The sequence below is a fragment of the Triturus cristatus genome, chromosome 3_2, assembly GCF_964204655.1.
Source record: "Triturus cristatus chromosome 3_2, aTriCri1.1, whole genome shotgun sequence".
NCBI classification, from domain to species: domain Eukaryota; kingdom Metazoa; phylum Chordata; class Amphibia; order Caudata; family Salamandridae; genus Triturus; species Triturus cristatus.
The window spans coordinates 570,321,212-570,393,300 of record NC_140584.1 but is presented as its reverse complement, the minus strand read 5'-3'; positions in this window follow the sequence as shown (position 1 = coordinate 570,393,300).

Here is a 72,089-nt window from a genome sequence, read left to right as displayed (position 1 = left end):
AGTACTAGTGGAGAAGTGGCGGGCGCAAAACAGAAGACGTATACGTGGTGAACAACCGGCTAGTACAAGGAGGAAGGATAATTAGCATTCAAGGTGAATGGCTGACTAATGAAGAGTTGGAGCGGAAATGACCGCGTGATGAGGAGACATGCGTTGCAAGTGAAGGTGGCGCTCACCTTGGGAAGGTGGTCGAGAAGGAATCGTGTCCACGAAGGGAGCGAGGTCCCGGGGGTTGACGGGAACTAGCAGGAAGGAAGACATAGGGATAAGTGATTAATGGGACTGAGTGGACAAAAGAATTGCGTGGCGAGGAGCCGCAATGGGAGGCAGGGGGACTAGGTGGGCAGGCGGCATCGACCGGTAGTGGAGGAAGACCGCGTAAACCATCCAAGTTGCTGAGAGAAGCGATCCCGCTAGAAAAACGCCTGGCAAGGAGTGGGAGAAGGAAGGCATATACCAAGCGGAGTGCGTGGGGGTCAAGGGGAGGGTGGTTTGAAGAGCGCGTGACTGCAATGAGAGGGGAGTGGAAGAGCGTTCTCACCTGGAGTCGTGAGAATGCACGGTCCGGCCGGTGCCAAGGGCAACAACGGTAGCCAGGTTAGGTGAAGGTTCACTAGAATTGAGAAAGTTCCGCGTTAAGTGAGTGGACGGTGAGTATGGTGATGACAACTGGCTGAAGGGGAACCAAATTACCTAGATTAAGCTGAAGAAGAATCCAACAGTTGACGGTCCAACAATCCTAGCAAGGGTTCGTATAGTTGAGGCGGCCTGACAATGCACTAAGGCAGGAAGGGCACGGCATGAGCACGGTGGCGGCGCGTGAACGTGGAACAGGGAAAAGAGAACGGTAGTGAAATGCGCTTACCGGGATCCAGCCAGGTCCTCAGGTGTGGTGAACCGAGTGACGGAGTGAAGACGCATTGGGCGTGTATACATACTGAGGACGTGTGTTGGGGACTAGAGCGTGTGAGAGCGGCGCCATCTTGGGAGAAGAAAGCGGAAAGGGAAGATAGACTTAAAAGTATATAGAAAGGGTTACAATGAACATATAAAGGAACTGACCAAGCAAGTCTAGGGGGACAATTTGAAAGTGTGGATGACAGAGAAAGGAATGATATTTGCACGTCCTTCTAGTACTGCTAATGGGCAATATGTGCAGTAAGAGGAACCCAATTTTTTCGATTTATAATGCATAATTACGTGAATTAACCAAGCCAGTATAGGGGTACAATTTGGTAGTCTAGATGAGAAAAACAATGGGGAAAAAAATGTCTTTTACATGGCAGACTTAGACTGGTTGATTGAGAAAAATGAGCAACAAGAATAGAAATAACACGTGACAGCAACATGTACCGGATAATTCCGTTAATGTAAACAGACTTAGACTGGTTGATTGAGAAAAATGAGCAACAAGAATAGAAATAACACGTGACAGCAACATGTACCGGATAATTCCGTTAATGTAAACGTGCACAAACTTGATCAGTGAAGGAATAATACACGTTGCGTAGTAAAAATAAAGATACTGATACAATGGGAAGTAACCAAGATAGCATGAAAATACAAAGCGATGTAAGGATGAAAAAGCGAATAATAAAAAGTAAAGCGAGATGGAAATGGAAAAGTTAAGTATTTTGGCATTTACATGAGAGTTTTTTGAATGAGAGTGTTACAGTATTGTCAAATAAGGTTAGTCCAATCCTCGCTGCGATTCAGGCCTTGCCTGATGCTGTTAGTGCGGATGATCATTCTGAGTTCTTCTTTGTTCAGGATTTTAGCAATGTCCCCACCTCTCGGTGGCTGTTTGATGCATTTGATCACTGTCCATTTAATGTCATCTTCTTTGTGCCCCATTTCAATGAAATGTTCGACAAGGGGGGCATTGGGGGTTTTACATCGCACTCTGCTTCTGTGTTGGCCGATGCGCAATTTGACTTTCTGTGTTGTCTGGCCGATGTAGATCTTGTTGCATGGGCAAGAGATTAAATAAATAACATTACTTGTATTGCAGTTGGAAAAGGAATTTAGGGTGATAGAAACATTGTTGAATACAAAGGGCCCAATTCACAGAACTAATTTAAGACAAAATCCTAAACTTACTACGATTTTCGTATTCACAGAAGGCACTTACTTATTTTGGTATTCACAGAAGACACTTACTCACTTCGGTATTCACAGAAGTTAGGAGTCCTAACTTTAGGACTCCTAAATGCCTTCTGTGAATACCGAAAGTCTTAAAATTAGGATTTTTCTCAGTTTAGAAGTCCTAAAGTTAGGAGTCCTAACTATACTACTCCTAAACTGAGAAAAATCCTAATTTTAAGGCTTTCGGTATTCACAGAAGGCATTTAGGAGTCCTAAAGTTAGGAGTCCTAACTTTACTACTACTGAATTGAGAAAAATCCTAATTTTAAGACTTTCGGTATTCACAGAAGGCATTTAGGAGCATTTAGGAGTCCTAAAATTAGGAGTCCTAACTTTACTACTACTAAATTGAAAAAAATCCTAATTTTAAGACTTTCGGTATTCACAGAAGGCATTTAGGAGTCTTAAAGTTAGGAGTCTTAATTATACTACTACTAAACTGAGAAAAATCCTAATTTTAAGACTTTCGATATTCACAGAAGGCATTTAGGAGTCCTAAAGTTAGGACTCCTAATTTCTGTGAATACCAAAATGAGTTAGTGCCTTCTGTGAATACCAAAATGAGTAAGTGCCTTCTGTGAATACCAAAATGATAGTGGGGCCGATTCACAGAACTAACTTAAGACAAAATCCTAAACTTACTACTTTTGGTATTCACAGAAGTTAGGATTTTGTCTTAAGTTTGTCTTAAGACAAACTTAAGACAGACTTAAGACAGTCTTAAGACAGACTTAAGACAGTCTTAAGACAGACTTAAGACACACTTAAGACAGACTTAAGACAGACTTAAGACAGACTTAAGACAAACTTAAGACAAAATCCTAACTTAAGTCTGTCTTAAGTCTGTCTTAAGTCTATCTTAAGTCTGTCTTAAGTTTGTCTTAAGTCTGTCTTAAGACTGTCTTAAGACTGTCTTAAGTCTGTCTTAAGTCTGTCTTAAGACTGTCTTAAGTCTGTCTTAAGTTTGTCTTAAGTCTGTCTTAAGTTTGTCTTAAGACAAACTTAAGACAAAATCCTAACTTCTGTGAATACCAAAAGTAGTAAGTTTAGGATTTTGTCTTAAGTTAGTTCTGTGAATCGGGCCCAGTAAGTTTAGGATTTTGTCTTAAGTCAGTTCTGTGAATCTGGCCCAATGTCTTTGCCTTCCATGGTAGTGCTACAAACATTGCAGTTACCGCATTTGGCATGTCCGGTGAGAGGATCTAGTCCCCATTGCGCATCAAGAGTAACCATTGGACGGGGGGGAGGTAAGGCAGCTCTTACTAAATGGTCCTTTAGGTTCCGGTTCTTCCGGAAGGCAAACATGGGCCGCTCTATTGAGAGATTGCCCGCATTCACCACCGGCCAATGTTGCAAAATGGATTTACGGATTTGAATTGAAGCAGGAGAGAAGGTGGTGACACAAACTAAACGATTGGAGTTGGTTTTAACTTTGGGTGACAGAAGGACTTCCCAAGGGCAATACCAAGCTCGTTTTTGTGCATTTCGTACCAATCTTTTTGGGTAACCATGGGCTCTGAGTTTGTTGGTGAGAGTGAGGGCCTCAGAGAAATAATCATCCTTGGAAAAACAATTGCGTCTAATACAGAGAAATTGGGAGTACGGTAAAGAGTCTCTGAGCGCTCGAGGGTGGTGACTTTCATACCTGAGTAATGTATTTCTCTCTGTACTTTTTCTGTATAGTTTAGTGAGTAGTTCACCGTTGGAATGGTATATGGTTAAGTCAAGGAATGGGATATGTGATCTGTCATGTGTACTGGTGAAGTTGAGACCAGAACAATTATTATTGAGCCAGTGTTGGAATTGGGAAAGTGTAACCTCATTTTGATGCCATATCAGGAAAATATCATCTACGTAGCTCCGCCACATAGTGATACCTGAAAAGAATGGGTTGGTGTTATCAAGGATAGTAGTCATTTCTAGATGATCCATGTAGAGGATGGCTAGATTGGGCGCGAAAACTGCGCCCATCGAAGTTCCTTTAACTTGCTGGTAATATTCATTCTCGAAACTGAAGAAGTTCCGGGTCAGACAGAGTTCAAGCAACTGAATAATGAAAAGTGTAGGAACAGAGTGGGGGCGGGGTCTTGAGTCCAAGATCCCTTGGATCACGAGAAGTGCTGGGATTTGTGGAATATTAGTGTAGAGTGATTCTACATCCATGGTGCAAAGTATATCATGGGCGGGATCAAAGGGGTGATGCTCAATGAGGTTGATCATAGCCATGCTATCTCTGATATAGCAATGAGTCAGTGGTACGAAGTCCTTAATAAAGTGGTCAATATATTGACCCAAAGGCTCTAAAATGCAACCACACCCAGAAACTATGGGTCGTCCTGGGGGGTTGGTCTGATTTTTGTGGACCTTTGGCAAGGTGTAAATAACTGGCGTGCGGGGTGATTTTACGTTGAGGAATAGGAATTCTTTCTGACTGAGAAAGCCCTCCAATTTAGCTTCAGTAGTGATTTGTAAGATAAGTGTCTGTAACTCTTTTGTGGGATTCGTGGGTAGTCTACAGTAATGGTCTGTATTGGATAATTGGCGCTGAATTTCTGCTTTGTATGCAACTTTTTCTTGAAGCACAATGCCTCCACCCTTGTCGGCTGATTTGATGACTAACGAATCATTCATTTTAAGGGAAGTGATGGCTTTCTTTTCTGGAAGGGTAATGTTGAAGGGAATGAATCGTTTTTTGGATTCCAAAACGGATAAATCATTCAAAACCAGTTTCTCAAAAGTGGTTATTTCACCAGGAATCATGTTAGTAGAGGGGGAAAAAATGGACAGAGGTCTGAAACGAGTGTTGGAGATGGAGGGGGGGGGGGTGGATTCAAAAGAAAAAATTTATGTAGACGTAGTCGTCTGAAAAATCTGAGCAGTTCCGTGTGAAGTTCCAAAAAATTGGGATGGGTAGTGGGGACAAAGGATAATCCTTTACTAAGTAGAGATAACTCAGGGTCTGAGAGTTTGTGTTGTGAGAGATTAAATATGGGTATGCGTTGCAAATTGTCATCAGTTACCATTGGTAAACTTTTTGACGAGTTTGACGCACCCCCGGTGGGTTGTACCATCTTTGGGCCTGTTTTACACGGCCTCGCCTGGGTGGATCGTTCTGGCCTCGTCCTAAAAAATTACTGTTTGGGACTGGAAAGTTGGGGCCAGGGGTGCGGTTGGATGTGCTAGTACCTTCACCTGCGTCGGAGTTATCTGAGGACTGAGCTGATGTGTCTGAAAAACCAACTAGATTGTTGCGTCTGTTGAAGCGGCCCCAGGGTCTGCTGTTTTGTGGGTTGGAGTATGTCCTGTTGGTGTAAAAGTCTTTTTGCAAATACGGGTAAGTACGTTCAATATTGTATGTTCTGATGTCTTTTCTGACTTTAACTGATATTTTATTTTGCTCTATTCTGTAGAAATCGTCAACTGTCTTTTGTATTTGTTCTAATAATTTCTTACTGTCAGGGATTGGGCACGTTTCCCTAATTTGTTTTTCAATCTCTTCGATTTCTTCTGCTAATTTTTTAAGGGCTTCTGTGGCGGTGTCGATGCCAAGCACCAACCAGTGTCTGGAGCAGGTGGTGCCTATGTAGCTAAAGCTGTTAATATACTTAGGATTATCAGTAAAAATTCCAGGAATATTGCGTACTTGTAACCCAGTAGGAATGGTTTCTGCTTTAAGATATTCGGTGAGCATACGGGTCATAAATTGGAGGCGTACATGTTTCTTTTTGCACTTTTCCAATTGGTCAGCTGATGATATGTTGGTGGAAGAAGGGGCATCTGCAGAGTCTGAGAATAGGGAAGGACCCTCACATATTTTTTTGATGTAATCGTCGGAATATAGAGGTGCATGGTCAGACATAACAAGGGGGAATCGGAGGACAGAGTGGAAAAGAGGAAACAGGGAGAGAACCCACTTATTAGTAAGGGGATAGGTATCCTACCCTTGCAATCCAGCGATTGCGCTTAGCATATATATGTGGGACAAGGGAACCCAAAAGGTAATTGAGGACCTTGGGTAATAGTTCAGTACAAACAACAGTGATCCTCAAATGGTTAGGATAAGGATTAGATAAATATAGTTCAGAATCAATACTATATTCTGGAAGTCCAGCCGGACAACCGATTTAATTTTGCAATAAAACAATGCACACATATAGGAACAAAATACTTGTGGGACACAGTCCTGTATCCAATTAGAACAGTAACATTACAAAACAAACAAAGGCATTTCAGGCAAGACAATAGGAGCTTTTTACATTATCCAATGTTTTAAGCTTTTTCAAAACAGCGAATGCACTTTTTTACACAATGGATTAATGTGCATGCTGTTTTAGTAGGGGTCGACGACGTTTCGATCCTGTTACGAGGGTACTAGGATCATCATCAGGACATTAATGTGTACATGCCTGATTGTAACCGAAATTGCCTGTGGGAAAACAAACAGGGGTGATGTAGAGAAGGGGAAGGATAAGCGGTGATCGGAGGAGAAAATAGAAAGAGAAGATTAGGACGATCCGCTCATGGCATGTTGAACAGGGTTTATGCGCAAAAAGTGCAGATGTGGTAACATGGAAGCATGCTGGTGTGTGGGCATGCGTCGGGTTCATGGGCCAAGTACTAGTGGAGAAGTGGCGGGCGCAAAACAGAAGACGTATACGTGGTGAACAACCGGCTAGTACAAGGAGGAAGGATAATTAGCATTCAAGGTGAATGGCTGACTAATGAAGAGTTGGAGCGGAAATGACCGCGTGATGAGGAGACATGCGTTGCAAGTGAAGGTGGCGCTCACCTTGGGAAGGTGGTCGAGAAGGAATCGTGTCCACGAAGGGAGCGAGGTCCCGGGGGTTGACGGGAACTAGCAGGAAGGAAGACATAGGGATAAGTGATTAATGGGACTGAGTGGACAAAAGAATTGCGTGGCGAGGAGCCGCAATGGGAGGCAGGGGGACTAGGTGGGCAGGCGGCATCGACCGGTAGTGGAGGAAGACCGCGTAAACCATCCAAGTTGCTGAGAGAAGCGATCCCGCTAGAAAAACGCCTGGCAAGGAGTGGGAGAAGGAAGGCATATACCAAGCGGAGTGCGTGGGGGTCAAGGGGAGGATGGTTTGAAGAGCGCGTGACTGCAATGAGAGGGGAGTGGAAGAGCATTCTCACCTGGAGTCGTGAGAATGCACGGTCCGGCCGGTGCCAAGGGCAACAACGGTAGCCAGGTTAGGTGAAGGTTCACTAGAATTGAGAAAGTTCCGCGTTAAGTGAGTGGACGGTGAGTATGGTGATGACAACTGGCTGAAGGGGAACCAAATTACCTAGATTAAGCTGAAGAAGAATCCAACAGTTGACGGTCCAACAATCCTAGCAAGGGTTCGTATAGTTGAGGCGGCGTGACAATGCACTAAGGAAGGAAGGGCACGGCATGAGCACGGTGGCGGCGCGTGAACGAGGAACAGGGAAAAGAGAATGGTAGTGAAATGCGCTTACCGGGATCCAGCCAGGTCCTCGGGTGCGGTGAACCGAGTGACGGAGTGAAGACGCATTGGGCGTTTATACATACTGAGGACGTGTGTTGGGGACTAGAGCGTGTGAGAGCGGCGCCATCTTGGGAGAAGAAAGCGGAATGGGAAGATAGACTTAAAAGTATATAGAAAGCGTTACAATGAACATATAAAGGAACTGACCAAGCAAGTCTAGGGGGACAATTTGAAAGTGTGGATGACAGAGAAAGGAATGATATTTGCACGTCCTTCTAGTACTGCTAATAGGCAATATGTGCAGTAAGAGGAACCTAATTTTTTCGATTTATAATGCATAATTACGTGAATTAACCAAGCCAGTATAGGGGTACAATTTGGCAGTCTAGATGAGAAAAACAATGGGGAAAAAAATGTCTTTTACATGGCAGACTTAGACTGGTTGATTGAGAAAAATGAGCAACAAGAATAGAAATAACACGTGACAGCAACATGTACCGGATAATTCCGTTAATGTAAACGTGCACAAACATGATCAGTGAAGGAATAATACACGTTGCGTAGTAAAAATAAAAGTGCATTCGCTGTTTTGAAAAAGCCAAAATACTTAACTTTTCCATTTCCAGCTCGCTTTACTTTTTATTATTTGCTTTTTCATTCTTACATCGCTTTGTATTTTCATGCTATCTTGGTTACTTCCCATTGTATCAGTATCTTTATTTTTATTACGCAACGTGTATTATTCCTTCACTGATCAAGTTTGTGCACGTTTACATTAACGGAATTATCCGGTACATGTTGCTGTCACGTGTTATTTCTATTCTTGTTGCTCATTTTTCTCAATCAACCAGTCTAAGTCTGTTTAAATTAACGGAATTATCCGGTACATGTTGCTGTCACGTGTTATTTCTATTCTTGTTGCTCATTTTTCTCAATCAACCAGTCTAAGTCTGCCATGTAAAAGACATTTTTTTCCCCATTGTTTTTCTCATCTAGACTACCAAATTGTACCCCTATACTGGCTTGGTTAATTCACGTAATTATGCATTATAAATCGAAAAAATTAGGTTCCTCTTACTGCACATATTGCCTATTAGCAGTACTAGAAGGACGTGCAAATATCATTCCTTTCTCTGTCATCCACACTTTCAAATTGTCCCCCTAGACTTGCTTGGTCAGTTCCTTTATATGTTCATTGTAACGCTTTCTATATACTTTTAAGTCTATCTTCCCATTCCGCTTTCTTCTCCCAAGATGGCGCCGCTCTCACACGCTCTAGTCCCCAACACACGTCCTCAGTATGTATAAACGCCCAATGCGTCTTCACTCCGTCACTCGGTTCACCGCACCCGAGGACCTGGCTGGATCCCGGTAAGCGCATTTCACTACCATTCTCTTTTCCCTGTTCCTCGTTCACGCGCCGCCACCGTGCTCATGCCGTGCCCTTCCTTCCTTAGTGCATTGTCACGCCGCCTCAACTATACGAACCCTTGCTAGGATTGTTGGACCGTCAACTGTTGGATTCTTCTTCAGCTTAATCTAGGTAATTTGGTTCCCCTTCAGCCAGTTGTCATCACCATACTCACCGTCCACTCACTTAACGCGGAACTTTCTCAATTCTAGTGAACCTTCACCTAACCTGGCTACCGTTGTTGCCCTTGGCACCGGCCGGACCGTGCATTCTCACGACTCCAGGTGAGAACGCTCTTCCACTCCCCTCTCATTGCAGTCACGCGCTCTTCAAACCATCCTCCCCTTGACCCCCACGCACTCTGCTTGGTATATGCCTTCCTTCTCCCACTCCTTGCCAGGCGTGTTTCTAGCGGGATCGCTTCTCTCAGCAACTTGGATGGTTTACGCGGTCTTCCTCCACTACCGGTCGATGCCGCCTGCCCACCTAGTCCCCCTGCCTCCCATTGCTGCTCCTCGCCACGCAATTCTTTTGTCCACTCAGTCCCATTAATCACTTATCCCTATGTCTTCCTTCCTGCTAGTTCCCGTCAACCCCCGGGACCTCGCTCCCTTCGTGGACACGATTCCTTCTCGACCACCTTCCCAAGGTGAGCGCCACCTTCACTTGCAACGCATGTCTCCTCATCACGCGGTCATTTCCGCTCCAACTCTTCATTAGTCAGCCATTCACCTTGAATGCTAATTATCCTTCCTCCTTGTACTAGCCGGTTGTTCACCACGTATACGTCTTCTGTTTTGCGCCCGCCACTTCTCCACTAGTACTTGGCCCATGAACCCGACGCATGCCCACACACCAGCATGCTTCCATGTTACCACATCTGCACTTTTTGCGCATTAAACCCTGTTCAACATGCCATGAGCGGATCGTCCTAATCTTCTCTTTCTATTTTCTCCTCCGATCACCGCTTATCCTTCCCCTTCTCTATATCACCCCTGTTTGTTTTCTCACAGGCAATTTCGGTTACAATCAGGCATGTACACATTAATGTCCTGATGATGATCCTAGATACCCTCGTAACAGGATCGAAACGTCGTCGACCCCTACTAAAACAGCATGCACATTAATCCATTGTGTAAAAAAGTGCATTCGCTGTTTTGAAAAAGCTTAAAACATTGGATAATGTAAAAAGCTCCTATTGTCTTGCCTGAAATGCCTTTGTTTGTTTTGTAATGTTACTGTTCTAATTGGATACAGGACTGTGCCCCACAAGTATTTTGTTCCTATATGTGTGCATTGTTTTATTGCAAAATTAAATCGGTTGTCTGGCTGGACTTCCAGAATATAGTATTGATTCTGAACTATATTTATCTAATCCTCATCCTAACCATTTGAGGATCACTGTTGTGTGTACTAACTATTACCCAAGGTCCTCAATTACCTTTTGGGTTCCCTAGTCCCTCATAAATATGCTAACATGCGCTAATGCATGTTAGCGATGCCTTGATAATATTGAGATTTAAAAATCACCGCTTTTCGGCGCTATGTGCAGAAAAAGCGGCGATATATCTCTTGATAATATTCCCCTTTGCATCCTAATTTATGTTCTATTGCTTCTATTCTTCCCTCTCATGTATTATATTTGTTTTTCTCTTCTGTTAACGGGGGAGGGTGTGTGGCATGCTGCAACATGCTTCTCTGCTTATGTCATAGTTTGCTGTCACTAGTTCTGTGATGACTCTTGGTCTCCCAGGTGATAGAATGTATGGTTTGAAATGTTGAAGGCTGTTACCTGTATTGGATGTGGAGCTGTGGATGGGTTTCTTCTTCTTCCTACCAATAAACCTGGATTTCTTTTATACAACCTGCCATTTGAGTGATCCTTCCATCCTCCTCAGGATCTTACATAATTGTTTCCAGTTCCAGCACTGGTGTGTGCCATCTGGACAGGACAAGTTGCACCTTTCGGATTGTGTCAAGGGAGCTAAACTAAGCAGGGAACGCCAGCCCCCGTGGTCACAGCACTCCAGCAAGAGGATGGAATCGCAAGCAAGGGGCTGCACATGGATGGCGCTGCTGTCGGGCACAGGGCCACGTGCCCAGTGGGCAGATATGGAACACATTGCAGCAGCATTCCTCTGCACGCTGGCATGCTCTTACTCCAGGCACGCGGCGCTCGCTGCCAAGTCATGGCACAGGCATCAGCGCGCGCTGCCATCCCGCGCAGTATCCTGGGAATAGGCGGAAGCGCTGATGTCAGGTTGCGCCAGGGGCACTTTCGCAAAGTTTGCCTGCTGCATGCAGTTCGTCGGGCTTCTCAGCTCCGCCGAAAGCGCGATAATTTATTTTACTTTGATCGTTCGCTAGAAATAATGGTCTCGTTATTAAACAGCTGGCTTCTTCCTAGCAGGCGCGGCCTCCAATGAGGAGAGTCTGTTTATAATTCTAATTTGAAGCGTAGCGCATTAATATGCGAATTCCTGTACTGTTTGCCTTAACCTGTTCAGAGAAATTATGACTACAAATATCCTGTACACAACATGGTCTAAACTCCCAGCTTGTACAAACAACATAAAAGGCGGCACAGCCTCATACAGATGATTAGGCCCTCTTCAGAGGCAATCAAGACGAGCACACTGGCTCGCGGCCATATGGCGCGCATAAACAAAGCTTCTCTTTCGGCGCTCCCGCGATGTCCCGGGCTAATACAGCAACCTCCAGCGTCACTAACAAGCTTGGGTAGCGTTGCCAGATGGTCTCATAGACGGAGCGCTCTGTTACACGTCACCTCCCTCACTGAATGCCACTCAGGCTAGGACTATAGATAGGCAGCGACGCCATTTTCTGGTTTCATTAGTCTGTCTCAAAGGAGCAACGAAGACATGTTCTGTTACCAGAGGAATCTGGCTCTCGGAGAAAGAAGCATTGACGCCATGTTCTGCTGCCAGAGGGAGCCTGTCCTACAGAGAAGCAGTGACGCCATGTTCTGCTGTCACTAGAGTAGGCAACATTCATTTCTCACTTCGCAGGGTGCCTTGCACACATGTAGACACTTTACATGTCTGGAGACACTTTGCATAGGCGAGCATATCAGAAGACTTATGTGGGAGACGGAGCTGTGGAACCCCTTTATATAAGTCAGACCATTTCAAAATCTATCACCAGGGTCGGACTGGGACAAAAAATAGGCCTGGGCACCAAAATAAAAGTGGCCCCATTAGTGAATCAGATAGCTAAAAAGTGGCCTACATTTGCAAAAGAGGCCAGTTTTGAACTTGTCAAGACGAGATGCATTGGAATTTGCAAAGTATGTGAGACTGCATGTATTTGTGTTTGCTGCAGGCAATATTTGGTGTAATATCAGGGAAATTTACAGTAAATCTGGCCTGTCAGGCCATAAAACAGGCCCAAAAACTGCTAAAAAAAACGAGCAAAGCACTCATCCGTCAGACCAGCCCATTGGGCATTGCCTGATTGCCCTACAAGCGAGTCCGACCCTGTTTATCACTATGCTCAACACTGAGCTTCTGGAGTCCGGTTTCTGTGCCATAATGTTTTTGAAAATCAATCAATTCACCACTTCTGGGCATGAGCTTTGACTGTTTGCTTTTCTAATCGTTGGCGAGACAAGTGTGCAAAGTTATTAACTCCATCTTTCAAAAGAATGAAATGGTCTTGAGACCTGAAATGCACATGCTTAACAATAGTATCCACCTAGGATGTTGCCCCGTAATCACCTACTGCCTCAGGACCTAAAGAAAAGGTCTCACAGTTTACTTCTGCCTTTTTCCAACTGTATGAAAATACTGGGAAGGGAAGGGACTTAGAACTAAGCACAATAGTGAGTTCTATGAAAAGACACCTTGGCAGGACACCTCAGAAGGTGGGCAATTAACTGATGTGAGTAGACGCCACCATTAGACTTAATATCTAATCCATGTTTTATCTATCTATGCTGGAAATAAAAAGAAAAATAATCATAAATCTGTGCAGTGCCCACAATACTGTGACATTTTCCTGGAAAGCTTATTCCTTGACCTTTCCATGAGAATCGCTGCCACCCTTGTTGTGGTCTTTTGGGCTACAGTGGAACCAGGCGACATGATGTTTAATTCCAACCTCCCCATTTAGATAAACTGGGTGCTCACCTTTTGGATTTATTTCTCTGTCCCCATTGTTGTGCTAGATTGGGAGCATTTAGAATCAATCTGAAAGCTGTAAGTAAGTTTGGGGTTATGAAAAAACCCTGTACAGGATATTACCTCATGACAGGGTGGAAACCCAGTGCCCAATCTCATGGTCTATTCACCAAAATGTAATATGATGGTAAAGTAATAGCCTTTGAAACAAAGAGTGGTGTATGACAATCTTAGGTCTCCAACTACCATATTGTTTAATCTTGGGCATGTCATACTCTCCTAGTGTCTCTGTTCCCTGATCTGACAATATGTGTGCACCTAAAAGAAGGCGTAATGGAAGAATTAAACACCAAGGGCATAGTCCTAGCATATATCTCCAGTATAAATTTCATTCACTCATTCAGGGCTGTTTAGCTGCAGATTTCGAATTCCCTATCAGAACCTTTAAAGGCAACCATGTCCCTGAAACTGCATTGTGCAGAACCCCTCTTGTGCTGTAGTTTCTCCCTTACAGACACAGAGAGGCATTTCTTTCACAGCTCATAGATGGCTGAAATAGTGAAATGTGGACATCCTACCAGTCAGCTTGAGGTATCCCATCAGGTAACTAGCTGTGAGCAGTAAAAGTGGGACATTCGGTGTCTTGACCCACTGAGTAGGCAATGGGACAGACCACCCTAACGCAGCACAAACCTGCAAAACACGGGACAGTTAGCCACCCTGACTGCCACAAAAAAATCTTTAGAGGGCTGAACTGGGTATTATGCTACTCTGGCACTACTCAAGCAGGCTTCAGTCTAGGGGGCTGCTATCAGAGCAGAATGACCTGCCAATGAACCAATAATGTCTCAATAGCCCCATTCCAGTTGTGCACCCCTTGTGTGTGGGATGGTTTGGACATTTTTGTCACGGCTGATTTTTCATTTGAGTCTGCACCGGTCTGTCTCTAAAAGAGAGAGGAGCAACACCATGTTCTTCGGGGAGGCTCCTCCGCTTAGGAGGAGCGTCACCCCACTGCTCTGTGAGTAGTTGACAAAAGGAAAAATAATATGATACTAAAAGTTATTATCATTTTATTTTTCCTTCTGTGTCTCATCTGGTTAGGGCGAACGGGTCTGTACGTCACCAAAACAGTGGCGGCACTCAAAACCGTGCATGAATGTTTGGCCGGCCGTCTTCGGCCAGCCAAACATTCATGCACTTTGCATGTTCTCCACCCAGGTGACATGTCTGAATTTCTTTGTAAGTGGGGGGAAGATGTCATGTCCTCCAGGAAAGGACATTGTTATATAAGTAAGTCAGCGGTCTAGCTGATCCAGACAGAAGTGAGATGCCAGGAACTTCCTGGGTGGAGACAGGAAGTACTGGTTTTCCCTCTCACTACATTGAGGGAAGCAGAGAGAATAGGACGTGTGGAGAGTAGCTCCACATCAGTAGGCCATGTATAAAAGCTGAGAAATAATAAAGATGAGTTAATAGCCTGATGCCAGGTGCTCTCTTGTATGCAGAGTGTTATGCTTGCCAGTGCTGTGAAGAGAAACCAATCCAAAACAGGACACCAGGCTGCATTACAACCTGGATGGAGAACATGCCAAGGCCCCCAGTCCCTCTCTGAACGCTGAACCACGGCGCTCAGACCAGTCACAAGGCTGCCGTAAGGCGTTGTGTTTGGCAGGGAGAGACTGGGAGCCTGGCTGCTTCCTAGTTCCTGCTTCCTTCCTTCTCCTGGACTCTGTGGAAGAGGATGGAGAGGATCAGCCGGCTAGCGTGCAGGAGGTAAGTGCAATTTGTTTTTCATTTAAACCCCACACTCCTCCCACCCCTGTTAAGTAGCAGGTGCAACTGGTTAAGCTACCAGAGGGAGTCTGTTTCTCAGAGAAGCAGCAGCGCCATATTGTACTATCTGAGGCACCCTGGCTCTCTGTAAAAGAGCAACACGACATTGTGATAATAGAGGGATCCTGGTTTTAAGAGATGCAATAACACCAGTTCTGCCACCGGACGAATCCTGGCTTTCAGAGAAGCATCCATCTCATCCTGAGCTACCAGATAGAATTTGGCTCTCGGAGAATTAGCAATGCCATGCTGTACTAAAAGAGGGAATGGGTCACCAGAGAAGCAGGTATGCAATGCTCTGGTAGCAGATGGATTTAGTTTCTCTGAGAAGCAGCAAGACAACCTGCAATTACTGGATAGTATCCGGCTCTCAGCAAAACAGCAAAGCCGTGTTCTGCTTCCAGAGGGAACCTAGCTGTCGGGGAAGCAGCTTCTCAGTGTTGTGCAATCAGAAGTTATCTGGCTTTCAGAGAAGCATTGACCCCAAGATTTGCTACCAAAGGGAGTTGGTATTTTAGAACAGCAGCAAGGGCGGGTTTAGCTGCCAAACAGAATCTGTCTCTAAGAGAGGACGCTGTAACTCTGTTAACCACTAACAAAAGATATCCTGTCCTGGAAATCAGAATATGGTATGGTATGTTATGGCATTTATAGGGTGCTTTCTCCCCTTAATGAGACTCTCGAGCACTTTGCAGAGATGTAGCACAAAACTTTGGTGGATGCTCACCAAATTAGGGACTTCATTGTGTATAAGGAATTACATTTTATCATGCTGTTTATCATACAGTTTCATGCGATTTGTGAATAATTACATATAAATGCACATAGTATATCAAAGCTATATGATTCTTAATGGGAGAAGTCAATTTAAATTGGACAGATCTCTGCTGAGGAACTATGAAGGAGTTGCCTTCACACTTTAAATGTATTGATGTATTGGGGTCAAGAAAACTCTGCCGCTGCAGACTGAGTAATGTCAGTAGAGACAAAAACATACCCTCCTCCTCTCTACCTCTAGTGTTTGTTGCATCAAAAGTTGAGGATATGTTCTACGAGCTGGGAGGAGGTCACACATGTATAGTTGCTCTGAAATGTACATAAACTCAATCTGCAGGGATTACTTGCCCCAGGATAGTCAGTGGCACTGAAGAAGGGCCTGAGGAAGACATCATTTTCTGACTTCCACAGGGAGCAGAAAGTCTGAGTCACACAAAATGGTGAAGGGGGTCTTTTCTGAATGTGCTATCATGAAGGCACAGTATTCAGATAAAACTCACCCCTAGTTTTATAGATATAGAGAGAACTGATAGTTCATATCCGATGAATTGCAAAAACACAAAAAACATGTCAATGTAAAGGCATTAGTATACCACCTAACAAAGAATCGTCCATAGATGCGGGTCTGTATACTGAGGCTTGTTGGAGTGTATAAGATAAAGATGTAGGGTATATGCTTTAAGTATATACAACAAGAGTCAAATATTGGAAGAAAGTGTTTTCCTGAAGTGAGCCTCTATTGCCCCCAATCAACTGCTGTCCATGGTTACATGTTTAAAGTGCAGTCGAGAGCAGTCATTTTGGTTGACCAACTGGACACTTCTCTCAGGAGCTTGAGGACAGATTATGTAGCACAGGTACATTTTGTGATTTAGTGTAAATCCATTCATAGTGTTTAAAGACGAGCTTGAGTTGAGCATGAAGGGGTTAAAAAGTTAAGTATGTCTGTGTTCAGATAAACGCTCTTTGGCCAAATTAGAGGGGTTTAGTCAAATCTGATTGGCGAGCCACCACATGAAAAATATATTGTAGCAGCCATTGCAGGAAATGAAGTACAAAAATATAACGGGGCAGGGAGCTGTATGTTGTTAACCTGTTCGCTGCTTCTGTCAGCCAACGGCCGGCGCGAGCACTACCTGGCTAGTGCTGCGCACGTCTGTTGGCCGATGCGCCCCGCCAACTCTTTCAAACCGCTGCACCGCGGCGGAATTCGCACCACTGTTAAGCGGTTAAGTGGTACATCTACTTTCACATGCCCTAGTAGTAAAACCATAAATTGTCGTTTTTACTGAGGAAAGTCCGGTAGCCCAATTGGCTAGTACAAAGTTACACTCTGACACTTCAGTTGTGCTGCCTCCTGAATGCGAGCACCAAAATGAGTACTTCAAAGTATCAAATTGATTGTGCCATTAAACCTGACATAATGCTCAAGTCAAATTTGATGTCACTTTAAAGCAAATCCACTTTTAGAAATTGCCACTATGTTGCCCTGTCTTTTTAGTGGCCACTCGCAGTTGCTGGCCACCAGACAGCCTTCTGCTCTTCTGGGGAGATATGTAAACGACTCCCCAGCCCAAGGACATTAGAGGCCTGCATCAGAGGAAGGTTTTACCTCCCCCTCGCAGGAAGCCAAACATGGTGTTGGCCCAAAAAGGGAGCTTCACACTCGAGATGGGCTGCCCTTTGTACAAGTAGACAAGCTGGAACAGAGAGAGAAAAACAGTTGCCAAATCAGTTTTTGCATAGGCAAGTAACCCACAGGTAGCCACACCTCTAGGGTGGGCTACCAAGCTCCTCACTGATGAAGAGGGGTTCAGACACCATGAGTGTAGGCAAAATAGTGCTCTCTGGGATTGCTAGATGCCACACATAGCCGGAAGTTGTCATAAGGCTGTAAAGATCCTGATAGCCCATTGGCTAGGAATTGCACCTTCCTCCAGGGCAATTTATTGGCATAAATATGCCACCCATGGCACCCTGAAGATTAGATCACATCTGGACCGGAGAGAGTACAAAAGAAGAACTTCTACCATGCTGATCCCTGGAAAGGGAAGATGCACCAACCGCTGGTCTGCTCCTGCAGCTCCTTGGACTAGCAAAGAGAGGACTGTGCCTGTGGATCTTGGCTCATGGAAAGTCACTCCGGAGTCCCAGCCTGAAAAGGGGAACGCTGTTCGAGTGCCAGAGCCACAAAAGCACCGGCTGGTTGGTAACCACTTCAGGGAAACAGCCCCTGACAGCCAACGTGCAGCAAAGAAGACGCCCCCCACACCAATCAGATTTGAACCTGAGTCTTCCAGACATGGTAGAGCTGCCAGAGTGCAGGTTGCTTGTCAATAATGGACACAAGCCCTCACCAAATGATACCACTGGACCTGTTGTGACCGGAGGCCAGTAGCACCGCCATTGAGGACTTCAAGGGATGCCGATCCCTGTGGCCCAAGTAGTCTCACCTCACCCGTAGACAGAGGAATAATCCCAGGATGTCACCCATTGACCGCACAGCACCCAGAGCATTTTTCCACATCCTCTTTTCTCAGCATCAGGACCACTCCATTGAAGTCTATGGCAGTCTTTGCATGAAGTGTGTAACTGGACTTGAGACTGCTTTGGTGACTCGGTAACTGTACAAATACTCCTTCTTAACCCCCTGACCTTCTCTCTGTCAAAATTGGTTGGCCAGTCTGGGTTGGAGTAGGCAAACACAACTCTTTGAAACTTTTCTAATATTTCCAAACTTTGTGGTTACCAATGCTTGTTTGAACTTTGGACTAGTAAGCTGACATTTAGGTTGTACTTAAAAATCTTTATCTCTGGAACTCTCTAGTAGATTTTGGTAATTTTGGTGTTTAAAATTTGTAACAATATAATCTATTTTTATAAACTGGTGCTGGATTTCTTTTGTGTTGTGTGACCTTCATATTTAGTTGTTTGGTATGTCTAATACGTTACACTTGTTCCTTTGTTTAAGCCTTGCTGCTCGAAGCCACAGCCAGCCAGGGTGAGCAAGAGGTCTTACAAACAAGTCTGATTGACCCAAGACATTTATATGAGTATATAACACTGTGAGGTGTCAAAACCACACCATATAATGCACCATAGTCCTCACAGGCAGCCACTACATGACTTGAAGCCATGGTTCATATTGAACTACATTGTACTGAAAGCCTGTTTTTTGAGGGTCACAAAAGGGACATATATGGTGGGTGATGAGATATTTTAGCCACAATATAAATCACTTGTTGGTGGTATTGTGCTAATTTTAGGAATTCTGCTGAGTTCTAAGATGATTTTGCCATGTTAAAAATGCTTGCCCTCTGCTGGAATGTGATGAACCATTTTGAGAGAAAACTGTTTTCTCTCATGATTGTTTCATAAAGGTTATGGAAGGTGCTCATGGAGCTTAAATGAGAGCACATTGTCTGTAAGATCACACTATCTTCCTCAACCATGTGAGAATAAACTCTGATATTCTGAGTAGAACATGGACTTCCAACAGCAGCAGCAGCTTTCCCAGTGTTCTACTGCAGCTTCCCAAGTGTTCTAATGATTAGCTACAGAGCTAACTTTCTATATTCATTACAAAAGTGTGGCACACCTGAGCACCATCTTAATATAATCAGAGCTGTAAAACCTAAAGCAGTTCCATTAGATAAGAATTACATTTGTGAGTTCTTTCTGTCATAGAAATTATGGTTTGTGCCCTACAAAGCTCAAATAAAGTCACCTTTTCTAGGATTTCTGAAATATATACCTCATCCATTTCAGTAAAACATACTGACATGCAGCCTCGGTCCATGCAGGTAAGAGCGATGGGGCCCGCTGGTGAGGTATTTCAACATACGATCGCGAGGGAAAATTAAATAAACAATTAATTTTCCTTTGTGGTCGTATCTCGAAAAATCCCCCTCCACTGGGCCCCACCACCCCATTGCTCTTACCTGCATGGGCAGCGGCTGCTGACATGTAAAGCAAAACATGTCCTTCCAATACCAGCAACAGTCTCTCAGTTAGCTGCCAAGTTATCAACTGGTACAAAAGGGGGTGGTGATGGACGGAGCATCAGAACCAATCAAACACACACCCAGTCAACAGATCTGGGTTTGATCCATCACCGTTCTTTAGCCCACTCTGCAACCCCAAATCAGACATGGCCATATGCAAATCAGTCTGACCCTGTGCCTCATGGGAACAGTCCAGCCCGAACTGCCAAGCCATGCCTTCCCTGGACCGGAAACAAGCTTCCTAGGACCGGTTTCTGGCATTTCAGCCGTCTTCAGCCAGGTTTGCTTGAATCCAGTGGCAAAGTGAGCAAGGGACTCACGTCTGAGCATACCCTGCCAACTTATGGCGAACAAAGCGGTACAAAAGGGGGTGGTGATGGTTCTGATGCTCCGTCCATCACTTTGCCACTGGATTCAAGCAAGCCTGGCTGAAGATGGCTGAAATGCCAGAAACCGGTCCTAGGAAGCTTGTTTCCGGTCCAGGGAAGGCATGGCTTGGAAGTTCGGGCTGGACTGTTCCCATGAGGCACAGGGTCAGACTGATTTGCATATGGCCATGTCGGAACTGGGGTGGCAGAGTGGGCTAAAGAACGGTGATGGATCAAACCCAGATCTGTTGACTGGGTGTGAGTGTTTGATTGGTTCTGATGCTACGTCCATCACCACCCCCTTTTGTACCGCTTTGTTTGCCATAAGTTGGCAGGGTATGCTCAGACGTGAGTCCCTTGCTCACTTTGCCACTGGATTCAAGCAAGCCTGGCTGAAGACGGCTGAAATGCCAGAAGCCGGTCCTAGGAAGCTTGTTTCCGGTCCAGGGAAGGCATGGCTTGGCAGTTCGGGCTGGACTGTTCCCATGAGGCACAGGGTCAGACTGATTTGCATATGGCCATGTCTGAACTGGGGTGGCAGAGTGGGCTAAAGAACGGTGATGGATCAAACCCAGATCTGTTGACTGAGTGTGAGTGTTTGATTGGTTCTGATGCTCCGTCCATCACCACCCCCTTTTGTACCAAGTTATCAACTGGAGCTTAATCACTGGGTTCTAATGAATAACTAGGACGCTAACATGTTGAATTCAGGACAAATGTGAGGCAGTCCTGAACACCATTTTGTTGAAATAGAAACAGTTGAATTTAAAGCATTCCCTGAGGAGCAAGCTGAAGTCAATGAACATTGAGATGATAATGCAAGGATGAAACCACTGGATAAAAACGTGAGAGGCTTGGGATTTGAGTAATTTTAGGCATTCTGTGTTTTTTAAAGGGGCGAAAATAGTTAAAACGAGAGATATCTGTGTAAATTCAGCATCCACTTTCCACCTATGTTTACTTAGCCTACCTATCTTGTCAGTCACTTAACTGCTGCCTAATTAAATAGGAGCATTTTGGTAGATAAATATATACATATCAACATATAATTACTTTAAAAAAGGTTAAAGTGACTTTAGGTGAGGAGCTACAACTTTAGCTTATGTTAAAAAAACGAAATTCACTGAAAAAAACAATACCTACAATGATGTTATAGTTAGGTCTTGGAATGAGACACGAGCTAATGTTAAAAACCCAAAATTACAGAAATGCCCCATAATTTAGTGAACTAATTGTAAATTGTGCCCCTATCATGCACTACTTATTTCCTTACATATTACAGTTCGTATGACCTGTTAAAAGAGATCATTGATTACATCACTCATGACATCTCCTTCATAGCATCCGTCCAGACCCTACATCCAATCCGCATCAGAGCTCGAACTCAATAGCTAAGGCCTGGCAAGGCCCTGCATTCCGCCCTCCATGAGCATCAAACCTCCACTAGACACAAACTTCAGCCATATGTATGAGAAGTTTGACATCGGGTGTAGAATGTGTCTAGGATCTGCACCCACCCCTCCACGAGCAGCCAACTCCCACCATGCACAGACTTTGAACATACACTGTTGAGGTTGTCTGCAAAGTCTGGTGTCACTAGACCCTGCATTCAACATATAGAGGTTGGGCAAAGGGCTTGTGGTATGTTCAGACCCTGTGCCAACACTCCACATGTAGCCAAATCCCTGCTGTGCATGGTCTTTGGCCATAGGCATCAAGGGGTTGGCTGAAGGGCCACACTAATAGAAAGCTCCTGTGCCCACCCCTCCATGACCACCTACCACCCTTCTTGCTCAGGTTTCAGCCCTTAAGAGCAAAGATTGACCAAAGAGTCTATTGTCCAATGAGGTTCGACGACCAGCACTCAATAAGTGACCTACCAACACTGCACCCATCCTTTGGGTGAATACATTTAAAATACAATGACATCCATCATTCATCCGTCCAAGGTGCTTCTCTTCTAAAATATCAATTTATTTTGATTTTTTCAAAAGCATACAGACAAGCTTATGAGTCAAACCATCAATTTAGGTTGTAGCATGACGCCTTGACCAACAAAGCCCATAGCTCATTGTCAGAATCATTGGTTGATCCAAGTGCAGCCCGTCCATACGGGCGAAAGAGCCATGCACCCACACTCTTTACCAGAGAAGAAAAGTGTCTGTCAGACTGAGCAAAGGTCAGCCCGACAGACACTCTTCTTGTTCAGGTCAGGCAGCCATTTGTTAATTGTGCAGGTGCCTGGCTGCCTGAGCTGATCTTTGCAAGGCTGAGGATTTCACAGCCCTGTGGGTGTGTGACCTCCTCAGCCTGGCAAAAGTGTGTCGAAGCGCTCTCCTTGTGATCTGGGGGGTGTCACTGATTGCCTCAGACCTGGGTGCTTACGTTTTTGGCTGCGAAGTGCCCAGGCCAGACTGTCAAGTACTGACACCGTATCACACAGTAGGGTAGGGTCCGCAGTCTCACTGAACCCATCCCACTCTGTGATGAGGTGGGGACCTCTGCCTCCACCCATTTGCTGACCTACGGGAGATGCAGGACAGGACATTTTTATATTTTTGAATGTTTGGTGCATGCGTGTATAAATGTATAATTTTATTGTGTGTGGGTATTGTGAATGTGTGTGTATGTGTATGTGTGTGCGTTTGTGAATGCATGGGTGTGAGTGTATATGTGGGTGTGTGTGTCCGACTTCCTCCCTGACAAATTTACCGCCCGTCACTGGGTTGATCTTGTTAGTAATTTCAGCAATGTTTTTATTTAAATATAACCCACTATGTCATCATTTAGGTCACTTAACATTCTATGACGATGTAATTAATCTGTGAGGTCATAAGCAGTGCATGATGGGGCATGAGTTACAGTTAGTTTACTAAAATACAACTGATGTGTATGTGTGTGGGTTTTTTTTAATCCACATTAACTAGTGTCCATTTCCAACACCTAACAATAATGTAATTTTAAGGGTTGCTTTTTTCCAGGAGAAATATATATTTATATACATATATATGTATATATATATATATATATATATATATATATATATATATATATATTCACACACATACACACACACACACACACAAGTAAGTGTACACATTTACTGGCACACAGTCATGCATCCCCTTGAACCGAGGGCATGTGTCCTGGAAGAAGACAAATTGGACGATCAAAGCCATCATTGAGATATCCGAGATCATTAGCTGTGCATTCGGTCCCCCCCAGCACCCACCCCCGCCCCCCTCCGCTCCCACCTCCGACCGCACCCCAGGCTCAAGCAGGTCATTCATTTACAGGGCTCCTCTGATATCCTGTAATGCCGGCGAACATCAGAAGAATCAGATGAAAGGGTTTCAAGAAATGCAGATTATGATAAGAGGGTCTTGGCGGTGCAGCCACCAGTGTGCAGCCTGGTGGCTGGAGGCACGCCCTCTGGGCCTCCATAATAAGGCTGCAAGTCGCCACTTTACCCCACTTGATTCACGTGGCATTAAATAATTAAATGGATTCCTGTTGTTTCACTTGCCCGGCTTTATTAGACATTGCGAACTAAATCGTTTTTGTAAAGTAAATTAATAAAAATGTTGGCTCATTGTGTTTATTATTTTAACACCATTAGTTATGGATAAATCTCAACGTTGATTCATATTAGCTCATGTGTCTCTTACTTTCTTCATTAACACGTTTTCTTCTTCAGGAACAACAAAGATTGAGATGATATTAAATACATATTTTCGATATCTCGAAAGAAATGATTACTTTGAGTTGTCGGAGGCAGTGGGGTAGAATCTGGTAGAATTCTCAACGCATGGGTACATGTCTTCCCCTAGTGATGAAGCCAGAAACCGCGTCTTGATCACTTCAAAGTAAACCGCGCATCATCACACCCTTGCTGCAGTGACCCTCGGATGTGCAGCTGTGCACGCGCCGTAGTGATCATCCTGGGCCCGCTCTCAGATGGATCGCCCCAGGGTAATGCAGGACACTATCCGTCTGGCAATAGTCGTTTTAGAAGGTGACCTGCCCGGCATCTTGTAACGTAAGAGATGAAAGGGTGCACTGTAAGGTATCCTATGGAAGAAGTCCTTGTGGAATAGAGCTCCAAAGCCCATCTGACATCTTACAAGTGTTCTCCTTTGCAAGAGGACTGAAGCCCTCATGTAATATTGGAAGGCGGGTGCCCTTGTTCGACTCACATTGCGTAAGCGCCCTGGAGATAAACAAAATGTGAAGTCTGAACGAATGTGGCCTAACGGCCAGAGATGCCGACTTTGGAGCTGGGGAACCAAGTACAGCCTCGACGTTTACTGAGCGTCCTGTGATTCTGAGCAAATCACTCAATCTCCCCTAACAAAAAAAAATCTGTTGTGTCCTTGTGTAATGTAACTGGTGCTCATGTAAAGCGTTCCAATACCTTCGGGTCGAATTCGCGCTAGATAAATCTGTACACACAAAAAAAATCTCAATCATAGGAAGGGGCAGAATAATTAAGTAAGAAGCTTGGTAGCTCTCCTAGTTAAGTAAACATCACTGGAAAGGCATCGTTCGAAAAGAATGACAACTTCATAATATGATATAGGTTTGGAGAGATGTGCTTAAGGTCAGATAACATCAAGATGGAATCCCACTGGGCAGGATTTTTCACCTGACAAGACAAACGTAAATGACTATTTAATTTATTTCATTGCACTAGCAGTTAAACATTTTCAAGCACTGTCAATATTAACAGATAAGCGGACATGGAGACAACGGAAATTAAAGCAATTTGCCCAAGATCACAGATGTTGGTCTAGTAGAGAGGCCGTGAATATGAATAGCATTTAGATCCCCTGTTTAGCAGTGAATCACCATCCGAGGAAGGCATGCACTATGACATCAATTAGGCTGTAATAGTCGATTAATTAGTCTTTTGGGTCCAAAGGGGGGGCAGCACAGACCAGCTCGTTGGTGTGAAAAAGGCCGCTTTATTGGAAACAGGTGCACCTTACACAAAAAACCCTTGGCCTGTGCTGTACAAAAATAAACCTCACTAAATATTGTCCTCCTACTTTACCCCCCACCCCCTCCCCTAAACATGTTCCCCCCTGCAACAATTATAAAACAACTTGCAAATTCCTAACCTTTCTTTCCCTACCCAACCATGTAAACTTCCTGTGTTCTTTCATAACTGTAACTATACATCATTATACCACAACTGACCTAGGAAAAAACGCCACTCGGGAAGCCGGCCCTGACGGCTTTCCGACCCCTCCCACTAGGAATCCTGACACTTCGGTTATCTGCACACACCATTCGCCCTCTCTAACGCCTCCTTCAACTGCACTATGTACAATTCCATGCCATAGCAGGACAAATGCACCCCATGCTCCCTGAAAAAATACACTGCTGCATAGCGCAACTCCGGATGTTCAATCCTGCCAAACCCTTCCCTGTCACAAAAAACTCTCATGTCCCTGTTAATATTCCTCCACGTCCTGTCTATGGCCGCCAACCATTCAGCCCCTCTCCAACATCTCCTAGGTATAAATTCCGACCATATTACATGACAACCAGACCATTACCGCTGGATCTCCAGCAAATCCCGCCTAATTTGTTTGAGCAATGCCAAGCCTTTGCATTGCACCAAATCATTTTCTCCCAAATGGATAACCAAGACATACAGGCAAATTCCCCCTTTAACTACCTTACTCAGTGCCAGAAATAACAACGAAAAAACCTAGGATCCAATTCTAGATTTAAATTCCTGGTCTTGACCCATTCATAGCGCTCTGCACGTTTCACGAACGAGTGTCCTAAGATGAGGATGGACAGTCCTGCCACTGCCGGTCCCGCCACCGCACCTGAAAAGACACATATGCGAGACAAGCGACAGCAAATCACACTTCCTCCTCCCCGAAGCCCCGCATCCTGATGTATGTCTTATAACAGCCCGATTGCCAGCGCCCCAGCCGCATCAGTTCCTTCTTCCCCCACCCCTTCTTTGCCGCATCCGTTGCCGCGCCTATACGAACAGAGTGCGCCCAAACATTCTGGGGTTCTCACCCATAGCGCGTAGGGCGTGCCGCAGAACCCAAAGTAATTGCGCCGCTGACACCCTGCCACCTTTGACCTGGACTGCACCCGCCGCAACAGTCGCCCTGGATGCCAACCTCTCACCCCACACTGCGGGGCACACCGCCCAATCCGCCACAGGTCCTATGACCACCCACTTCCCTCCCGGTTGATCAGTCTTGGAGCGCTGCAAGAGCACCGCCATCTCCCTGGTCTGCAACTCAAACTCCTCCCACCATACCCCCTGCTTCCCTCTTGCCCCCAGGAGCTCCGATACCCGAAAAGCCCCGAAATACACCCACGACATTAGCGTGGAAAACAAAATAGCTTCCTCCCAGTTTAGGCAAATCTCTGGCATGAGTCTTACCAAGCCGACGAGAATACCCGCCGTTATGGGATGGTGCTGTGAGGCAGTGACGCCTAGTTCCCACGCCCAACCTTCCATTAAACGGGCATCCAGTTCACCCGCTGACGGCGCATAGCCCCACCACAATTTACCCATGAATGCGATGGCTGACAACTTGCCTGCAATTGTCACTTTGGACATTCCCTTGTCCATCGTTGCCAAAATGAAGTGCACCACCTGCTCGCCCTTCACCCACCGACTGTCATGCCGCGTCGCCCCACTGGCCAAAAATTCCCACCAAGCCTTCTCGTATGCCATCCAAGTTTAAAATGGCCACTGATCCTCTTAACAGTTGAACGACCCTTTCTCTCCTACTGACCACATCCCTTCTGGCACTGGCGTCTTGCATTCGTCCGCCTCCGTGGCTAGCCCATGGAACCTCTGCCACTGTGAACGAGACAAAGCATCTTCAATGTCATTGTCCACCACCGGTACATGCCGGGCTTGAAACAAAATGTCATGTTCCAAACATTGCAGCACAAATACCCTCAGCAACTTGAGCACCTGTGGGTCCCTGGCCGACTGCCTATTCACGACATGTACCACTGATATGTTATCCACCTTGAAAATCACCTTTTTGTGTGCCAGATACCCCGCCCACACTGTCACTGCCACCACTAGCGGGAACAGATCCAAAAATGCGATGCTCCTTCCCCCGTTCTGCCACTGTGGGGGCCAAGCCTCCGCGCACCTCTTCCCCTGCCAGTACAGTCCAAAGCCACCCACCCCTGTCGCATCCGAGGAGATGGTCACGTTCCATACCCACTCTGCCGGTGGTGCCATGGGAATACCATTGAATTGCTCCAAGAACGCCCGCCACATGCGGAGGTACTCTTTCATACCCGCCGACAGGCGCAGATGGTGGTGCGGGAGTGTTAAACCGGACAGGGACACGCCCAGCCGTCTGCAAAAAGTCCACCCCGCTCGCACCACCCGGCACGCAAAGTTCAAGTGCCCTAAGAGATCCTGCACCTCCCGTACTGTCACCTTCTGTTTGACAAACATGGAGTCAATCAACAGCAGCATGTGCACCTTCTTGTCTCCCGGCAAATGGGCCTCCATGGCTACCGAGTCCAGCTCTATGCCCAAAAATGACAGCACAGTGCTGGGACCTTGCATCTTCTATGGCACCAGGGGCACACCAGGGTAGCCCAAGAGCTCTGTAAAACTGTCCAGCTGCTGCTGGCAGTCCGCCGAACCGGGCCGTCCCACCAAGAAAAGTCATCCAGGTAGTGCGTCACCATCTCCTTGCCTGTATGCCATGAGAAAACCCACTGCAAGAAAGTGCTGAACCATTCAAACAAAGCGCACGATATGGAACACCCCATGGGCAAAGCCTTGTCCACGGAGATGACCCCCTCGAACTGAATCCCCAATAGTGGGAAATCCTCCGGGTGTACCGGGAGCAGCCGAAAAGCCGACTTGATGTCGCATTATGCCATGAGGGCGCCCGTCCCCACCGTCGCGACCAGCCGCCGTGCTACGTCCAAAGAGTAAGAAACCGACGACAGCTCCGCCGCTATGTAATCATTGACTGACGCCCCCTCCGGCCACGACAGATGCTGAATCAGCTGATACTGTCCGGGCTCTTTCTTCGGCACCACTCCGATGGGGGAGATAATCAGGTCCCGAATAGGGGCCTCTGGGAAAGGCCCCGCCATCCGCCTCTCCCGGACCTCATTACCCAGTTTTTCCCGGACCAGCGCCCCGTGTGTGCTGGCAGATTTTAAATTTTTGGCCCATCTGGCCGCTCTCGGACCTTCGTATCCCAGCCGGAAACCCTCCCGAAACCCTTGCCGAAGCAGTCCCACGTCCTCAGTCTGTGGATAAGATGCCAAGAAGGTTTCCAGCCGCTCCACCTTAACTGGCGTTTGAGCCTTTTCCCATATTCCCTTGTCCTCCCCTACCTCTCCTCCCCCCCCTTGCTGCCCCGCCAGCGCGGACTGCTGCCCCTGACCGCCGCCTCCCGTCCCCCAGCATTGCACCACCGGATGTCGGCCCGAGCATTTGGAGCACTCGTGTCGGAACATGCAATATTGTCTCGCACAGGCGCCCTTGTTGAAATCCCAGCACGCACCCACTGTAGTTCTGACTGTGTTCCCTCCTTGCCCAACCCCCCCACGGGTGGGGCGGCTCAGAAAGGGACGGGGCGCGAGCGGAAGGCCGCTGGCCGTGTATATTGTTTTGCCGAACTTGGCCCCTCCCATAGTCTGCTGGTAGAGGTCTGAATCGATTTCCCCCCATTTCGCCTCCGGATCTCAGGCCATATACGCGCCCGGAAATCCTTGTTATAGTGTGACCAGGCATTTCCCCCATATGTGACCTGCGCCCGCCTGATCACATCCATGTTTTCGAAAAGCGCGACGGACCTGTCAGGGTACTTGTCGCAGTACACACTGGCAAAGATCAAAAAACCCGCCAACCAATTCTCGATGTTCAGGGTCACCCTTGGCCTTCTGGCCAACTCCATCTCCTCCTCCTTGGACCCCTTCTTTGCTGTCTGCTCACGATGCAGGAGCTTTAAAATACCTACATACTCGCCCTTCCATATCTTCTCCTTGGTGGCCAACGACAAGTGCGCCCCTAACGGCTTCATGATGCCCATATACGGCAGTTTGCGCACTGGGACCTCATGACTCTCTTTCCCCTCCTTCCCCCCTTTACCTTCCATGGGCGCCCCTGCCTCGTCCCTTCCCCCCGAGCCGTTTGCACCCGGCTCCGCTTCCTCTGGCCCCACCCCAGCATCCCGCACGTACGATCCTTTACTTAAACGCATCCCCCCATCCTCCCCCCCACGCATCCGTGCCGACTGATAGTTTTGCCTGTGGTGGCCTGCCCGCCCCACTCTCCCCTCTGGTCCATGCCTTACCTGGCGTCAAGGTCGGCATCCGCACTGGATTCTGCCGCCTAACCAGTCATGCAGGTGGAGCCGTCACTCTATCCGCCCGGGGTCCTGGTCGCATCTTTCCCTGTAAGACACTAGGCATAGCGTTACTGCGCACCCCCCCGTCCTGACCCTCCCCCCACCCCCGCTCCACAATTTCCCATTCCTCCACACTTTCTTCCTCGTAATCCAACTGGCCCGGGCCATCCTCATCAGACTCCATCCCCATACCATCTTGCCAAAGTCCGCCCTCCGCGGGCTCCTGCCTGCTCAACCCCGCCCGCTCCCTACAGGTGCAGAGCAGGTCTCTCAAGTCCACGCTCCCTCTCCTCTGTCCCGTGTGCCACTCCTCTGGGTCCCGATCCGTACTGTCGGACCTCCGCCCCCGTCCCCCGGCGGCCATATCGACGCTTCGGGTTGGGGCTAGCGGGGACGTAGTGCCCCGCTTCTCACAGGGCCCTGCTGCTAGGTCCCTCGTGGGATTGCGACCGCCCACACAAGGCAGGAGTGTCAGTGGAGTGGAGCCACATGCTGCTCTCCCGAGTGCCTCACCACGCTGTCCTGCCAAGAGAAAGAAGTGGAGTCCGACATGCCAGGGTTAAACCTATCCCCCTGGCCACCACACCCCTAGGCCTCCTCCCGGGGTCCCCCCATCCCCGCCCCCGCCCCCACCGTGCCAGACGAATGACCCCCCGTTGTGAAGGAGTAGCCCGCCAGGCCTCGGGCCCCACTCCCCTCCCCATCCGCCTGCACCCTCCTCCCCCTCACTCCATACCAACGAGTCCAGTTCCCAATGAACCATGCTGCCCCCCGAGGCACCGCCCTATACCCACCCCCCCGGTGCCCGATGACCCCGCCGGCTCCCCAAAACACTCACAAACAACCCCCTGCTGTGCCAGCCCACCGCCGCCCTGTTGCACCACCCCCCGGCATCCAGCACCGGCATGGAACCCCAGCGCGGGAGATCCCCACTCACCCCCCCGGTCTCAACCCCTGCCCCTCACCCGGAATCGCCCCGTTCCCCAAAATCCTAGGCGACCCCCGGGACACTCCCCCACTTGGTCCTTCCCCCCCCTAGGCTCCGTGGCCTGCACCCCATCACCCCTGGTGTCCCCCCTCAGGCCCTCCTGCCCCCTTGGTCCCCCCTTTCCCCTCTCCCTGCTTGCTGCCCTCCTGGGGGGTCTCACCTTGACGCCGGGCCTCGTCCTCCAGCAGGCGCAGCGCTTGCACCACATGAGGATCCTCCATTCCCGCCATCACCGCAGACAGTCCACCGCACGCTCCGCCACCGACCGCAAACCGCCTGCAACGCTGTCGGCAAAACCCACGCTCCTGACACCGCTAACTTGCCGCACTCGGAACTCGCTACCCACGCTACTCCACAGACAACTGCCCACTATCAAAACTAAGCTGCCAAAAAAACTAAACTGCCCACTCTCCTCCCCACCGGCTGTCGTGTCACATGCCACCGAAATGGTGGCCCATGACACGAAATGGCCGGTTATATATCCAACTAGCCCAAATGTAGCCTCACCCAGCCCAAGGAGCCCAAAAACCGCCCAATGCAGCCCAACAAGCCCCCTGGCTCTGGCTGACCCGGGCCAAAAAACCCCATGGGGCGCAGGCCTTACTCTGGTCGGCCGCACCCCCCCCAAAGCCCTAATGTGACGCGACCTCGATATCTGCCCCAGTTCACCATCTGCTAAAAAGACATAGGTGACTGGGCTTTCAAGAGGAACCTTTGTTTTTACAAGGTGTGCTAGAGCCTCCCCTGCTTGCTCTTATGTTAAAATACCGTGGAGTCTCTCATAAGAGAATTACGGCGCTGACCATATTGCAACATATAAACGCCAAGATGGCTGAATGCTTCGTCCTCAGGTGCAGGCTCTACAAACCGGAGCAGGGGGATAGGCATGGAGCACGCAGCCTACTTCCTGAGGTAAGTCTGGTCTCCGAGGAAGAGGCGAGCTCACGGCGTTGAAAGCCGCATTTGTATACAGGACCCCGCTCCAGCCTGATCGGCTTCTGACCTGTTGTACATGGTTTGGGCTTGAATCCCTTGACAGTATCTTTCTGTTAAATGTTGAGGAGCGGAATTACGAATTGGCTTGTCACACCTTCGCCACTGAAGGTGTGGTGCTCACCAAGGCAAGAATACTCAATACATGGAAGGAGCAGAAACAAATGTAATGAGTTTGTTGTTTAACTATTGAGGGTTATTGGAAGCTTTTGATACCAAAGGGTGGCTGGGGGTGGCTAGGCCTTGTGCTCACCCACCAGCAAGTGGGTACCCGGACTCTGGAGGAGCGATTTGGTGGAAGCTCGGTTGCCTTTCCTGACCTGAGTGGGGCATTGGGTCAAAGGCGGATACTGAATTCTTTGTTTGTGGAGCAAATGACCCTCCCCGATGCACAGCTCACCAGGCCAGGCCGAAGAATCATTCCGCAGGGTATAAGCTTAGCCCTCCCAGCTGGGAGCAGGATTACTCAATGGAAGACAGACCGAAGGATTAAAACGTAAGATCGCTTCTTATTTCCCGCTGGTCCCGCTGACTGCCGTTGGGTGCCTGATATCAAGGCTGGCTTGCCGCACTATGTGTCCGATACTTCCTTATGTAGGCCACGGGTCTTAATGTTTGAGACATGCCACTGAGGATTCTACCCAGTGTACTTGTTTTGCATTACAAGGGCACATACATGCCACATATACAACATTTTCACGAATGCCCCTATTCCATCACTTCATTAAAGTTCACCATGTAATAAACTCGCCAATGCCCTCCATTTCATAAGGTCATTGATGCATTCATATCATCAACTCGAGAATGCCATCCATTTTAGAAGCTCATGATTGCTCTTCATATTAGCCGCTCATGAATGCCTCTCATCTATTCACCTCATGAAAACTCCTCAGGCCATAAACTCATCAATTTCTTTCATATATTCAGATCACAAATGCCCTTCAGTTCATGCTATATCTCTCATCACCATCTTTTGAAAGTTACACATGTTATACGCTTATGGAAGCCTCCCCCTCCCCCCACGTCACCACCAATTATATTAACAGATCATAGATGCCCTGGAAACCATAAGCCCATGAATTGCCCTCAAATGTTCAGCTTATGAAAGTTGTGCATTTTATTAGACAATCAAACACACAGTAAATTCATTTCAGGCTTAGCGTTCTCAAAGGGCATTCAAAATAATGCAGTTCAGTTGTGCTTGGTCTCGCGCACACAATGACCACACCGATACGTTGTTTAGGACAGTTCAGTTTGGATAGGTTGCAACCTCTATAACAATGCCAACTGGTGGTTTACAGTGCCCATTACAGGTACTTGTGTAATACCTAGCAATAACAAGAGTTGCATTCTGAAATGCTATAATTTTTTCTCCCTAGAGTCCTACTTTATTCATTACTGAAGAGACATCAAATAGTCTATAGTGTCCAAACACCCTGCATTTTATTGACTTTTTCGGTCGAGCCTGTGCAGCACATGCGCTGCTCTGTGCGACATGCTGCTTTCGGTATATGGGGTAGCAGGGACTTTGGCACACCCACCGCTTTTGTTAGTTGGGCTACATTTTAAAATTAACTTTCTCTGGTTGGTTAATATTGTCCATCTGTCCAGCCTTTCAGTGCTTGGTTCCCTCCCAGCAGACATCACCAATTGATTCATTGGGTTGGCCAGCTCTGGCCATCTCTTGACTCCTCGCTCGCACACCCTTCCCTCTCCCATCACGTGAAAATGCAGTGCCCATCCATGTCGTTATCTGGAAAGGGAACATTTTGGCCCTTTCCTAGGGGCCACTAGCCTGCTGAAGAACGTCATGGGATCCCGGAAGTAAGATCAAGTTTAAACAAGTATTTGCAATGCAATAGGTCTTGTATTACTGAAAGTTTGATGTATTGGCGTTACAAACAATAATGCAATGCCAATAACTCAAAATTTCAATAATGCAAGACCTAGTGCATTGCAAATGCTTTTTAAAACTAGTTTTTGAGCATGAGTCAGCGGGTTTCTGGACAGCCATGTCCGATGTAGGACCAGTAGGGCAGGGTGGATCCACTTCAGAGTTTCAAGATTAACATTATGTATTTGTGGGTTAGATTTAGATTATTTTTTTCAAGATGAGTTATAAGTAGATAGTGTGAAAGTCAGGCATGGACGCCGACCATCTTAGGCATAGGGTGGACAGTCCTGGTATATGGGCGCATGCATACAAAAGCTGGTAATATTAGGTAAGAAACACATGCTGGCCAAGATCACTATGACATAAATGATAAACATATGCCAATGGATAAACATATCACAAATTGTTCAGATTCCTCTGGCACATCGTTTACCAAACTATCTCTCCAGGTCTTAATTTCTAATGGCCACAAATGCAATCATTTGCGAATTTAGAATTCTTGTACAATCCAAAAAAAGCCAAAACTCTTATAAGTGAATACAATTCGAACAGAATGGAATGTGCCTGTTAACTATACCCAGAGGCATTTTGAGGAAATCTGGCATGATAGCGACCTAATAAAGGGTCGCTGAAAAGAAGAGGTTTTGTCATTGATGATCACGTTTTTGATGGGAGACATTGTCATAGTTCTTAGTCTTGTGCCTATAAAGCATTCTGTTGGAGACTTCTTATTTATTAGCTTGGGGAGAAGAGTCATATGAATGGATGGAGAAAATTTACTGAGTTGGAGCTAGGTAGGAAGTAATGTAGTGCATTGTTAAAATATGATGGACCTAGTGCACAGAAGTATTTGTTTATAAGTAAGAGAAGCTGGACTTAAAATTGTTCACTGGCAGGCAGATGTTTCAACAGTGGAGGGATGGGGAGACTCCCTTACCACTCATATGATCAGATGGCCTGCAATATATTTGATGGACTCAGAGATTCACATTGAGGACAAACAAGGCGCCACCCAGTTTAACAGAGATAAACATATGGACTTACGCGGGCAAAGCACTTGCCCAGAGGTATTATTACATCCTGTGCAACCTCCAAATGTACCATCTAAGGCATATCATTTGGCTGAGTCGAGAATCTAATGTTAGGGCCATAGCCTGTAAACATCTGTGCTTTCCCATGGGAAGACGAGCTTGGATTGTGACAACTCTATTTTGATTGATCTTTCTAAGATTCTATCAGGCAACGTTAATCCTACCATCCAAACATTCAATCTTGTTTGAGATGGCCAAATATATTGGTATTATGCCACAAGTTCTAGGTGTACATAGTCCTTAAGAGCATCAGTTTAAAAATCTGTACTTGAAGATATGATGAGCTCACAGAGGGCCATTGAATACATTAAAATTAAGAGTGAATGCCCTGAGGGATCCTAACGTTGGTACCACAAGGAAGTATCAGGAAACCCCTTGGGGTAGCTGTGCGCCTTAGAAATTCAAATTCAAGTGTCGAAAGAAAGCCCACAACTCTGAAATCTTGATCCTGCATAAATGAATGAAAGTCAGTCCTGTTCACGTTGTCCGTTCCATTCAAAGGGATCTCGTGATGCACAGAATGGTACAGGGCAAAGAGTGCACCAGCAACACTGTGAATGACTGCATATCATTCCTCAGAGTCACCATGGCTGCTCAATTCCATGACGAGGCTCGGTACCACATTGCATAGTGCTTGGAACAGCATTTGCATCAAGGTTCATCTGAAGACCATCTCTGACAGAGTATTAGGGGGAGGGGGGTCGCAGATATTACTAAGCTTCTTCAAAGTAGGACCTATCGTGGACAAAGACTAATTCTTCTCTAATCTGGGATTGCAATGATAAAGCAACGGTATGAGCCAAGGCAAATAAAGAGAAACATTGTAATACTTGGATCCTACCTTATACATTTAGCATTTATAGGGATCCTACCCCATACATTTAATATTTGCAAGTACATACAGAGCCTTTCTAGAACAGATCAGATTGGAGCTTACAATCATCTCCTCGGCACAGTGAGTATTCCCTCTTTTCCCATTCTATTGTGATCAAACCATTTTAAAGGAATTTAAAAAAGATATAGGAAATCATGTGGCTAAATGTGCTTTATTTAAAGCTGGAGAGCACATATCTGGAGACAAAACAAAGCTTGTGAGGAGAAGGATTTTGTATTATTGATAAACTGTGTGCTATTTTTCCTCCAAAATATATATATATATATATATATATATATATATATATATATATATATATATATATATATATATATATATATATATATATATATATATATATATATATAAACAATCTTCCGTTTCTGGAGCCCAAGACCCTTCAGGGCGGCCTCATGAATAATGGGCACGGAACATCCCCAAAAAAAAGCACTTGCCATGCAAAATAATGTTATGAGGCCCAATACTGCAGCTTAAGCTTCCGCACAGTCCAGCAGCGCCTACTTCCCTTTTCCTAACGTTTCGGCTGTATAGCCTTGATCACAGGAGGAAGGAGACACCAACATGTGCTTGGGCGTGCTATTTAAAAAGATGTTTTAATCACGTGACGACTTGAAAACATCAACTCCCACAGTGCAGTGCAATCAAGAAGTGTGTAAAATGGAAGTCCTTACATTTGAGCCTTGTTGGACATTGGTGCTCAGTATCTGCACTGATGTTCAAGTGGTTTCAGTGTGAAAAGCAGTCAGGTGAAATGCCGCAGTGTTTCCATTCTGCGTGCGACCAGCAGAAACCATCTGTTGCAGCACGATCGTGGCAGGAATCATCCTGCTCGAATACCTTCCACACGCATCCCGTTTCTGCTCATTAGCATATCCTCCGTAGGTTGGGAGCGTGAGTGAGTCAGTAGGTTGGGAGCGTGAGTGAGTCAGGCTCCTCACTTAACATCCAAAAACAATCTTCCGTTTCTGGAGCCCAAGACCCTTCAGGGCGGCCTCACGATCGTGCTGCAACAGATGAAGTGAACAAGGACACAGCCCAGTGTCCGAAACGCGCCTGAGGCAGCACCTTTTTGTATACATGAAATAAAGAAAATCCTGGCAACAGCAGAGCAAAGTGTTTGTGTTCCTATCTTCGGTGCGATGATGCACTAGGGAAAAGCGGAATTGATATATATATATATATATATATATATATATATATATATATATATATATATATATATATATATATATATATATATTACCTTCACTGCTGACCCATACAATTTCAGACACATTATTTGGTAATAACGCCTGCCCTTGCTATTACGCAGCATCGTCACATCAGCTCAAATTCAACTGGTGTCATAATTAACGTATAAAAGGCCTTCATAGATTGGTATCATTGACCAGTCCAGTAATAGCAGCACATGAAAATCACTTATGTCATCTTTCTGTGTAATGCCATAACAGCCATTAATTGCCCTCCCATAGCATCTCATTATTTGTGTTCTGGAATCTGCTTATTAACTTCCCTTTTGGCTCCCATTTGTTTGGAATGAGGTTCCTTCGAAGCAAGATTAAGGACCACCAATTAGGTTACGATCCTACAACAGAACATATTAGAACTGGCAGATTAGAGGCTAGGAAAACACATCTTAACAATAATAATAAGATATTCATATGACACCATTATCTCATATTTATCAGATCAGTGACTGCCAGTATTTAAATCGTCCCTGTTTCCTAGAAACAAATATGATGTATGAGACATAGTTCATCTGGTCCGAAGGCAATCCGGGATTACTTGGCTCCAGTTGTGACAACCTGAGTTGTTTTTCATTGGTGCCCTGGGCCCACAGTCTCACTGAATTCCAAACTGAAGTACTAAGTGCTTCCCTTTAACATTCGACTTAATGATAAGGAGGCAGAGCAGTCCAAGGCTTTTTCAAAGACTTGGTGTAGGCTTGGACACCCAGGACATAGGTTACTGGATGAGAGGATGTGGTGTAACAGTCTGAGCTGCCGACCTTGGAGCTAGGGAACCAGGTTTGAGTCTCGTGTCAACTCACCATCTTGTGATTCTGGGCAAATCAATTAATCTCCTTGTGCCTACCAAAAATGAATGTGTCCTTGTGTAATGTAACCTGTGCGCATGTAAAGTGCTCCCATATCTTTTAATCGAATTTGCGCTATATAAAACTACAACAAACAAAAGAACCAGTACAACAAGGCTACATTTCAGCCAGTGCTTTACTTTGTAGATAGACAGAGAACCTATATTACGGGACGATGACCGTTTACTCCAGTTTCCTCCCCCAGGTATTCACACCTCAGTCAGAAATGGGTTTCACAGTCTCACCTTGCCACTTTGCCACTGAATTCAAGCTAGCCTGGCTGATGAGGGCTGTTAGTCCAAAACTGGTCCCAGGATGCTTGTTTCCGGTCCAGGGAAGACATGGCTTGGCAGTTCGGGCTGGACTGTTCCCATGAGACACAGGGTCAAGACTGATTGGCAAATAGCTGTGTCTGAACTGGGGTGGCGAAGTGAGCTAAAGAACGATGATGGATTCAACCCAGATCTGTGACTTGGAGTGAGTGTCTGAAAAGTTTCAGCGCTCCGTCCATCATCTCCTTGTGTTTGTTTTGTTCGCCCTAAGTTGGCAGGGTATGCCCAGACATTGGTCGCTTGCTCACTTTGCCACTGGATTCAAGCTAGCCTGGCTGTTGATGGCTGTTAGCCCAAAACCGGTCACAGGATGCTGGGAAAACATGGCTTGGCAGTTCGGGCTGGACTGTTCCCATGAGGCACAGGGCCAAGACTTATTTCCATATAGCTGTATCTGAACTGGGGTGGCAAAGTGAGCTAAAGAACGATGATGGATTCAACCCAGATCTGTGACTGTAGGTAAGTGCCTTTAAACTTGCAGCGCTCCATCCATCATCTCTTTGTATTTGCTTTGTTCGCCCTAAGTTGGCAGGGTATGCCCAGACATGGGTCCCTTGCTCACTTTGCCAGTGGGTTAAAGCTAGCCTGCCTGATGAGGGCTGTTAGCCCGAAAATGATCCCAGGATGTTTGTTTCCGGTCCAGGGAAGACATGGTTTGGCAATTTGGGCTAGACTGATCCCATGAGGCACAGGGTCGCAACTGATTTGCATATAGCTGTATCTGAACTGGGGTGGTGAAGCGAGTTAAAGAATTGATTCAACCCAGATCTGTGACTGGGGGTGAGTGTCTGAAAAGTTTCAGCACTTCGTCCATCATCTCCTTGTGTTTGCTCATAAATATACATCATCAAGGAGTTACAGTACAGTTTGCCATTATTCATGGATAAAAATGTATCTCTCTGTTAGCACTGCACTGATTTGTTTTTTGTTTGTTGGTAGCAAAGAATTTCTGAAGTTCCATTGTGCCAACCTCAAAACGTTTCAGTGCCTAAGCAAGCTGCTGAGCCCACATAACAAGGCCAAAAGAAGCCACCCAACACTGGCAAACTTTAAAAGTCACTAAGGGGGCGAGGGAAGCAACGTTCATTGCCCAGTTTCCAGTGATTTGCCACACTTCACGGAAGTCCACTAACCCAAAGACTACACAGAATGGGGGGCTACAAATAGGGCTGTCTCTCTGCAACACAATCCGCACGGAGGGCACAATTGAAGGCCCTGTATCCCAGAGGCGTAGCTATGGGGGGTGGGGTGATCGACCGTCCCCAGGCGGCATGAGTTTTCGGGGTGCCTGCAAGCCCTCCCTCCCCCGCTCTTACCTGAGGCAACGCAGCCGCTGCCAGCACCCCCACAACCCCCCCTCTTACCTGCGGCCAACGCGGCCGCATGAATTGCCAGCATCCACCCCGCTCAACTATCAGTCTGCCATGGACAGCAAACAAACGCAGGGGCCTCCACGGGCGGCCTAAGGCCTAGCTACGCCACTGCTGTATCTGAAGAACTACTGGATGCAGTGGAAATTGTTGGGGCAAGGGGCACCCACCAGTCTGGTGGCATGGAGTCCAGTAAAGAGAAAGGTGGAGACAGTGGACCAGGGGTTTGAATATGAATATCACCAGAATGGCTTGACACATTTTGAAATGGTCAATGTTTCCAGACAGTTAGTGGCCTCACCTAGCTACCACTCCAAATCCTCAGACCCGGTGAGAGAGCCAAGATGATCCTCAAGGATCCAGCAGCCTCCTGGGACACACCCTCAGGCTTCCACGCAGCATGGATTGGATCAGGGACAAAGTAGGTTCAAGCTAAACAGTAGCTGACAGGTGTGGCTCGTCTCCTAGGACACAGGTGAGGGAAGCAGTTGTTGTTTGGTAATGTTCTCAAGCAGCTGAGCGAGGCAGCGTCATGCTCTGTAGATGTTCCAGTCCGATGACAGCTAAAGCAAATCTGCTCATTAAAGGAAACAACTTTTCTTGCACCATGCGATAAAGCAACACTTCTTCTTGAGTTCTTGGGTCCAAGGTTATGCTTAGCTTAGAAGGAAGCCATTAGCGAAGTGCTTTCCTTGGAACACGCGTCTTCGCAACACTAGTTGGCTACTCTGCTTTGGAAAGTGAGGGACTCCTGGGACAATGCGAAGTTCAAGGGACCAGTAATTACAACATTCAGGTTCCAGTGGGCTCCTCCAACCAAGAATGGCCTGTGACGTTGTGGTAAATATTTAAATTACCTGTACTATTTTTTATGCGGTAAAGTCTAGTAAGAATAACTCAGTCAAAATAAGAGGCAGAATCCGTGGTATTAGAGGTTCTGAAAAGGGCTTTATTCCTTACAAAGGAATTATAGTTCGAACCAGGCAATCATATTCCATCACCACGAAGGTTCAGGAAGGGATCAGCAATACATTATTGACAAGTAACAATATTTATATGAAAAGCATTGCATTAAGACAGATGCAGGAGGCGTAGCAGCTGATAATACAGATAAGAATACACATACGTAATGAAAATAGGCGTAATACAGGCGTATACTAGAAACGTCATTTAAAATGATGTCACAAGTGGGTGGATCCATAAGAGAATCCTGCAGTGTCAGCAGAAATATTTGGCAGAGATGCGCGCGCAGCCGCATGACGTGTGATTGACGTGCAACTAGAGGGTGAAGGGGAATTGACATTTAGCTCTACATATGGAGACAGAAGTCTGGGGTGTCAGGACAACCTAGTCCTAAATCATATCTAATATCTTGTGTTTAAGGAACTATATTATCTGGAAGGAAAGGTCTTCTCGGACAGATCCTATTCTATACTGACTGTTAGTGCGTGTACAAGCGTCTATGTGTCTACATGAGATGCGAGGGGGCAGGAATCTTCCATGGGCCTATGAATTACTTGCATAAAGACAGCGAGGCCGGGCCCTTTGCTCGGTAGCTAGAAGGATGTTTACCTAAACTACTAGACAGGAATGTATTGGATGAGGAGCGAAGCAGATAACTTGAAGGCTGAATACAGTTTTTGGCAGGCAACAGGCCGCGTCAGGCACCGCTAGCCGTGCAGGGAGTAAGACAAAGTTCATGGACACGGATGCAGGTCCAGGCTGGAGCATTTCAGAGGCAGAAGCAGGAAAAGGCTCGATGGCAGACTTCAGGGCCTATCTTGCCAGAGCTGTAAAACATAAAAAGTGTACCATATAAAGTCGGTGGCCAATCATACTTAGGAACGGAATATCTGGCCCATTTATGGCAGATATGAAAGAGTACATATTAACGTTGGACACAATTGTATTTGCGTCTTCGTAGCTTGAAGTGGAGGGAACATACATGTACTTGTAGCATGTACATGGAGCCGTTGGGGTCTAAGATAGGGGACACAATTGACCATAAAAAATTCACATTTCCTCATTCCCTCCTTGTCCCCTACGGACCCTCATGAAATATCCATCTTCATCAATCCATCAATCTGTTCATATAGCATCATTTGTTCTTCTTTCTTCTTCCGGGATCTTGAATGAAAATTTGAAGGCGGGATACACGATGTGGCACACAGACCACAAATCGCTGGCCCACATTGTAGACACAAGCAGCAACTGAATAGTATGAGAAAGCCAATACCTAGGAAGGATAGAATCCTCCATCCCCAGGCTGACAACACGCTCCAGAACCAACCGGACCAAGTCCAGGTGCCTGGATTCTGATGTATCTGGCTTACAATTTTATGAAGTCGAGTTATGGCTTTATATACTGACGGCGCGTTTTCTGGTATGAAAACACAGCAACTTGATCCGATGACCCTACATGCTCCGCCCCTATCGGCCAGGATGACGTCAAGGACAAGACGATTTTGAAGAACAACAATCCGCATCGCAGACTGCTCCTCTGTTAAGTTGCCTAAGGCGGAAGTAGTTTCATTCACTACTGCTTCAAGGGTTCTAGTTAATCTACGTATCAACTTACTATTAGTGACTGTACCTATGTAGGGAAAGAAACCCTTATTGAAATCTGTGTATTGCTCCCATGCTGTTTCGGTGTAATCGACAATCGGGAGATCTCTCTGTTGTCTATTGTGTACTAAATGGGTATTCCTATGGTAATCAGGCGGGGCTAGGAAAACAGGTGGTAGAAGGAATGCAATGTAACAGGTACCATCCCAATCTAAGGGTAGGCGTATGTATGCGGTGTGACCACAAATGAAGTAGGAGTGACGAGAAGCTCTAAATGTAGACTTGCCTTTATCACTGAATTCTATTTCAGTGGTACATTTACTATGGCCCATGTGTATTGAACCATTCTTTCTTACACATAATTCGCCTCTAACTGGAAATACTGACATAGCGGGCAAGATTGGTGTAGCTTCGGATTCAACATTCAGGATCATGAGATTAAGTGTAAAGTTACCTAGTCCATATACTTCATTTTCTAGATCAGTTCCTGTTCTTTTGGGAAGTCCCTCCTTGTTAGGGTAGCAGACTTTAAGTAAAACTAGGTTCAGGTTTCCCCAAACCCAGTTGTCTTGATAAACTACTGAATTTGAATCTAGGCAATTAATCAAACTAAACCATGCTCCACAGGAGCCATTGTGTGTGAATGGATACGGAAAGAGGGGCATAACTCCCCTATATTTCTGATAGGGAGGGAGTCGGCCACATATCCAACAATTTGTAGCATTGCTGGTCTGATGAGAATGATGTAACATACTAATGAATGTGTTGTTGCGCAGCGCAAATCTATAGGACAACTCATGCGGGGGTAATTCGCTAAAAGAATGTTCGGCAGTAGCATTGAAAGTACGCTTGGAGATAGGGTAATACATGTGTAATAATATACTGGAAATAATAATCAGAAGACTTAGAAAAAACATAATTAACAATGTCACTATGCAGTGACTACGAAGTGATTTACAGTACGCCCGTTTCTTGAGCTGTTTCTGTCTATTTCTCTCTCTATTTCGGTCTAGAGGATACATGTCAGAGACAAATTCAACCGATTCACCTTGGAGAGGACTTAAACAATCAAATTGTCTGACTTGCTAGACCTTAGTTTCAGTTTATAATTCTCCTTTTCTGGTTCATCAACCAGGGGGAGTTTCGAGTCAATCTGTGAGGGAATGCAGGGCTGAAAGTTCGATTCAGTTGGTAGTCCATGAAATTTTTTTATATGGCTCGAGTGCAACCACCCTTTACGTCCCTCAATCTTCACAGCTGTCCTTGTGGTCAATAAGACGAGTTTAGGCGACTGCCAGCGAGGCTCCAGCGGGTTCCTCCTGTCGAAATTTCTTATAAGCACCAGGTCACCTGGAACCACGTCATGGGGCTTCACCTCAGTGTTATCGGGGAAAGCTGCAGCTACCTGTGAACGACAAGATTGTAGTGCAGACATCAAGGAAGCCAGGTAATCTGTCAGCATATTACAATCAACATCAGTTATTTTACGAGGTATAGGCGTCCCCCACATGTTTGGTGGTCTACCGAAGATCACCTCATACGGGGATAGCCCTGTTCGAGAGTGTGCTACCATTCTCATGTAAAAGAGCGCAACCGGTAAAGCTACTATCCAGTCGACACCTTTTTCTCTACATACTTTGGACAGTCTAATTTTCAGAGTTTGATTATGTCGCTCCACGAGACCTGCTGCCTCGGGATGTCGGACACAGTGGAATTTCCATTGATAGCCTAACAGAAGTGAAACATGTTTCATTAGCTCGGATGAGAACGGTTGGCCATTATCTGAGTACACGACACGGGGCAAACCATATCGTGGGAAGAATTCTCGAACTAACTGTTTGGCAGTAGTCGGGGCAGTGTAATCTGAGACGGGATACGCCTCTGTCCACCGGGAAAGAGCGCATACAACTACGAGGACATATTTGAATCCTCGACATCGTTCCATCTGGATATAATCCATCTGGAGGACTTCAAAAGGGTGATCGGGGGGTTGAAATCCACCTTGTTCTACAGGTACGCCTTTTCCTGGATTGAACTGACAACAAATCATGCAGGTACGTACTTTCTGTTTAGCTGCTGCTCGCAAGTGTTTATTGAACCAAATGTGTTGAATACTGTCTAGCATAGCTTTCTCTCCTAGGTGCGCTGGACTATGTATTGTGTTAATGATGACCTGAACCATTGAGTCGGGGAGAAACCATATAGATTTTCCCTTCGTCATCCATCCTTGATCCGTTTGGATCCCTCCTAATTCAGTCCATCTCTTTATTTCTTCTGGTGTAGCATGTGTCTGTATGTCAATTACATCAAGGGCGGGATCCTTAACTGTCATGCAGTGTGCTGGTGTCGGAACTATTGTCTTTGTCGTGTCAGTTGGATGAGTCTGATTCTGAGCAGTCTGTTTAGCTGTTCTGTCAGCTAGGTCGTTACCCTGAGAAATAATGTCAGTCACTTTTGTATGGGCTTTACACTTCATAATCGATATTGCAGTCGGCAGATGTATTGCATCTAACAGAGCTTGAATAAGGGGACCGTGCTGGATGTGGGCACCGTGAGAAGTTAAATAACCTCTCTCTCGCCAAAGCACGCCGAAGTCATGGACGACCCCGAATGCATAACGTGAATCTGTATATATGTTGACTTTCTTATTTTTGGCTTGAATACAGGCTTGTGTCAGAGCGATGAGCTCTGCTGCTTGAGCTGACAAGGTATCGATACAATTTGTTTCAATAATTTCAGCGTCTGTTGTGACTGCATAAGCGGCCACTAACTCTCCTGTATTTGTTCTCATGCATGAACCATCTACATACAATGTCAGGTCTGGATCTGATAATGGAATATCTGTCAAGTCTTGTCTGGGTTTCGTCGTAATAGTAATAACTTCAATACAATCATGTGCCAATGGGTCTGTTCCACTTAATGGCAAAAGTGTGGCAGGATTTAATGTACTACAACGTCGGATTTCTATGTGTGGCTGGAACAATGTCAATTCATAACCCGTCAGTCTTGCTATAGTCAAGTGTTGTGTTTGGGTCCGGTTCAAGAGAACCTCTACTGCGTGTGGTACTTGTACTGTCAATTGATGTCCTAACACTATGGCATCGCTTTGTCTGATTGCTAAAGCTGTTGCTGCGACTGATTTCAGGCACGCAGGAAGAGCCTGAGCTACGGGATCTCATGTACTAGAAAAATAAGCACATGGCTTGTGTGATCCTGCCTGTTCCTGCGTGAGTACTGACAAAGCAGTACCTTCACGTTCTGTAACAAAAAGTGTAAAATGTTTGCTGTAACATGGCGTTGCTAAAACAGGTGCTTGGCATAAAGCTTTCTTTAAGCTTTCAAAAGCTTGTGTATGTTCCTGAGTCCAAGGGAGGACAGTCGATGTCGCTGCCTCCTGTGTTGTCAACTGAATGAGTGGTTTCGCTAGAAATGCATATTGAGGGATCCACTGCCTACAGTACGAAGTGAGGCCTATGAATGCCCGTACCTCCTTTTGTGTCTTGGGTGGCGGCATATTAACAATTAACTGGATACGGTCGGGTGTAAGCTGTCTTCCCCCCTTGGACAGCAAGTGCCCAAGGTACACAACTTGCTGGACACAGAATTGTAGCTTTGAAGGGGACACTTTGTGCCCCTTGTCTGCTAGGAAATGTAAAACCGTCAGTGATGCTTTTTCACATTCAGGTTCGCTTCGGGCGGTGATCAGCAGATCATCGACGTATTGAAGCAGGGCAGTGTTAGCTGGCATGTGGATACTGTCAAGTTCTCTTTTCAGTGCTTGGCTATAGATGCTGGGGCTTTCTGTGAATCCTTGAGGTGCGCGTGCGAATTTAAAACTTCGTCCATTTAAACTGAATCCGAACAAATATTGGCTTTCCGGATCGATTGGGACGCTAAAGAAAGCGTTCTTGAGATCAATTACAGTAAAGAACGTTGCTTCTGAATCTATGGCTGTTAACAATGAAGAGATATCTGGGACCACGGGGTATTGTGGTACAATGCATTTATTTAATTCTCGCAGATCAATAACTAATCGATATACTGGTGGTGCTTTTGGATCAGTTCGTTTAAGAATCGGAATTATCGGGGAATTACATACATTGGAGTCGGTTTCCACAACCACTCCTTGTGCAATGAGCTCGTCAATGATTTGCAGTAAAGCCACAACAGCATCTGGGGGTAACTTGTATTGTCGTATTCGTGGTAGTACCACTCCTGTTTTGATTGTGACTCGATATGGTGTAATGTGCATACAACCTACATCAGTGGGGCCTTGCGCCCATAAATGTGCAGGTAGGTTCTGTAACCGGTGATCCATGTCTCTAGACACGTAGTGACCCTTAAAGTCACGCAAAAATAGTCGTACTCCTTCCGGAGAACAACATATTACAGCTCCTAGAGCCTTCAATGTTTTTATACCTAACAAGTTTTCTGGACATGATTTCGTAAGTAATAGATCTGTAGTCCGTGTTAATGGACCGACTGTGAATGCAAGTGGTTGCGATACTTCGTTAACAGTAGGCTTTCCTGAAAAACCAAGGGAAATATTTTGTGAGCCTGAGAGGGGTACCCCTGGGACTTCGCTGTGATGGATAGTGGTTCTGCTTGCCCCTGTATCGAGTAGAAACTTTCTGTCTTTCCCTAATAACTGACTCTGTACATAAGGACCCTCTTGATCTACTGGAACCTCAATAAGAGGTAAGCCTACTTCCCTCTCTAGGCATTTTCATGTGTAGCGCTGATACTCTGGATAGTCATTTTGTGCATACTGGTACATCTGTTGTGTCGTGTTTTGTGTTGCAGCAATAGGCTGTGGCTGCTGTTGTAGTTGTTGTTGTGATTGTGGTGCGGTCTGTTGTACAGCTGGCATAGGCTGTATATTCTGAGGTACTTGTTGTTGGATCTGATCCTGTCTAGGCGGACGTGGTCTCTCTTTCGTTATACCCGTAGAGATATTATGTTTCAGAACTGCGCAATCGTGTATATAATGACCTGGCTGTTTACAATAGTTGCATGTCCCTCTAACAGGACCTACTGTATCATTTAACTGTGTCGTACCCTTTTTATGACCGTCAGCTGGAACTGACTGAGCAACAAGCATTTTCATTTTCGTGTCTTTCATACGTCTTTGTTCATGTTCTTGTTCTTCTCTAATTCTATTGTGATGATATTGTAACATTTGTAACATCTGTGACGGTGTGTTACCTTGCCAAGTACTCTCGAATTTTAATACTCTACTCTTAACTTGGGGCAGAGAATTTTCAACTAATTTTGTCACAAACAGATGTGGGTATGACTCACTACTAGCTTTTATGCCACTATTAATACCAAAACATTTTTCAAATCGGGAATAGAAATCACTAGTGTCTTCATCTTGTTTTTGTTTACAGGCTGAGATTGCACCCCAGTCTTCCTTTTTCGTAGTTAATAAACGTGGTAGTACCTGCACTAATAATCCTGGTAATGCTGTAGTCCTTTCCCCAAGCCCTGAACCTGCAGCTCTGGCCTTTTCTTCGTTTTCTAATGCTGTCCAGTCTATCTTTTGGTCTCCCACCTCCCATTCCTTTTCTTTGAGTTTCTAGTAAATACCGGCGGGTAATAGGACTTTTAATATTTTCATAATGTCCGGGTAAGTATACTCTCCCATGAGTAACATGTCTTTTATCTCACGGTGGAAACCTGCTGGGTCTTTGTCATGGCTAGGTACTACTTTCTTCATTTCTAATAATTCAATTTTAGTTATGGGCGCGTACACAAACACGCGTTTAAAAATATTGTCCTCACCTCTGATTGGGTGTACTTCGCGTAAGGGATTCTGTCTGTCTATGTGATACGTTTTTCTTTCCAACTTGGGGGGAACTGAAACATGTTCTGGGCATACGAAAACAATGTACTGGTGTCGATATTCCAGAATTTCTTTAATTAAATCAGTACCTGAACCTCTCCATTTATTCGTGAGTAATTCTATCAGTATATCAGGTAGGGGACCAGGATCGGAGTGTTGGCTTCTATATAATATAACGAGGTGTTGTATCATGTATATACCAGCTAAGCGCTGTTCGTCTGGGGTGAGATTCAAAAACGTGTGTGCTAACGCATCATCACTGTATTTTTCAGAACTGTCAGCCCATTGTACTGCTGACCTGGCTAACTCTTGTTCATCCATAGAATCGAGCATATGATACCCCCTTCGGTCTCGGAGTAATTTATCAGCAGCCTGGAATAAGTGTTCAGGGGACTTCGTATTTAACATAGGGGCTTGAAAATGTCTGTTACATTCTGGACGTATCGGACGTATCGGGTCATTAAAGTATCTGGTATTGTTACAAGGTCTTCCCCTACCTACATAGGCTATCGTTTCTAATTGTCCTGTGGGCATTTCTGATTCTTCCTCCTCCTCTCCCTCTGATTCAGTTTTGTCTGCCTCCAATCTGGCTTTATGTATTCGTTCTACTTCTTTGCGGATCTTTCGGCACATAGCTACTATACATGTCTGTTTATCATGTTTTCCCTCTGATATATTCTGACCCCATCGGGTAAGTACTTGCATTTCATCCTGGTCTACCTCGGACCTATCTCTGTCTCTGATCAAGCAGTTTATGAAGAAACGTAACAGTTGTCTCTGTATATCCGCTTTCTGGTATTCCATGGCTTCGTCAATACTTTCAGGGCCTTGCCCTGTTTGGACAAAGCGATATATATTGTCTAAATGTTTAATCATTCCTGGTAGCGTCGTTAAATATATTGAGGCTCGTCGTATACGTAGTGATGATAGCACCATTCTGTCATTTTTACCGGGCACTGGATCATATCTACAATCTACAAGATGTTCTTTAAACATGTCGGACGTTGCTATTTGGGGTGTACGTTGGTTTGCTAAATCTCTAAGAGATGATTTACTTCGTGATGGTGGCGTGGCAAAAATTGCTGTCGCACCTTCTGAGGTGCTAGGCACGAAAGGATTCGTGGGATGTAAGGTAGAGACTGTGGATGCAGGAAAAGCGGCGGAAACAGATGGACCCGTGGGATTGTGCGGAGGAGTTTGTGGTTGCGGAGTTGGGGGCGTTTGTTCTCGGCGTTGAGCACCATCGACAGGTGGCGTGTGTGGTGGAACAGTAACATATTCCGGAGCTACATCGTCTAAATAGGAGGAAAGGAAAATATCTTTTGCGGTCTTGGGATGTGCTTTAATCGGGAGTAATGGGGGTGGCAAATCTTTCGGTATTTCCGGGGTGGCCTTAGGTAAACCTTCGGCTAAAAGAGGATACATACCATTCATAAGAGCATAAGAGTCTGTCTACTTGTTCTGTTTTTACTCGGATACCTTCCTCAACTAATACGTTTTCTCGGGCTCTATTTGAGTTCTCCCTACTTTTCTCTTCCAGTCTGAGCGCTTTCTCTGTGCGCCTATGCGATTCTTTACGCCATAACTCAATGGCATCTTTCTGTGACTGTCTGGCTTTCTTTTTCCACAATTCTTCTTCTACTCTCATGATGCAATCTGCATCCCATGTCCCAGCTGCGGGCCACCTCTGACTTTCTGCTAGATCCTTGGTGTAGTCCACCCATAAATCAAGATATAATACGGCATCTAGACCATGTTTATGATACATGAAATACCCTGGAGTGTCCCTAGGTGGAATGGGAACAGCTTCTTCGAGTACTCCTTTTCTAGTTTTGATCTGTCTTAATTTTGAAAAGAACGGCATTTTTAAACCTTGCTACTTGATTCTTACTTGAACTGGACTTGAACACAATTAATACAATAAACACAATAATGAACACTCATTCATACCACAATTTTTGAACACAGTAAAACATTTAACATTTAACATTTAACTTTTAACGAACATTTAATAATTAGAAGAAAACTAGTTACTGACATAATACTAATACTAGATAATATTGAATTATATACATGAACATACTGGATATACTGCTAAACAGTACAGATACACTGCTAAAACAGTGCAGACCGGATCTGTGTACCCAAACCCGTCAGGACCGGCACAAATTAATGTGCACGTCTAACTGCCTCCCCAGCAACGGTACTCACCGGGTAGCACGGAACGGAAGGCCTCGGAACTGAACTGAACTGGACCGGACTGGACTCGACTCGACTCGGAACTTCGGAACCTGGTGGGCCTCTGTATACCTCGGATCTTGCTCTCTCAGCTAGGCTCTGGTCGGGATACTTCGCACTTCTCACCGCCTCGTCTGGGTGTTGATCGCAGCCTCAGTCACCCCCGCTTGGCCGGAGGGAGATACAGGAAATCCTGCGGGTACGCGTTTTTGTCCGTTCAGCTGTGGCAGGGGACCGGGCCTGCAACGCACCTCCGGCGCGTGAGATGAGAAAGTGTCCCTGTTCGGGCGCCAATTTATGTGGTAAATATTTAAATTACCTGTACTATTTTTTATGCGGTAAAGTCTAGTAAGAATAACTCAGTCAAAATAAGAGGCAGAATCCGTGGTATTAGAGGTTCTGAAAAGGGCTTTATTTCTTACAAAGGAATTATAGTTCGAACCAGGCAATCATATTCCATCACCACGAAGGTTCAGGAAGGGATCAGCAATACATTATTGACAAGTAACAATATTTATATGAAAAGCATTGCATTAGGACAGATGCAGGAGGCGTAGCAGCTGATAATACAGATAAGAATACACATACGTAATGAAAATAGGCGTAATACAGGCGTATACTAGAAACGTCATTTAAAATGATGTCACAAGTGGGTGGATCCATAAGAGAATCCTGCAGTGTCAGCAGAAATATTTGGCAGAGATGCGCGCGCAGCCGCATGACGTGTGATTGACGTGCAACTAGAGGGTGAAGGGGAATTGACATTTAGCTCTACATATGGAGACAGAAGTCTGGGGTGTCAGGACAACCTAGTCCTAAATCATATCTAATATCTTGTGTTTAAGGAACTATATTATCTGGAAGGAAAGGTCTTCTCGGACAGATCCTATTCTATACTGACTGTTAGTGCGTGTACAAGCGTCTATGTGTCTACATGAGATGCGAGGGGGCAGGAATCTTCCATGGGCCTATGAATTACTTGCATAAAGACAGCGAGGCCGGGCCCTTTGCTCGGTAGCTAGAAGGATGTTTACCTAAACTACTAGACAGGAATGTATTGGATGAGGAGCGAAGCAGATAACTTGAAGGCTGAATACAGTTTTTGGCAGGCAACAGGCCGCGTCAGGCACCGCTAGCCGTGCAGGGAGTAAGACAAAGTTCATGGACACGGATGCAGGTCCAGGCTGGAGCATTTCAGAGGCAGAAGCAGGAAAAGGCTCGATGGCAGACTTCAGGGCCTATCTTGCCAGAGCTGTAAAACATAAAAAGTGTACCATATAAAGTCGGTGGCCAATCATACTTAGGAACGGAATATCTGGCCCATTTATGGCAGATATGAAAGAGTACATATTAACGTTGGACACAATTGTATTTGCGTCTTCGTAGCTTGAAGTGGAGGGAACATACATGTACTTGTAGCATGTACATGGAGCCGTTGGGGTCTAAGATAGGGGACACAATTGACCATAAAAAATTCACATTTCCTCAACGTGGAGAACTGGAGTCTATCCTGTGCTCTGTAAAGCTGGTTCAGGTGAAATTATTATTGGGTGTTGACTGCAGGCCACATCCCATGTGAAGTAGGTGAGAAAGGAAGAGGAAAGGAGCTGTGAGCACTTTGGCAGAGGCACTGCAGCAACTCCAAAGAGTGAAAACCTGATACCCCCACGTACTTGAAAGCACTATCACTTCTTAGGGAAGTAAGATGTGAAATATTTAAAAGAGCAGGCTTCCAGTTCATCAGAGACCTTGGCAGTAGTTTCCCACAAGAGTGTGTAACCAAATTGAATTGTACTATGCTGTCTAGTAAAAGCACACACAGATCGCATACTCTGATCTGACATACTCACGCTCACAAATGTTGACACACATCATCCATACAAGTCACAATCATAGGAAAGCAAATGGACCGGACTTAAGGGAGACTGGACGCAACTCATGTATGAAGAAGGCCTGTAGGCATCAGCCACTGAAGAGTACAGAGAAGACCACATGTACTTTCATAGAACACAAACTGCCACTACTGGCTGTCCCACAAGGCCCGGGTAGGAAGGGCAGTAGCCAGTCTTGAAAAAAGGGTGCCCTTGTTATTGTTATGTTATTGTTATTCTTAAATTAATCTTATAAGGCACACAGCTACCCAAGGGTTTCCCGGCGTCGCCCATCAGAACTGAGAGAATGAAAAGAGTAAATTAGATTCTACATATTAAATAGCCAGGTTTTAACACCTGCGATAATTCTCATAAATGGATTCAGTCCGGAGTGCCATCGGAAGGGAGTTCCACAAAGAGGGGCGAAGACAAGAGAAGGATCGACCGCCCATGCATGACAGCCTGGTCCTAGGCACCATAAATTCCGCCTGAGTGGCAGAACGTAAGGAACGTGAGGGGTGGTAAAGGTGAACTAAAGCATTCAGATATTGGGGCACTTTACCACTTTTGATTTTGAACATATAGCTCAGGGCTGTGAACTTTATGCGGTTCTCAACCCTGAGCCAATGAAGATCTAGGAGGGCATCTGAAATTGAAGCTGTTTTAGGGACCTTACAGTGCAACCTGGCTGTCACATTTTGTACCAGCTGCAACTTCCGTACCACATCTCTATTGGCTCCTAGATACAGAATGTTGCAATAGTCCAGCCTTGAAGTAACGAGAGCATGGACCACAGTACGTTGTGCGAACAAAGGCAGCATCCAGAGGATTTTCCTGAGCCATTTAAGGATAATAAAACAAATAGACAACACTTTCACTGCTGGTTGCCTCATTGAAAGTTGGTCATCGATTATGACACCGGAGTTCCGGACATGCTGATTGGGTTGGGGCAAGGCACCCATTTCAGGTGGCCAATGTTCCGCCCTCCACCTCAACCTCAGGACATCTCTCTAGGTTGTCAGTCCATAAACAAGAAGAATCCCCAGTGAGCTTGCATGATTTTGGGGTTCATTGGGGGAGGTTGGAAAATGACAAACTACCACAGAAACTATAGAGACAAGGCACTGGCAGAACATGACTCTCCAGAGCCATGCAGAGGACTTTTCATTCCAACAAGGTGGCATCAAGATATATGCTAATGGCCAATCTCTTCTGATGGAACAGCATTGAATAAGACCTCGAAGAGGCCATTACCAATGAGCAGGACTTATGGAGAATTTAGTTAACATATTTTTTTTCTAAACAAGGATGCTGCACCAGCAAGGAAATTTAAGGCAGTAAAATAAGAAGGCATCAGCAAGAGGTGTGTGTTATTGACCCTGAAAGTATCCAACATGGTTATATTTTCAGGAAAGAGGATGGAAAACTGCCACCCGCAACTGGAGGTGCAGTAAACAGCCTTGGGGGTAGGGGGAGTTCTTGTGAAGAATGGTGCAGCAAAAAGAGCGACCCCAACTCTACCCACAGTAGCAAGACATTGCAGCATCAGTACCACATTGTAAGACTAGGCCATAAGTCGTTCATATATCACGCACCTCCCCCTACTCAGCTCAATTACTCTCAGAGGGGACGCTTTTAAGGTGGTAGAAACACCTCTACCTATGTTGCGAAAGTGCCTTGCAGCTGCACTGTTCATGAGCATTTTTTTCCATTTGTTTCGGTTTCCTCTGTGTTATTGGTATTCAGGTGTCAAAGACCAATGTTGACTTAGGTTGCATCAGAGCCAAACTTGAGCTATGTGCTTACACTCTGACCAGTCGTTGACAACCAGTGTGTTAATTTGTCTTAATATTTCTTAAATGTCAATCTCATACATGGCCCTTCTTTGTGGGTAGTCCTTATAGTTGGAACGGACCAAGTTCTTGACCTTGTTCCATTGATTGCTTCTAACCAAACTGTAGAAAGATGTCTCATTATATAGTGCCCTAAAACTAAGGACACTGTGTCAGGAGTTCAGGGATACCCAGTTTGGTATTTAGAGGCAAACGTAGATAATACAAACGCCCTATTTGTGGTATTGTGGGCGAGAAGTTAAGCTTATCAGAGTGTAGTGCTAAGCATTTGTTGCACTCTCAGAGGCATCAAATGAGACATACACTCAAGAATAAATCTGAGACCAATTTGCAAAAATAACATACGTTTTTATGTAATGTGTGCGACCAAGAACGTCTTTCTGAAGTAAGTACCTTTTTAAGATAGCAGTTTTCAAAGTTCACAATATAAATTACTTTTGTGCACTATTACGCACCATTTAAATGAATGGAAAGAAATAAGAAAATGCATATAAAATCCCACAGTTGGATCTCAAGATTCATTATCAGGATTTAGCTAAGTAGCAAGGCTAGGCCCAATGTTCCACCAGCGGATTCTGTAAAGCGTCCCAGATTCGGCCGGGAGCAGGGTGTTGCGGTTGTTGGTAGCTGGTGCTCTACGACAAAGGGAGCCATTTGAAAACACACTGCACAAAGGGACTTAAAGGTAAGTCCGAGAGACCCCACTCAAGGGAGCAGGTCGCAAGCGTGTCAGGACCATAGGAGTGCAACTGGGTCGTTGTTACCAAGGTCGATCAGGCCTGGTGCAGGGCAGATAGGTCTGCCGGGTAACATGTTTTAGGGTGCCCTCCCGGTCAGGGTCAGGCTGCTTGGTCAGGCATTTTCGGGACAGCTGGGTAACTCACAAAATGGGTTTCATAGGTCTTGACATCCCTCAATGGGTGCTTGCTTCCTGGGCAGTCTGTGAATGCTGCATAGGGTCCGGTAACATGGGTATTGGTGTGGCACAGCTCTGGTAGATCCTGGTGTCTTCACACTTGGTGGGGAGACAGATTTGATCCTCCCAGAGGCGTTGTACAAATTTTAGTTCAGGTACTGCATTAGAGTCGCAGAGGAGCAGCAAATTGGTAAAACCAGATTCTGCAGTTTGGTGCCTGCAGCTGCAGGCGAGTAGTACCTCTACCCCAAGGGAGTTCTTTGGTGATTTGTCGAAGGCTGGAGGTGCTCGGGGTTCCTGGATGTCTCACAGTTGCAGGACTAGACAGCACACCACGATTGTCGAATCCTTAAGGCAGAAGGCAGGGTTTGGTGACAATTTTTTGTGCCAGGGCTTCAGTCCTCGGGACAGCAGCTCTTCTTTGTCCTATTCTTCTCTGTGTCTGTTGAATCTCAGTTGCAAAGTCTAGGGATGCTGCCTAAATACTAAATTTAGTGGAGTTAAAGGGAGTGACAGGTAATAGCCAATGGGCTGCCAGTGGCCACTTCCTGAGGGAAAGGACACTACCCTAGGCCTGATAGGTTTAAGTCATGTCATCCCAAGATGGAGGAATTGGAGACATTGTGGCAGATTTACGAGCCCCGTGCCCCACATTTGCACCGCCGTTGCGTCACTTCTGTGGCATCCCCCACTATCTGGAGATGGCTGGGTTGCATTTCAAAGGTGGCATCGCCTTTGAAGCTTGCAGTCCTGGAAGGCCATCCTGGCCTGGAGGAGGTGTGAAGCACTTCCGCCCAGGGCAGACTTTGTTCCTGGCCTCTGTGAGTTCTGGCTTTCACCCCAAGAGGTCAGAAACATGTTTGGTGGTGGCAGGTTGGCTAAGACTAGTCAGATACCACCCCAGTGCTTGGCAGGTTTTCAGGGAACTCTCTAAAGGGTGTCCTGTGTGCATTTATTGCTACATACAACACTGGCATCAGTGAGGATTTATTAATACAATATGTTTGCTACTAAACATCTTAGGGTACAGTAAAGCCATCATATAGCTAGGGTACTTGTAATGGCCTATGCACTCTCTATGGCTTCCCTGTGCACTTACAATATCCAAGAATGGCTCAGATATTACAGGGTCATATCTGCTAATGAAGATATGTCCACACATGGTATATAGTGCACCCTGCCTTAGAGCTAGAAGGCCTTCAGTAGGGGTGACATACCTATATTTCATGCAGTGAAGATATGCAGCCTGCAATGATAGTTTGCATGGTCTTGGTGAGGGGTCTCTGGGGTAGCACAATTTGTGCTGCAGCCTTAGAGGGCCCTCTTCTGCATCAATGCCCTAGGTACCAGGGGTACCATTTAGAAGGGACTTACAGGGGCTATTGAAGTTGTGCAATCATGGTACAGTTTTAGGAAAAGAGATCTGGCATTGGGAACTTGGTTAGCAGCGACCCGGCGCACTCTCAATTCGAAATCACATCATACACCAGGGAAAAAGTGAGGGCTAACCATGTCAAAAGAGACACTTTCCTACTTGATTCCCCCTCCAGATGAAAGAGGATGAGACTCATTTTTCCATAGAGAGTCTTCATCTTCTAAGTGGAAGAACCTGGAAAGGCCATCTCCATTGGCATGGTCAGTCCCAGATCTGTGTTCCACTGTAAAGTCCATTCCCTGTAGAGATATGGATCACGTTAACAGTTTGGGATTTTCACCTTTCATTTGCATTAGCCTTCTGAGAGGTCTGTGGTCAGTTTGGATGAGCAAGTGAGAACCAAACAGGTATGGCCTCAGCTCCGTCAGGGACAAAACCACAGCAAAGACTTCTCTCTCAATGACACTCCAACACGGCTCTCTGGGGAGAAGCCTCCTGCTAATGAAAGCAGCAGATTGGTCATGGCCATCATCAGTGGTCTGGGATAAGACCACTCCTATCCCATGTTCAGAGGCATTTGCCTGCACTAGGAACTGCTTAGTATAATCTGGAGCTTTTAGAAGGGGTGCTGAGCACATTGCTTCCACACAATGAACCCATATCCTTTCCCAAACCTCCTGTCATACGCAGTCAAGCAAAGGAATGCCCTGACTTGAGTGTAGGTAGTTGGAGCTACCCAGTCTAGAGTAGTTTGGATCTTGGATTGTAGGGGTGGAACTTGGCCTCCACCTACAAGGGGGCCCAAGTATAAAACTGCGCCCTGCCCTATCTGGCACTTGCTTGCATTGATAGTGAGGTATTCACTCTACAAAGCCATCAGGACCTCTGCAAGGTGGATCAGGTGATCCTGCCAGATGGAGCTAAAGAGAGCAATGGCATTAAGATACGCTGCACTAAAGGACTCCAGCCCAGCAAGAACCTTATCTGCCATTCTTTAGAAGGTGGCAGGTACATTCTTTAGTACAAATAACATCACAGTAAACTGATAGTGCCCAGCTGATTTTTCTTTGGCTCCAGGGGTCAGACCTATTTGCCAGTACCCTTATGCAAGATCAAAAGTGCTGAGATATTTGGCTGCCCCTAACCTTTAAATCAGTTCATCAGCCCTAGGAATTGGATGTGCATCCGTTTTTGTCACAGCGTTGAGGCCCCTGTAGCCCTCACAAAACCATATTTCTTTCTTTCCACACTGGGAGAGAGGTTTGGGGACTAATACAACTGGGCTGGCCCAGGGACGCTCTGAGGGTTCAATCGCACACAATTCCAGCATCTTGATTTCTTCAGCCTCGATGCTCTCTTTGACATGATCATACTGTCTGTAGATTTTATGTTTGACAGGTATGCTGTCACCAGTGTCCACATCATGTGTACACCAGTTAGTCTGACCAGGGGTCAAAGAGAAGAGCTTAGAAAACTGATTTAGGACTTGACTGCAAGTAGTCTGCTGTTGGGCAGTGAGGGTATGTGACAAGACTACTCCTTCAACTGAACAATCTTTAGTGTTGTTTGAGAGGAGGTCAGGGAAAGGTTCAAACTCTGCTTCCTGATCCTCACCTGTAACCATGAGTATTGTCATGTCAGCCCCGTCCATATACGGTTTAAGGCACTTCACATGGATGACACACTTGGGGTTCCTGCAAGGCCAAAGCCCACTAAGTGACCTCCCCTTTTCTCTCAAGGATAGGGTAGGGCCTGGTCCTTTTGTCCTGTAGGGTCCCAGGAGCCACAGGCTTTAAAAGCCAAACCTTCTGCTCTGGTTGAAACTCCTTTTGGTTACACCAGAGCTTCCAGAGCTCTTGGATGGCTCAAGGTTCTTATTTGCTCTTTTCATGTACTCAGCCATCCTGGAATGAAGTCAAAACACATAATCCACAATATCCTTCTTAAGTTTTTTGAGATGTCTCTCCCATTCTTCCTATACAAGACACTATGGTTCCCATTACAGGGTGTTCAAATGGCAAAAACCCGACTCCATTTTGTGGCACCTCTGTGTAAGAAAAAAGCAGGCATGGTAGTAAGACATGCCATCTCCTTATGAGCTTTTGAGAGAGTCCCCCAATCATACCTTTTAGGGTCTTGTCAAATCTTTCAACAAGCCCTTCAGTCTGTGGATGGTATGGTGTAGTGAACTTATAAGTCACTCCACACTCAGTCCACATGTGTTTCAAGTATGCACACATGACGTTTGTACCTCTGTTTGATACTACCTCCTTTGCAAAGCCAATCCTGGTATAAATACCAAGGAGGGCCCTTGCCACTACAAGGACAGTAGTATTCCTCAGGGGAATTGCCTCAGGATACCTAGTGGCATGATCCACTACTACTAGTATTAGTTGGTTTCCTGATGCTGACTGAGAGTCAAGGGGAAAACAATGCCAATCCCAACCCTCACTAAGGATACCTCAGCCAATGGGAATCCCATTAAGGGAGCCTTCATGTGGTGACCTGTCTTGCCATTGGCTTGATAAGTGGCACATGAATTGCAAACCTCCTTCACCTTCTGAGACATTCCTGGCCAGTAGGAGTGGTTGATCAACCTACTCAGTTTTGGTCTGGTCAAGATGCTCAGATAGGGGAATGTCATGGGCCAATGCAAGGAGAAACTCTCTCAACTGTTGAGGCACTATCACTCTCCTGATGGCACCAGGTTTGTGGCCTCTGGCCTCAGTGTAAAGGAGTCCCTCCTACCAATAGTCCCTGTGGGAACCACTGGCACTTCCCTTTTCCTGATCAGCAGCTTGCTGCCTCCGCCTTTTCAGATAGGTTCTTTGCCCCTGGCACAGATCTTCCCTAGAGGGTCTACCTGCGCCCAAATGCTCTGCAGTGTAAGGCCCAAGCTCCTGGGGCTAATTTTTTCCCTGGGGCTAACAAGTCTTCTCCTTGAGGAGAGGGGACTTGATCTGGTGTCTGAATAGAAGTTCATTTCCCAGACTTTTTGCCCTTTCTCTTGGAAGGTTGGTCCATAATTTCAGGCTCCAAACCATCGGTTTCACCCTGTGTTCTACACTGTGCTCTTGTTTTCACACACACCCATTCCAGTATTCCCAGCATTGCTGCATGGCTTTCCTTTTCTACCACAATCAATGTTGAGGGCTCTAAATCATTGCCAAGCAGAAACTGTACATGGATAGCAAACTACTACCCTTTTGAGGCCGGTAACCCCTCCCCAATCTAAGGACACCAACGCCATTGGATGCACCTTAGCCTGATTGTCAGCATTGAAGACTGTATAGGTCTCTCTAGGCAAATATTGGTCTGAGGACACCAGTTGCTCAGTCTCCATGGTGACACTGACACCAGTGTCTCCCAGGGCTTCCACTCTAACCCCATTGTTATTTGGCTATTTTCTGTATCTCTTCAGATTACTTGGCCAGACAGCCAGGGTAGCTACATTCACCCATCCCTCCCTCTGAGACTAGAGCTGCCTCAGTGAGTACCTTAACATGGTCAGGGCTCACATGTGATCCCATCTGAAGACTCACTATTGCATTTACTGCAAGTGTGCTAGAGGCATTCATTTTGTTTTTATAGCTAGGGTCCCCAGATTGGTGCCCAAGGGCCTTAAAGTCATGACACCAAGCCATTTTGGGATCCCAGTTCTTACCCTGATACTCTTGGGAGTTCTTTTTGGCCTCTTTCTTTTTGTCACTCCCAACAGTGTTAGTTTTGGTTACCCTTGTTTTGACCCAGTGGTCTGCCTTCTTCCCCAACTCTTCAAAAGAAAATGGAACAGCAAAGTAAATGCCTACCAATGATTAAAAAAGTCATTATAGGGCGGGTGGTTCACACGAGGGTTTGGCGGTGAGGCAGTAGGGAGAAACCACCGCCACACCATCAAACTCGTAATCCGGCCCCTAGTCTTTTCACTGAAAAGTTTACTAATTCAACCCAGGACTGACTCTGAGTTTTTTGAGTCTCTGAATTTTATCCTGTATTCTTCAGTTGTGAGTCCAAAACCCTCAATCAGGGTACCCTTCATGAGGTCATAAGATTCAGCATCTTCCTCATTGTTAGAAATGGGGGTCTCTAGTTGGCAAGGGCTTGCACCTTTGTCCAAATAGGGACCTTTCTTCCTAGTCAGGGTAAGGGAGTTACACTCCTAAAATAACCCCTGCTCACCCCCTTGGTAGCTTGGCACGAGCAGTCAGGCTTATCTCAGAGGCAGTGTGTAAAGCATTTGCACATAACCAACAGTAATACAGTGTAAGCACTACAAAAGGACACCACACCAGTTTAGAAAAATATCCAATATTTTCATATACTTAAGACAAGACCAAAAACGATAAAAATCCACAATACAGTACTTAAAAATCTACAGTAGCACAATACGCTTGAAAAACAGTTCCTTGATGTAGATAGCTCTGTCCAGGGCTATCACGGTGTTGTGAGCAAACCAATCCAAACAGTTCTGGCTGACAGCGGCGTCACAGGTAGGCCTGGGCCAAAATTCCGTTCCGTTTGCGGAAATTGCGATAATTTGGCATTTTCGCGTTCCGCGGGAAGCGCGAAAATGTCAAAATTTCCGCAATCCGCAGCTTAGTGATAATTTGTTTCTTGCTCGTGCTGTAAAATAATACATTCTCGCGTGTGCGCGATCGCCTTACCTGAATCCCCGAGTTCGCTGACAAGTTTTCCCGATCCGGTCGCGTTCTCCACGAGATGTTGAATTGTTGGTAGCCATTTGCGCTGTCTCGCGACAGTTCGCGCCCGCAGTAACGTCATGCGTTGTGCGATCACGTCTTTCTTCTCGCATGCACCGCGAGAAAAGTGAAAACAAGATGGCCGCGCCCGTGAGCAACCGCATGGGTAAGTTGGCGAGCCGCGAACACGCAGAAAATACCGTGAACGGGCGGGAAAAAAACTTCCGCATCTTCGCGATATTTCTGCGTGTTTGCGGTGATTTTTAACATTTTCGCGATGATTTGCGAAACTGAATTTTGCAAATTCCGCCCACCCCTAGTCACAGGCCGGCTACGGTGTCGGGAAGACCCACAAATAGTACCTTTTAGAAATGCAGGACGTCGATGACCTCTCGTTGAGCTTCTGAAAACACGGCATCTGCAGGTGTCAGTTCTGGAGGTCGGTGCAGGAGTCATCGGGGCCATCGAAGTCACTCGCGTTGCAGGCCGATCTCCTCTCTGTTGAAGTCAGGAGCACTGGCGCCGGCAGGCGTCGGGTGCTGCGGTGAAAAGTGCAGCGGTGCAGCGTGCGGTGCCATCAGGTCGCGGTGCGAGCAGCGGCTCGGTGGCAGCGTCAGATGGCGTAGTTGGTGAGACCAGGGTCGCGGTGCAAGATGAAGGCGGTGCTCGTCACGGTGCTGGCAGGTCACAGTGCAAGCAGCGTCGTCGTCGTTGCTGAAGCGCTGTCGTCGGCTGACGAATTAGAGTCGATGGCGCCGGCGTCGGTAGGACAAGGCTGCGGTGCGGGATGAGGACAGTGCATCGTGTAACTTTACGAGCTGTGCCCTCGAACCACGGTGCAAGCAGCGGCATCGATTTCGGCGTGGAGCGTCATCATCAGGGATACCACAGCGTCGTCGTGAAGTGAGGCGGTGCGGAGTGCGGTGCCCACAGGTCGCGGTGCAAGCAACGGCTCGGTGGTGGCATCAGCAGGCGCCGTCGGTGAGACCAGGGTCCCGGTACAGCATTGCGGCAGTGACCTCTGCGGTGCCGACAGGACACGGAGTCAGCAGAGGCGTTGTAGATGTCGTTGAGTTGCTTTTCTTCTATATCCCAAAATCCTTTCGTCCCTTAGGCAGAGAGTGTCTGTGCCCAGCCACAACCAGTTCTGCCTTCTCTGGTGTGATTTCCTGGCAGGAGGTGGAGACGGCATTGTCAGAGGCAGACCAGGCCCTTTGAGATGCAAGGAATTCTCCTCCCTCTTCACCCATTGCAGCCCAGGTCTATTCAGCCCTTTCCTGACCCACCTAGTCTATCTGGAGCCACTCCTGCTCCCAAGACTTCTGTCATCCAAACCCAGACAGGCAATCCACATTCCAGCAGAGGCACTCAGGATGACTGAGCAAGAAAATACCTACTTTCTAAAAGTGGTGTTTTCAAACACAGAATGTAAAAATCACCTTCACTAAAAGATGCATCTTTAGATTCTGAGTTCAGGCATACTAAACTTCATTTTCTTACCTAATTCCCTGGGCTCGTTATGTTTATAAGATGTTATAAACAAACTTCCCATTCTGTCCTTGCAATAGAGAAAAACGAAATTGGCTGTAATTCACTATCAGGACATGCCACACACACCAGGGCATGTCCTACCTGTCACATACACTGCACCCTGCCCACAGGGGTACCTTGGGGCTACCTTAGGGGTGCCTGCCATGTAAGAAAAGGGAAGGTTAGGGACTGGCCAGTGTGTGCACAGGCCAAGTCGACATGGCAGTTACAAACTGCGTGCAGACTCTGCAATGGCAGGTCTGAGGTACCTTCTCCGGGCTACTCACGTGGGTGGCACAATCCATGCTGCAGGCCCACGAGTAGCATTTGATTCACACGCCCTGGCATACTCGGTGCACTTTCCTAGGGACTGACAAGTATATCAAACATCCAATCATGGAAACACCAATCCATAACATACTTTACCACAGGAGCACTTGCACTTTACGACAGATCAGCAGTGCGAAAAGTGCGAAAAGTGCGCAGAACCGCTACGCCAGCAAAAACAGAGTCAAAACCGGGAGGTCAGAAAGCAAAAACTCAGGGAAAATATGCCAAAGATGCCAAGTCTAATACTCATTCAGTGTCAGGAGCCTATCCCTGTATTTACCTGAGAAAAGGTCCGACAAGAGAGATACACAATTCTTTTTGGCTACTCTTCTGCTAATGGACGCTCTCTCAAAATCACTAAACCAGATGATGATGTCACACTGCATATTTAGGGATAACTCCTTTGGGGAGTTTAGGGTTAAATAATTCCTCTCTCTCTCCTTAGATATTATGATATTGGTGCCACCAGAGATAGGTACTAGGCCCATCTCTTTTCTTTGCTTCTCAATGTCCAGGAGGTGAGCTTTTAAGTTCAACCTACTGGCTAATCTTTCTAGGACAGGCTCCTCCTCTGAGGTAGCTTTCACTTCTGAGGCAGGGGTCTCTACCACCTCTGCAGCATCTTCTTCTTCTATATGATTCTCCTGGGAAGCCTTTACATCCACTGGATGATCTCACTCATGTTTTGTCAAAAGCCTCATAAGCTTTTCTTTGGTAGCACGAGCTCTAGTTTTAACTCCATCACTCCTACAGAAGTTCCATAGCTCAGATTATGACAACTCCACATATAGTGTTAGGTCAAGCTCCTGAGCTTGCTCCTGGGAGTTAGTCATTATTTCACTAAATTTGGGTTCTCTTCATAAAGTTAAAAAACCTTAGCACTTTTCTTTTGTCCTACCTAAAGTTAGATTTTTAAAATCTAATAACTGGTTTCAAGGATAACCATGGCCTTAACAGTTAATTTTAGAAATTCGGGAAAAATAGATCAATCGAAAAATACAACTGGCCAAAGGCAAGTTTTAGATTTATTCATGTGGTCACTTATTGACAGAGTGAAAGCAGCAAATACAAAGTCGCAGACCCACTACTGATCCACCAATGTAGGTAGCTAGCTCGCTATATAGTGCACTAAAATGAAGTAGAGAGGAGGGAGTCAAGGGAGACCCAGATTTGTATACAGAGGCAAAAGTAGATAATACTAACGCTCTATTTGTGGTAGTGTGTGCGAGCAGTTAGGCTTATCAGAAGGTAGTGCTAAGCATTTGTTGTACTCACAGAGGCAATAAATGAGACACACACTCAAAAATAAATCTAAGACCAATTTGCAAGAATAACATTGTTTTTATATAATTTTTGAGACCAAGAACTTTGTTCTACTGTAAGTACTTATTAAGATAGCAATTTTCAAGTTTGCAAATAATATTACTTTTGTGCGCAATTACGCACCATTGAAATCAATGGGAAGAAGTACGAAAATGCATATAAAATCCCACAGTTGGAGCTCAAGGTTCACCTTCAGGATTTAGGTAAGTAGCAAGGCTAGACCCAATGTTCCACCAGCGAATTCTTGGGAGCGTCCAGGATTCGGCCGGGAGCAGGGTGCTGAGTCCATTGGTAGCTGATGCACTATGAAGGAGGGAGCCACTTGAAAACACACTGCACAAAGGGACTTAAAGGTAAGTCCGAGGGGCCCACTGAAGAGAGTAGGTTGCAAGGGCCTCAGGCCTACAGGAGCACAGCTTGATCGTCATTCCCAAGGCCTGTCAGGTCAGGTGAAGAGCAAATATGGGCATCAGGCAGGGTTTAGCACCAATTTTCCACAGCAAGGCTTCAGTCCTTTGGTCAGCAGCTCTTCTTTATCCTTTTCTTCTCTCCTCTGTTATTTGTATTGTATTTAGAGCCTTTTCCGTTGTCATTACAGAGGAATGTAGGGATCAGGCCTATGGTATCCGGTGAATGTGAATTAAAACTCAGTGCATAACGGACGATGTGGCAATGTACTCTGAGGAACCAGGGAAGGCTATGAAACTGTATAGTGGAGGAGGCTGGGAAGTTTGGGTCAGTTTCTGGCTATAGACTGAATATATGTATAGACAAACAAGGGGGAAGTTAGAGGCTAATTGGGCTGGGGCCATCCTCCAAAGCCAGATATGTAAACAAAACAAATGGACCCAGCTTTTTGTTGCGTGGAGTTTTTGTTACTTCACTTGGGAAAAACATAAAGGACCCTATGATGAAGCATGCCACCAAGGGGTAACCCTGGTGGGTGAGGGTTTTACGAAAAACATAATGTTTTTCCCAAGTGAAGGAACAAAAACGCCACGAAAACAAAAGGATAGGTCCCTTTGTTATGTTTTCATTTAAACTGAATATAGCCAAAACTCGAATATTGCTGAACTATGAGTCAGATATATCAATACCGGGGGTAGTAAATATGTCTACTTATTTTGGAGTTAAACTGAGTGCTAGGATAGACAAGTTTTAAAATTGAATTATGAGCCCTTGTTAAAGTCGGTGATTCAAAAGTTGCGGTTTTAGAATAAGCTTCCAATCAGCATTAGATGTTGTTGCAATGTTATGAAAATGAACATTCTTCCTAAACTCCTGTATCGTTTTTGGGCTATACCACTAAGGGTGACAAATGTGTTTCCTAAGAAGTTAGAGGGAGCTTTAAGTCGTTTTATTTGGGGGTATAGGTGAGAAAGGCATTCCATACATCTGTTAAAACGACCGTACCAACAAGGGGTCTGCAGTATCCGCATTTTTATTTATATTTTTGGCAAGCATTCGTTGGTCATCTGCGTACTCTGCGTGGTCCAGTGAAATCGGATTTATCCTAATTTAGTTACTATCTGGCATTGGGAGTTGAGAGCAGGTTATTTTTCAATAGAATAACAGACCTTAACTATTAGAAAAGAGCAAGGTTCAAGTTTGTTAGGGATACTGTAATTATCTGGCGAGAGATTTGTGCTAAATACCCTATAGAATTAATACATTGGGACACACCGATTTGGGATGACCCGGCTTTTCTGCGGTATTTCATGATTCGTCTTGTGAAATTTGGAAGAGATTACGCATATTGACAGTGGGATAGCTATTCGATCTGAATGGCATACACACTTTTACTGAGTTACAAACTAAGGGGGATATTCACAATGGAGAGGCGGTTAGAGGCGTTAGCCTTCCTGGCTTAACGCCTCTCACCGCCACTTCGGAAATGCGAGGCTGCACCCTATTCTCAAGAATGTGGTGCAGCCTGGCGTTTCCCCCTGCAACGCCGCCAAGTCTCACGACTTAAAGCCAACGCAGGCATCCTTTCATCAGAGTACAAGGGTGTCTGCGAGCAGGGAGGTTTGTCTATGTGCATGAAGGTGTCCTTTCCTACACATAAACAAACCTAAATGCAGCACATATGTAAGTTACAAAACGGCACGTTTTAAGGTTTGTTTATGTACAGGAAGGGACACCTTCCTGTACATAAACAAACCATGGCATTTTGCTATTTCCATGTGTGCTGCACAAGGCAGCACACATGGAAATGGCAAAAACGAGGAGAAATTAAGCATTTCTCCTCGTTTCGCCACCTTAAGACCAGGATTTTTCTGGTCTTGAGTTCGGCGCTGCCACCTGTTATCACCACCCTTGATAATAGGTGTCAGTGTCAAATTCAATGGGTGTTGCGGTGGAACGCCCACCGCAACACCCACTGCATGCCCCCTTTCACGCTAAGTTTAGCGTGAAAGAGGCCCTATTCTTAAGGCAGTTTTAACCCAGTGGGTTAACTCTGCCTTGAGAACGTCAAAAAAAGTGACGTTCCCGTGGCAACAGGGGCTTGAGAATATGCCCCTGAGTTTGTTCTTCCTCATTATTAGTTTTTCAAATACTTACAGTTAAGAGGTTACTACCATACTGAAGGCAAGGCAATAACTGGATTACACCATGTCAAAAGCGGCACTTTCCTACACAAACCATCATATGTTTAAGAGAACAGTAGAAATGATGAAGCTGGAGTGTGCTGCAAAATGAGCCATTTTGGGCTGTTATTGTCACTGGCCACTGCAGGCCAAGGATGACATGAGCCCTGTTTATTGTCTACCAAGTCTGCAGGCATAAGCTTGATGTATGTTCAAAGAAATAACATTTAAAAGTTAAAGGAATCAAATGTTTCAAAATCCATCGAGAGCTATTTCTAGCTGCATACATATTTAGCATTTTCTTTCATCTTGTTCCCTGCCACCAGCAGACAGTGTTCACAGTTTTACACCGACTCAAAACCTGGAGCAATGTCACTGGCCCCTCAGTTACTGAGGCAAGTGGGCTGCTACCCCTGTTCTCAATTATATTGTAAAGTTGATGCTCACTCTTTTCAGTAGCAATGCCTGAATGTCACCTATTCACCAGATTTCCAGCATCATTGAGCATGGACATATGTTTGACCATAACATTTTGGTATTTCCTAAATTATCTGCCTGAAGCAGATTGTCTTATATTTATTAAAGTACATTCTTTTCAGTTTTGCAAATCTTCTTTGTTGTCTGATTTGCGAAAAGACAACCAAGGGAGCTTCTATCATCTCTCCATGCCCAGCAGAAAGCTTTGCAATTCAAACTGAAGATTGCATGCGGTCACTACATTGGCTGTGCAAGAGCTAACCACCAGCCGGCAAAGTGACACCCCTGTGATAAAGCACTTTGGCCCATATGCGCTAAGATATTTTTCCATGTACCAACAAGTAAGTCAGGTTCTGGAAGAGAAGTTCTAACCACCTCAGAGGCAATTTCAGCTACACACAATGTTGGCTTTGGATGCTAGGGCCCTCCATTAGTGCCCCCTCCCAGCCAGGTGGTTTGTGGTTGTCATGCTATTACCATAGAACCTCATTTCTATGTGGACTATGTGGTGTCCACCTCCATGACCATGACAGATGCACAATCATTGCCACCTGAAGGAGGCAACCCATGTACATTATGCCTTTATTTTAAGTATTTTTTTTCTCATGAGAGGGTACTCTTTGTTGTAACGCTTTTCGCCCTAAGTGGGATGGGTATTCCCAGACGTGGGACCCGTGCTCACTACGCCACTGGAGTCAAGCTATCCTGGCTGATGACGGCTGATAGCCAGAAACCGGTCCTAGGATGCTTGATTCCGGTCCAGGGAAGACATGGCTTGGCAGTTCGGGCTGGACTGTTCCCATGAGGCACAGGGTCAAGACTGATTTGCATACGGCCATGTCTAAACTGGGGTGGTGTAGTGGGCAAAAGAACGATGAATTTAACCCAGATCTCTTGACTGGGGGAGAATGTCTGCATTGTCAGCATTCCGTCCATCATTTGTTTGTTGTAACGCTTTTCGACCCAAGTGGTGCTGAGCAGAGATCTGTATTTCTTCTGGTCAAGAGCCAACATCAAATTCCACTTCAGCTGAAGAATGTCTATGTCCACATTTTATGGATTCTTAAATTAAGACATGGCTTAAATAGGGGAATTCAAAGTTACCTACCCTAATGACATTTAAATCCTTCACTCCACCTTAGTAATTTGATTCACATAAATCATAATTGTGCTATGGAAACACTGGTGCTTTGAGCATCAGATATCCAATATTCACATTAGGTTGCCCGTCATACTCATTAATAGGATTTCTACATGTGTGTAATGCTGAACTGTGCACATTTTGAGTAGGAATTCTGAAATTTTAGGCCTGTGCGAACCTTTCTACTTTGGTGGGTGAGTAACGTTTCTTGTGCAACCAAACATTGTCAAACACAGTAGGATAGGCCCAAGGGATGGTGGTAGGGAGAGAGCCTCATGTCTGAGAGCCATACTTATGGGCTTTGCATTGAAGAGTAAATCCAGCTACCTTCCAAAGGCTGCAGCATCAGTTCCTGGCTGAACTATAGAAATTTAGTGTGCTTACTTCGGTGGAATGGGCTACTGGGAGGGCCATGAGATTCAAGTCAGAGAAGTGCTCCGGGCAACAAACAGAAGTCTATTGATGTCCATGAAAGCCTGTGGCTAGGTAAGCATTTTCAGAAATACTTCACAGTTCCTCTATGGGAATTTGCAGGGGTTTTGAGCCCACAGACTAGGCTTAATTGAGAGAGGAGAGTAGCCAAAAGATGAGGCTTTAACTTATGAACTAATGGGTCTGCCTGGAGGACCGGGTTCAGCAATTGAGGATGGGGGCAACCCAGAGGGATCCCACATCAAATATTCCCACATCCAATAGAATGAAAATACAGTTGTTAGTGAGGCTATAGTGGTGTTCAGTAAAAGAAGTTAGTCCACGTCATCAGGATATTATGTTATGCGGATTTGTAGAGCTCTGCAAATCACTCATGAGGGTATCCAGGTGCTGAGTAGGGTAGGCCTGAAGGGGGAGTAGGCGATCATGCTTATTTCCTATGGAAGAGCCATGTCTTGAGGTTCCTTCAGAAGTCCATGAGGGAGGTTCTGAGGTGTTTCGGGTGGTCTATGCAGGTCTTGGCTGTGAGGTATGAGAAGAGCATACTCTGCTTCTTGTCTTCTTGATGCTGGGGAGGTGTGCTTTTGCCTGGTACCCAGATCAAAGGTGTCTGATTGGTTGGTAGAAGTTTAGGCGTTGGTTGAGGTAAACTGGAACAGTGTTGTGGAGATCTTTGTAGAATTGGGTGAATAGCTTGAATTTACATCTTTCCTGGACTGGGAGCCAATGGAGATTATTGAGGTGTGGAGAGATGTGGTTATTTCACAGGATATTCAGGATGAGTCTGGCAGCAGTGTTCTGAGTGGTTTGGAGTTGGCATAGGGCATAGGCTGGGATACCAATGTAGAGGATGCTTCAGTAATCGAATCTACTTGTGAGAAGAGCCTGGGGGACTATTAGCCTGGTGATCAGTGGGATCCATTTGAAAATCTTGCATAGCATTTGCAGGATGTGGAAGCATGAGGAGGAGATGACATTGAGCTGTCTGCTGATGAAGAGGTTAGTGTCCGGGATGAACCACGATTCTTAGCATGGCCATCAGGGAATGGTGGAGGGCCAAATTTGGAGGGCCACCAAGAGGCGTCCCAGGGAGAGTGGTTGTTGCCGAAGACTCCAATGGGGAGTGTTTGTTGCCACAGATTAGGACTTTGGTTTTGTTTGTGTTGAGTTGGAGGCAGTTGTTTTTCATCCAAGCAGCGACGTTGCACATGCAGTTGGCGAAGTTTGCTTTGGCTGTGGTGGTTGAGTTGGTGAGGGAGAGGATGAGCCATTAGGATCAGAAATTGCTTCTATCTGATAATAATAAACATGCATTTAAGGGAGCTCATTTGCTACTTCACAGCACACATAAAAGAAAGGTACCCGGAGTGCATTTACTTTGTAAGTACACAGGCAGATTAGATGTGCTGTTGGCACTAGTAGGCTAAAAGTGCTTTCTGAAAATATTGTAATTCTGGGTCGTAATTACTGGGGATACTCAAAAGTAAATGTGTTTGAATTTTCATGGTATGAAGCGACCTGAAAGAGGTATATCAACAATAAAAGACCTACACGTTTGGAGGTGTTCACCTACATATGCACGAGGGCCAACCCATATATGACTACATTTCCACCCTTAAATCCACATTTCTGAATGCCAAAAAGACTCCATATGGAGGCATTCTCACTATATTTCCATTTCCACCAATCCGGATTCTGTATCTAAGGACATAGAATTTACTATCACAAATTGTATTTACTAGAAGTCAATTAAAATTGGGGAAGATGGGAAATCATGAAACTCTGCCGAAGGAGCTGAGTTCTATTTGCTTTGTGACTCCACTTACCTGCCGTGAGGGGAACGGCTTTCCTCGAGGGGGAATTTAGCTTCTTGCATCCTACTCCCGTGCCGTGAGGGGAACGGCTGTTCAGACTTCATCCCCCAGCACCTCCTGACTCCGGCGCAGCGCCTGACGTCATCCCAGCGCGCCGGGGTCCTACAAAAGCCTCCGGGAGCTTCCGCAGCGCGGGACGCGCCGAAGGAGCTGAGTTCTATTTGCTTTGTGACTCCACTTACCTGCCGTGAGGGGAACGGCTTTCCTCGAGGGGGAATTTAGCTTCTTGCATCCTACTCCCGTGCCGTGAGGGGAACGGCTGTTCAGACTTCATCCCCCAGCACCTCCTGACTCCGGCGCAGCGCCTGACGTCATCCCAGCGCGCCGGGGTCCTACAAAAGACTCCGGGAGCTTCCGCAGCGCGGGACGCGCCGAAGGAGCTGAGTTCTATTTGCTTTGTAACTCCACTTACCTGCCGTGAGGGGAACGGCTTTCCTCGAGGGGGAATTTAGCTTCTTGCATCCTACTCCCGTGCCGTGAGGGGAACGGCTGTTCAGACTTCATCCCCCAGCACCTCCTGACTCCGGCGCAGCACCTGACGTCATCCCAGCGCGCCGGGGTCCTACAAAAGCCTCCGGGAGCTTCCGCAGCACGGGACGCGCCGAAGGAGCTGAGTTCTATTTGCTTTGTGACTCCACTTACCTGCCGTGAGGGGAACGGCTTTCCTCGAGGGGGAATTTAGCTTCTTGCATCCTACTCCCGTGCCGTGAGGGGAACGGCTGTTCAGACTTCATCCCCCAGCACCTCCTGACTCCGGCACAGCGCCTGACGTCATCCCAGCGCGCCGGGGTCCTACAAAAGACTCCGGGAGCTTCCGCAGCGCGGGACGGGCACGGGCAGCGCCCGGGCGAAGCCCGGGCCAAGGGCGGGCCCGTCCTTGCCCGTCAGTGGCCGATAGTGGCTGGGCTGGGCCTACCCTCTTGGTGTTCAGTAAGAGATCGTGCTTTGGACCTATTGTAGCACTTAGTACTTGTTTGTGGGGTTTTTCTCGTGGGCTGCTTGTTGTGTAGTTTTCTTCCCATATGAGTAGAAGGAAGGCAGAGGGAAGGATGGCGGGCACACTTGATGATTATCTTACAAGGGTTGAACTAGAAATAACTGATAAAATCCTAGCTGTGGAACGTAGGCTGTCACTGGATCCCTCTACAGCTTTGCCTAGCACTTTCCCCTTAGCTGTTAGTGATCCCTTACTGGAAACACGTCCGGATTCCTGTACTCTGGGGGGTTTAGTAAACACGTCCTCATGTTTTGGTCACATTGATACGCCTCTCCCCTCTAGCCCACCATCTACCCCAATAATGGTAACTACTCTTGCGAATTTTAGAGCAGCAGGCCCTAAAGTTAGAGAACCTCCATGTAAAAAGAGGAAAGGCAGGGTTCAAAATAAACCCCCCATCCCTGGAGTTGCCATCGGTCCCCCGGGCGGGCAGCCCCCAATCCCAATCATTGCTCCATCATACACAAATAATATGCAATGTTTGAGCCAACAGAGTCTTGATAGCTTAAGCTCCATATTGAGGGACCAACTAGCGATTCTTATACAACCTGTTTTGGCTAAACTCGATACTGTGGTAACCAGACTTAATCACATCGAAGTTAATCTGGATAAACTTCAGACTCTAGCTGTAGTCACACCAGCTCAGAATAATGTGGAAGAGGTCAGCTGTACCAGGGCAAGGTCTACCATTGGTCAAAACACTACAGGAACGCACACTAGTAACCCCCTGGACTTATTAGTACCTAGGGCTCCTTCTACCAGACCCCCGTCCGCCCACAATGTAGCAAGAAGTTCGTTGATCGATCCCCAGCCTATGGATGAATTGACAAGGCCTGTGTCACTTA